The sequence below is a fragment of the Gorilla gorilla genome, chromosome 6 (genome assembly GCF_029281585.2).
Source record: "Gorilla gorilla gorilla isolate KB3781 chromosome 6, NHGRI_mGorGor1-v2.1_pri, whole genome shotgun sequence".
NCBI lineage: Eukaryota > Metazoa > Chordata > Mammalia > Primates > Hominidae > Gorilla > Gorilla gorilla.
This window is the reverse complement of record NC_073230.2, coordinates 661,302-733,390: the sequence shown is the minus strand read 5'-3', so window position 1 is coordinate 733,390 and position 72,089 is coordinate 661,302.

Below are 72,089 nucleotides of genomic sequence, written 5' to 3'. Positions count from 1 at the left end.
GTTTATACAGGTAGCGGTGTAGATATTTCCATGTTTATACAGATAGCGGTGTAGATATTTCCATGTTTACACAGACAGCGGTGTAGGCCTTTCCATGTTTACACAGATATCGTTGTAGATATTTACATGTTTATAGAGATAGTGGTGTAATTATATCCATGTTTATACAGATAGCGCTGAAGATATTTCCATGTTTACACAGATGGCAGTGTGGATATTTCCATGTTTATACACATAGCGGTGTAGATATTTCCATCTTTATACAGATGGTGGTGTAGATATTTCCATGTTCCTAGAGATGGCGGTGTAGATATTTCCATGTTCATACAGATGGTGGTGTAGACATTTCCATGTTTAGTCATATAGCATTGTAGATATTTACATGTTTATATAGATAGCGGTGTAGTTATTTCCATGTTTATACAGATAGCGGTGAAGGTATTTCCATGTTTACACAGATAGCGGTGTGGATATTTCCATCTTTATACAGATAGCGGTGTAGATATTTCCATGTTTATACTGATAGCGGTGAAGATATTTCCATGTTTATACAGATAGCGGTGAAGATATTTCCATGTTTATACAGGTAGCGATGTAGATATTTCCAAGTTTATAGAGATAGCGGTGTAAATATTTCCATGTTTATACAGATAGCGGTGTAGATATTTCCATCTTAATACAGGTGGCGTTGTAGATATTTCCTTGTTCATACAGATGGCGGTGCAGGTATTCCCATGTTCGTACAGATGGAGGTGTAGATATTTCCATGTTTAAAGCGATGGCGGTGTAGATATTTCCATGTTTATTCAGATAGCGGTGTAGATATTTCCACGTTTATACAGATGTCGGTGTAGATATTTCCATGTTTATAGAGATGGCGGTGTAGATACTTCTACATTTATACAGTTGGCGGTGTAGATGCTTCCTTCTTTATATACATAGCTGTGTAGATATCTCCATGTTCATACAGATGGCGTTTTAGATATTTCCATCTTTATAGAGATGGAGGTATAGGTATTTCCATGTTTATAGAGATGGCGGTGTAGTTATTTTCATGTTCCTACAGATGGCGGTGTAGATATTTCCATGTTTATAGATATGGCGGTGTAGATATTTCCACGTTTATAGAGATAGTGGTGTAGTTATTTCCAAGTTTATAGAGAGAGCGGTGTAGATATTTCCATGTTTATACAGATAGCGGTGTAGTTATTTCCATGTTTATTCACAGAGCAGTGTAGATATTTACATGTTTGTAGAAATGGCGGTCTAGATATTTCGTTGTTCATACAGATAGCGGTGTAGATATTTCCATACTTATAGACATAGCAGTGTAGATATTTCCATTTTTATACTAATAGCAGTGTGAATATTTCCAAGTTCATACAGACAGCGGTGTAGATATTTCCACCTTTATAGATATGGCGGTGTAGATATTTCCATGTTCATACGGTTGGCAGTGTAGATATTTCCATGTTTATACAGATGGCGGTGTAGATATTTCCATGTTTATACAGATGGCGGTGTAAGTATTTCCATGTTTACACAGATAGCGGTGTAGGTATTTCCATGTTTACACAGATAGCGGTGTAGACATTTCCATCTTTACACAGATAGCGTTGTAAATATTTACATGTTCATAGAGATAGCGGTGTAGTTATTTCCATGTTTATACAGAGAGTGGTGAAGATATTTCCAAGTTTATACAGCTAGCGGTGCGGATATTTCCATGTTTATGCAAATAGCAGTGTAGTTATTTCCATGTTTATAGAGATAGCAGTGTAGATATTTCCATTGATATACAGATAGCGGTGTAGATATTTCCATGTTCATACAGATAGCGGTGTAGATATTTCCATGTTCATACAGTTAGCGGTGTAGACATTTCCATGTTCATACAGATGGCGGTGTAGATATTTACAAGTTCATACAGATGGCGGTGTAGATATTTCCATGTTCATACAGATGGCGGTGTAGATATTTCCATGTTCGAACGGATGGCAGTGTAGATATTTCCATGTTCATACAGGTGACGGTGTAGATATTTCCATGTTTATACTGATAGCAGTGTAGTTATTTCCATTTTTATAGAGATAGCAGTGTGGATATTTCCATTGATATACAGATATCTGTGTAGGTATTTGCATGTTCATACAGATAGCGGTGTAGATATTTCCATGTTCGTACAGATAGTTGTGTAGACATTTCCATGTTCATACAGATAGCGGTGTAGATATTTCCATGTTCATACAGATAACGGTGTAGATATTTCCATGTTCATACAGATAGCGGTGTAGATATTTCCATGTTCATACAGTTAGAGGTGTAGATATTTCCATGTTCATACAGATGGCGGTGTAGATATTTACATGTTCATACAGATGGCGGTGTAGATATTTCCATGTTCGTACGGATGGCAGTGTAGATATTTCCATGTTCATACATGTGGCGGTGTAGATATTTCCATGTTAATACAAACGGCGGTGTAGAGATTTCCATGTTCATAGAGATGGCGGTGTAGATATTTCCATGTTTATACGGATAGCAGTGTAGTTATTGCCATGTTTATAGAGATAGCAGTATATATATTTCCATTGATATACAGATAGCTGTGTAGATATTTGCATATTCATACAGATAGTGGTGTAGATAGTGCCATGTTCATACAGATAGCGGTGTAGATATTTCCATGTTCATACAGATGGCGGTGTAGATATTTCCATGTTTATAGAGATGGCGGTCTAGATATTTCCAAGTTTATAGAGATAGTGGTGTAGTTATTTCCAAGTTTATAGAGATAGCGGTGTAGATATTTCCATGTTTATACAGATGGCGGTGTAGATATATCCATGTTTATACAGATAGCGGTGTAGATATTTCCATGTTTATACAGATAGCGGTGTAGATATTTCCATGTTTATAGAGATGGCAGTGTCGATATTTCCATGTTCATACAAAAGGCGGTGTAGATATTTCCATGTTTATGGAGATAGCGGTGTAGTTATTTCCTTGTTTATGAAGAATGCTGTTTAGATATTTCCATGTATATGCAGTTAGGTGTATAGATATTTCCATGTTCATAGAGATGGCGGTGTAGATATTTCCATGGTCATACAGATAGCGGTGTAGGTATTTCCATGTTCCAACAGATAGCGGTGTAGATATTTCCAAGTTCATACAGGTAGCGGTGTAGATATTTCCATGTTCATACAGATGGCGGTGCAGATATTTCCATGTTTATAGAGATGGCGGTGTAGATATTTCCATGTTCGTACAGATGGCGGTGTAGATATTTCCATGTTTATGCAGATAGCGGTATAGATATTTCCATGTTCATACAAATGATAGCGGTCTAGATATTCCCTCGTTTATACAGATAGCGGTGTAGATATTACCATGTTCATAGAGATAGCGGTGTAGATAATTCCAATTTTATACAGATTGCAGTGTAGTTATTTCCATGTTCATACAGATAGCCGTGTAGATATTTCCACGTTTATCGAGATTGCGGTGTAGATATTTCCATGTTCCTACAGATGGCGGTGAAGATATTTCCATGTTCATACAGAAGGCTGTGTACATATTTTGAAGTTTATAGAGATAGCGGTTTAGTTATTTCCATGTTTATAGAGAAAGCTGTGTAGGTATTTCCATGTATATGCAGATGGCTGTGTAGGTATTTCCATGTTCATGCAGATAGCGGAGTAGATATTTCCATGTTCATCCAGATGCCGGTGTAGGTATATCCCTGTTCATACAGATGGCGGTGAAGATATTTCCATGTTAATACAGATGGCGGTGTAGATATTTCCATTTTCATGCAAATGGCGGTGTAGATATTTCCATGTTCTTAGAGATGGCGGTGTAGATATTTCTAGGTTCATACAAATGGCGGTGTAGATATTTCCATGTTCATAGAGATGGCGGTGTAGATATTTCCATGTTTAAATAGATAGCAGTGTAGTTATTTCCATGTTTATAGAGATAGCAGTGTAGATATTTCCATTGATATACAGATAGCTGTGTAGATATTTGCATGTTCATAGAGATAGTGGTGTAGATATTTCCATGTTTATATAGATAGCGGTGTAGATATTTCCCTGTTTATACAGATAGTGGTGCGGATATTTGCATCTTAATACAGATGGCGGTGTAGATATTTCCATGTTCATACAGATGGCGGTGCAGCTATTTCCATGTTCATAGAGATGGCGGTGTATATATTTCCAGTTTTATAGAGATAGCAGTGTAGTTATTTCCATGTTTATAGAGATAGCGGTGTAGAGTTTTCCATGTATATACAGAAAGCTATGTAGATATTTCCATGTTCATACAGATAGCGATGTAGATATTTCCATGTTCATAGAGATGGCGGTGTGGATATTTCCATGTTCATAGAGATGGCGGTGTAGATATTTGCAATTCATATGGTTGGCGGTGTAGATATTTCCACGTTCATGCAGATGGTGGTGTAGATATTTCCATGTTTATAGAGATGGCAGTGTAGATATTTCCATGTTTATACAGAGGGCAGCTTGGATATTTCCATGTTTCCACAGATAGCGGAGTAGATATTTCCATGTTGATACATATAGTGATGTAGATATTTCGAAGTTTATAGAGATAGCGGAGTAGATATTTCCATGTTTATAGAGATATCGTTGTAGATATTTCCATGTTTATACAGATAGCATTATAGATATTTCCATGTTTGTACAGATAGCGGTGTAGATATTTCCATGTTCATAGAGATAGCGGTGTAGATAATTCCAATTTTATACAGATAGCAGTGTGGTTATTTCCATGTTCATACAGATAGCGGTGTAGATATTTCCATGTTTATACAGATGGCGGTGTAGATATTTCCATATTTATAGAGATGGCGGTGTAGATATCTCCATGTTTAAACAGATATTGGCGTAGATATTTTCATGTTTACGCAGATAGCACTGTAGACATTTCCATGTTTACACAGATAGCGTAGTAGTTATTTACATGTTTGTAGAGATAGCGGTGTAGTTATTTCCATGTTTATACAGATAGCGGTGAAGATATTTCCATGTTGACACAGATAGCGGTGTGGATATTTCCATGTTTATACAGATAGCGGTGTTGATATTTCCATGTTTATACAGATAGCGGTGCAGATATTTCCATGTTTATGCAGATATCGGTGCAGATATTTCCATGTTCATACAGATAGCGATGTAGATATTTCCATGTTCATAAGGATAGCGGTGTAGATATTTCCATGTTCATACAGTTAGCGCTGTAGATATTTCCATGTTCATACAGCTAGCATTGTAGATATTTCCATGTTCATACAGATGGCGGTGTAGATATTTCCATGCTCATACAGATGTCAGTGTAGATATTTCCATGTTCATTGAGATGGCGATGAAGATATTTCCATGTTCATATGGATGGCGGGGTAGATATTTCCATGTTCATACAGATGGCGTTGTAGATATTTCCATGTTTATAGAGATGGCGGTGTAGATATTTCCATGTTTATACAGAAAGCAGTGTAGATATTTCCATGTATACACAGATAGCGGTGTAGACCTTTCCATGTTTACACTGATAGCGTTGTAGATATTTACATGTTTATAGAGATAGTGGTGTAGTTATTTCCAAGTTTATACAGATAGCGGTGAAGATATTTCCATGTTTACACAAATAGCGGTGTGGACATTTCCATGATTATACAGATAGCGGTGTAGATATTTCCATGTTTATACAGATAGTGGTGCAGATATTTCCATATTTATTCAGATAGCGGTGTGGATATTTCCATGTTTATACAGATAGTAGTGTAGTTATTTCCATGTTTATAGAGATAGCGGTGTAGATATTTCCTTGTTTATACAGATAGCGGTGTAGATATTTCCATGCTTATACAGATAGCAGTGTAGATATTTCCACCTTAATACAGATGGCGTTGTAGATATTTCAATGTTCCTACAGTTGGCAGTGTAGATATTTCCATGTTCCTACAGATGGCATTGTAGATATTTCCATGTTCATACAAATGCCGGTGTAGATATTTCCATGTTCATACAGATAGCGGTGTAGATATTTCCATGTTCATACAGATAGCGGTGTAGAAATTTCCATGTTCATACAGATAGCGGTGTGCATATTTCCATGTTCATACAGATAGCGGTGTAGATATTTCCATGTTCATACAGATAGCGGTGTAGATATTTCCATGTTCATCCAGATGGCGCTGAAGATATTTCCATGTTCATACAGATTTTGGTGTAGATATTTCCATGTTTATAGAGGTGGTGGTGTAGATATTTTCATGTTTATACAGAGAGCGGCTTAGATATTTCCATGTTTACAGAGATAGCGGTGTAGATGTTTCCTTGTTGATACACATAGCGGTGTAGATATTTCCAAGTTTATAGAGATAGCGGTGTAGATATTTCCAAGTTTATAGAGATAGCGGTGTAGATATTTCCAATTTTGTACAGATAGCAGTGTAGATATTTCCGTGTCCATACAGATAGCGGTGTAGATATTTCCACTTTTATAGAGATGGCAGTGTAGATATTTCCATGTTCATCCAGATGGCATTGTAGACATTTCCATGTTTATATAGATGGAGGTGTAGATATTTCCATGTTTATACAGATGGCGGTGCAGATATTTCCATGTTTATAGAGATGGCGGTGTAGATATTCCCATGTTTATACAGATAGTGGTGTAGACATTTCCATGTTTTCACAGATATCGGTGTGGATATCTCCATGTTTATACAGATACCGGTGTAGATATTTCCATGTTTATGCAGAAAGCGGAATAGATATTTCCATCTTAATACAGATGGCGGTGTAGATATTTCCATGTTCCTACAGATGGCGGTGTAGATATTTCCATGTTCATTCACATGGCGGTGTAGATATTTCCAAGTTCATAGAGAGAGCGGTGTAGTTATTTCCATGTTTATAGATAAACTGTGTAGATATTTCCATGTATATGTAGATACCTGTGTAGATATTTCCATGTTCATACAGATAGCAGTGTAGATAATTCTACGTTTATAGAGATGGCTGTGTATATATTTCTATGTTCATACAGATGGTGGTGTAGATATTAACATGTTGATAGAGATGGCGGTGTGGATATTTCCATGTTTATACAGATGGCGGTGTAGATATTTCTATGTTTATAGAGAAGGCGGTGTAGTTATTTCCATGTATATTCAGAAAGCGGTGTAGATATTTCCATGTTTTCACAGACAGCGGTGTAGTTCTTTCCATGTTTACACAGATATCGTTGTAGATATTTACATGTTTATAGAGATAGCGGTGTAGTTGTTTCCATGTTTACACAGATAGCAGTGTTGATATTTCCATGTTTATACACATAGCGGTGTAGATATTTACATCTTAGTAGACATGGCGGTGTAGATATATCCATGTTCATACAGGTAGCGGTGTAGATATTTCCATGTTCATTCAGATAGCGGTGTAGATATATCCATGTTCATACAGATAGCGTTGTAGATATTTTCATCTTCATATAGATGTCGGTTTAGATATTTCCATGTTTATAGAGATGGCGGTGTAGATATTTCCATGTTTATACAGAAAGCAGTGAAGATATTTCCATGTTTACACAGATAGTGGTGTAGACTTTTCCGTGTTTACACTGATAGCGTTGTAGATATTTACATGTTTATAGAGATTGTAGTGTAGTTATTTCCATGTTTACACAGATAGCGGTGAAGATATTTCCATGTTTACATAGATAGCGGTGTGGACATTTCCATGATTATACAGATAGCGGTGTAGATATTTCCATGTTTATACTGATGGCAGTGTAGATATTTCCATGTTCATCCAGATGGCGGTGAAGATATTTCCATGTTCATACAGATGGCAGTGATGATATTTCCATGTTCCTTCAGATGGCGGTGTAGATATTTCCATGTTCATACACATGGCGGTGTAGATATTTCCATGTTCATAGAGATGGCAGGGTAGATATTTCCATTTTCATACGGTTGGCATTGTAGATATTTCCATGTTCATACAGATGGCGGTGTAGATATTTCCATTTTTATAGAGGTGGCGGTGTAGATATTTTCATGTTTATACAGAGGGCGGTTTAGATATTTCCATGTTTACAGATATAGCGGTTTAGATATTTTCATGTTGATACACATAGCGGTGTAGAGATTTCCAAGTTTATAGAGATAGCGGAGTAGATATTTCCAAGCTTATAGTGATAGCGGTGTAGATATTTCCATGTTTATAGAGATAGCGGTGTAGATATTTCCATGTTTATACAGATAGCGGTATAGATATTTCCATGTTTATACTGATGGCGGTGTAGATATTTCTATGTTTATAGAGATGGCAGTCTAGATATTTCCATGCTTACAGAGATAGTGTTGTAGTTATTTCCAAGTTTATAGAGACAGCGGTGTAGATATTTCCATGTTTATTCAGATAGCGGTGTAGATATTTCCATGTTTACACAGATAGCGGTGTGGATATCTCCATGTTTATACAGATGGCGGTGTAGATATTTCCATGTTCATAGAGATAGCGGTGTAGATAATTCCAATTTTATACAGATAGCAGTGTGGTTATTTCCATGTTCATACAGATAGCGGTGTAGATATTTCCATGTTTATACAGATGGCGGTGTAGATATTTCCATATTTATAGAGATGGCGGTGTAGATATCTCCATGTTTAAACAGATATCGGCGTAGATATTTTCATGTTTACGCAGATAGCACTGTAGACATTTCCATGTTTACACAGATAGCGTAGTAGTTATTTACATGTTTGTAGAGATAGCGGTGTAGTTATTTCCATGTTTATACAGATAGCGGTGAAGATATTTCCATGTTGACACAGATAGCGGTGTGGATATTTCCATGTTTATACAGATAGCGGTGTTGATATTTCCATGTTTATACAGATAGCGGTGCAGATATTTCCATGTTTATACAGATATCGGTGCAGATATTTCCATGTTCATACAGATAGCGATGTAGATATTTCCATGTTCATAAGGATAGCGGTGTAGATATTTCCATGTTCATACAGTTAGCGCTGTAGATATTTCCATGTTCATACAGCTAGCATTGTAGATATTTCCATGTTCATACAGATGGCGGTGTAGATATTTCCATGCTCATACAGATGTCAGTGTAGATATTTCCATGTTCATTGAGATGGCGATGAAGATATTTCCATGTTCATATGGATGGCGGGGTAGATATTTCAATGTTCATACAGATGGCGTTGTAGATATTTCCATGTTTATAGAGATGGCGGTGTAGATATTTCCATGTTTATACAGAAAGCAGTGTAGATATTTCCATGTATACACAGATAGCGGTGTAGACCTTTCCATGTTTACACAGATAGCGTTGTAGATATTTACATGTTTATAGAGATAGTGGTGTAGTTATTTCCAAGTTTATACAGATAGCGGTGAAGATATTTCCATGTTTACACAAATAGCGGTGTGGACATTTCCATGATTATACAGATAGCGGTGTAGATATTTCCATGTTTATACAGATAGTGGTGCAGATATTTCCATATTTATTCAGATAGCGGTGTGGATATTTCCATGTTTATACAGATAGTAGTGTAGTTATTTCCATGTTTATAGAGATAGCGGTGTAGATATTTCCTTGTTTATACAGATAGCGGTGTAGATATTTCCATGTTTATACAGATAGCAGTGTAGATATTTCCACCTTAATACAGATGGCGTTGTAGATATTTCAATGTTCCTACAGTTGGCAGTGTAGATATTTCCATGTTCCTACAGATGGCATTGTAGATATTTCCATGTTCATACAAATGCCGGTGTAGATATTTCCATGTTCATACAGATAGCGGTGTAGATATTTCCATGTTCATACAGATAGCGGTGTAGAAATTTCCATGTTCATACAGATAGCGGTGTGCATATTTCCATGTTCATACAGATAGCGGTGTAGATATTTCCATGTTCATACAGATAGCGGTGTAGATATTTCCATGTTCATCCAGATGGCGCTGAAGATATTTCCATGTTCATACAGATTTTGGTGTAGATATTTCCATGTTTATAGAGGTGGTGGTGTAGATATTTTCATGTTTATACAGAGAGCGGCTTAGATATTTCCATGTTTACAGAGATAGCGGTGTAGATGTTTCCTTGTTGATACACATAGCGGTGTAGATATTTCCAAGTTTATAGAGATAGCGGTGTAGATATTTCCAAGTTCATAGAGATAGCGGTGTAGATATTTCCAATTTTGTACAGATAGCAGTGTAGATATTTCCGTGTCCATACAGATAGCGGTGTAGATATTTCCACTTTTATAGAGATGGCAGTGTAGATATTTCCATGTTCATCCAGATGGCGTTGTAGACATTTCCATGTTTATATAGATGGAGGTGTAGATATTTCCATGTTTATACAGATGGCGGTGCAGATATTTCCATGTTTATAGAGATGGCGGTGTAGATATTCCCATGTTTATACAGATAGTGGTGTAGACATTTCCATGTTTTCACAGATAGCGGTGTGGATATCTCCATGTTTATACAGATACCGGTGTAGATATTTCCATGTTTATGCAGAAAGCGGAATAGATATTTCCATCTTAATACAGATGGCGGTGTAGATATTTCCATGTTCCTACAGATGGCGGTGTAGATATTTCCATGTTCATTCACATGGCGGTGTAGATATTTCCAAGTTCATAGAGAGAGCGGTGTAGTTATTTCCATGTTTATAGATAAACTGTGTAGATATTTCCATGTATATGTAGATAGCTGTGTAGATATTTCCATGTTCATACAGATATCAGTGTAGATAATTCTACGTTTATAGAGATGGCGGTGTATATATTTCTATGTTCATACAGATGGTGGTGTAGATATTAACATGTTGATAGAGATGGCGGTGTGGATATTTCCATGTTTATACAGATGGCGGTGTAGATATTTCTATGTTTATAGAGAAGGCGGTGTAGTTATTTCCATGTATATTCAGAAAGCGGTGTAGATATTTCCATGTTTTCACAGACAGCGGTGTAGTTCTTTCCATGTTTACACAGATATCGTTGTAGATATTTACATGTTTATAGAGAGAGCGGTGTAGTTATTTCCATGTTTATAGATAAACTGTGTAGATATTTCCATGTATATGTAGATAGCTGTGTAGATATTTCCATGTTCATACAGATAGCAGTGTAGATAATTCTACGTTTATAGAGATGGCGGTGTATATATTTCTATGTTCATACAGATGGTGGTGTAGATATTAACATGTTTATAGAGATGGCGGTGTGGATATTTCCATGTTTATACAGATAGCGGTGTAGATATTTCCATGTTTATACAGATGGCGGGGTAGATATTTCCATGTTTATACAGATAGCGGTGTAGATATCTGCAACTTAATACAGATGGCCGTGTAGATATTTATATGTTCATACAGATGGCGGTGCAGATACTTCCATGTTCATACAGATGGCGGTGTAGATATTTCCATGTTTATAGATATAGCGGTGTAGTTATTTCCATGTGTAAAGAGATAGCTGTGTAGATATTTCCATGTATATGCAGATAGCAGTGTAGATATTTCCACTTTCATGCAGATAGCGGTGTAGATATTTACATGTTCAAACAGATAGCGGTGTAGATATTTCCATGTTCATCCAGATGGCTGTGTAGATATATCCATGTTCATAGAGATAGAGGTGTAGATATTTCCATGTTCATACAGGTAGTGGTGTAGATATTTCCATGTTCGTACAGATAGCGGTGTAGCTATTTCCATGTTCATACAGATAGAGGTGTAGATATTTCCATGTTCATAGAGATAGCGGTGTAGGTATTTCCATGTTCATACAGATAGCGGTGTATATATTAACATGCTTATACAGATTGCGGTGAAGATGTATGCATGTTTGCACAGATAGCGGTGTAGATATTTCCATGTTCATGCAGATAGCGGTGTAGATATTTCCATGTTCATTCAGATGGCTCTGTAGATATATCCATGTTCATACAGATGGCGGTGTAGATATTTCCATGTTCATACAGATAGCGGTGGAGATATTTCCATGTTCATACAGATAGCGTTGTAGCTATTTCCATGTTCATACAGATAGCGGCGTAGATATTTCCATGTTCATTGAGATAGCGGTGTAGATATTTCCATGTTCATACAGATAGCGGTGCTGATATTTCCATGTTTATACAGGTAGCGGTGTAGATATTTCCATGTTCATACAGATAGCGGTGCTGATATTTCCATGTTTATACAGGTAGTGGTGTAGATATTTCCGTGTTTATACAGATAGCGGTGTAGATATTTCCATGTTTATACAGATAGCGGTGTAGATATTTCCATGTTTATACAGATAGCAGTATAGATATCTCCATCTTAATACAGATGGTGGTGTAGATATTTATATGTTCATACAGATGGCGGTGCAGATATTTCCATGTTCATACAGATGGCGGTGTAGATATTTCCATGTTCATACAGATAGCGGTGTAGTTATTTCCATGTGTAAAGAGATAGCTGTGTAGAAGTTTAAATGTATATGCAGATAGCAGTGTAGATATTTCCATTTTCATGCAGATAGCGGTGTAGATATTTCCATGTTCAAACAGATAGCGGTGTAGATATTTCCATGTTCATACAGATAGCGGTGTAGTTATTTCCATGTTTATACAGATAGCTGTGTAGATATTTCCATGTTCATACAGATAGCGGTGTAGATATTTCCATGTTCATACAGATAGCGGTGCTGATATTTCTATGTTTATACAGGCAGCGGTGTAGATATTTCCATGTTTATACAGATAGCGGTTTAGATATTTCCTTCTTAATACAGATGGCGGTGTAGATATTTATATGTTCATAGAGATGGCGGTGCAGATATTTCCATGTTCATACAGATAGCGGTGTAGTTATTTCCATGTGTAAAGAGATAGCTGTGTAGATATTTAAATGTATATGCAGATAGCAGTGTAGATATTTCCATTTTCATGCAGATACCGGTGTAGATATTTCCATGTTCAAACAGATAGCGGTGTAGATATTTCCATGTTCATACAGATAGCTGTGTAGATATTTCCATGTTTACACAGATAGCGGTGTAGATATTTCCATGTTCATACAGATAGTGGTGTAGATATTACCATGTTCATACAGATAGCGGTGCTGATATTTCCATGTTTATACAGGCAGCGGTGTAGATATTTCCATGTTTATACAGATAGCGGTTTAGATATTTCCTTCTTAATACAGATGGCGGTGTAGATATTTATATGTTCATACAGATGGCGGTGCAGATACTTCCATGTTCATACAGATGGCGGTGAAGGTATTTCCATGTTCATACAGATTGCGGTGTAGATATTTCCATGTTCAAACCGATAGCGGTGTAGGTATTTCCATGTTCATACAGATAGCGGTGTAGATATTTCCATGTTCATACAGATAGCGGTGTAGATATTTCCATGTTCATACAGATAGCGGTGTAGTTATTTTCATGTTCATACAGATAGCGGTGCTGATATTTCCATGTTTATACAGGTAGCGGTGAAGATATTTCCAGGTTTATACAGATAGCGGTTTAGATATTTCCCTCTTAATACACATGGCGGTGCAGATACTTCCATGTTCAAACAGATGGCGGTGTAGATATTTCCATGTTTATGGATGTAGCGGTGTAGCTATTTCCATGTGTAAAGAGATAGCTGTGTAGATATTTCCATGTATATGCAGATAGCTGTGTAGATATTTCCATTTTCATGCAGATAGCGGCGTAGATATTTCCATGTTCAAACAGATAGCGGTGTAGATATTTCCATGTTCATGCAGATAGCAGTGCAGATATTTCCATGTTTATACAGATAGCGGTGAAGATGTATGCATGTTTACACAGATAGCGGTGTAGATCTTTCCATGTTCATACAGATAGCGGTGTAGATATTCCCATGTTCATCCAGATGGCTGTGTAGATATATCCATGTTTATACAGATGGCGGTGAAGATATTTCCATGTTCATACAGATAGCGGTGTTGTTATTTCCATTTGTAAAGAGATAGCTGTGTAGATATTTCCATATATATGCAGATAGCTGTGTAGATATTTCCATTTTCATGCAGATAGCGGTTTAGATATTTCCATGTTCAAACAGATAGCGGTGTAGATATTTCCATGTTCATAGAGATACCGGTGTAGATATTTCCATGTTCATACAGATAGAGGGGTTATTTCCATGTACTTACAGATAGCGGTGCTGATATTTCCATGTTTATACAGGTAGCGGTGTAGATATTTCCATGTTTATACAGATAGCAGTGTAGATATTTCCATGTTTATACAGATAGCGGTGTAGATATTTCCATCTTTTTACAGATAGCGGTGTAGATATCTCCATCTTAATACAGATGGCGGAGTAGATATTTATATGTTCATACAGATGGCGGTGCAGATATTTCCATGTTCATACAGATGGCGGTGTAGATATTCCCATGTTCATACAGATAGTGGTGTAGTTATTTCCATGTGTAAAGAGATAGCTGTGTAGATATTTCCAAGTATTTGCAGATGGCTGTGTAGAGATTTCCATTTTCATGCTGATAGTGGTTTAGATATTTAAATGTTCAAACAGATAGCGGTGTAGATATTTCCACGTTCATACAGATAGCAGTGTAGATATTTCCAAGCTTATACAGATTGCGAAGATGTATGCATATTTACACAGATAGCGGTGTAGATATTTCCATGTTGATGCAGATAGCGGTGTAGATATTTCCATGTTCATCCAGATGGCTGTGTAGATATATCCATGTTCATACAGATGGCGGTGTAGATATTTCCACGTTCATACAGATAGTGGTGTAGATATTTCCATGTTCATACAGATATCGGCGTAGATATTTCCATGTTCATAGAGATAGCGGTGTAGATATTTCCATGTTCATACAGATAGCGGTGCTGATATTTCCAGGTTTATACAGGTAGCGGTGTAGATATTTCCATGTTCATGCAGATAGCGGTGTAGATATTTCCATGTTCATCCAGATGGCTGTGTAGATATATCCATGATCAAACAGATGGCGGTGAAGATATTTCCATGTTCATAGAGATAGAGGGGCTGATATTTCCATGTTCATAGAGATATCGGTGCTGATATTTCCATGTTTATGCAGGTAGCGGTGTAGATATTTCCATGTTTATACAGGTAGCGGTGTAGATATTTCCATGTTTATACAGATAGCGGTGTAGATATTTCCATGTTTATACAGACAGCGGTGTAGATATTTCTATCTTAATACAGATGGCCGTGTGGTTATTTATATGTTCATACAGATGGCGGTGCAGATATTTCCATGTTCATACAGATGGCGGCGTAGATATTTCCATGTTCATACAGATAGCGGTGTAGTTATTTCCATGTGTAAAGAGATAGATGTGTAGGTATTTCCATGTATATGCAGATAGCTCTGTAGATATTTCCATTTTCATGCAGATAGCGGTTTAGATATTTCCATGGTCAAACAGATAGCGGTGTAGATATTTCCATGTTCATACAGATAGCGGTTTAGATATTTCCATGTTTATACAGATAGCGGTGATGATGTATGCATGTTTACACAGATAGCGGTGTAGATATTTCCATGTTCATACAGATCGCAGTGTAGATATTTCCATGTTCAAACCGATAGCGGTGTAGATATTTCCATGTTCATACAGATAGAGGTGTAGATATTTCCATGTTCATACAGATAGCGGTGTAGATATTTCCATGTTCATACAGATAGCGGTGTAGATATTTTCATGTTCATACAGATAGCGGTGCTGATATTTCCATGTTTATACAGGCAGCGGTGAAGATATTTCCATGTTTATACAGATAGCGGTTTAGATATTTCCTTCTTAATACATATGGCGGTGTAGATATTTATATGTTCATACAGATGGCGGTGAAGATACTTCCATGTTCACACAGATGGCGGTGTAGATATTTCCATGTTTATAGATATAGCGGTGTAGTTATTTCCATGTGTAAAGAGATAGCTGTGAAGATATTTCCATGTATATGCAGATAGCTGTGTAGATATTTCCACTTTCATGCAGATAGCGGTGTAGATATTTACATGTTGAAACAGATAGCGGTGTAGATATTTCCATGTTCATCCAGATGGCTGTGTAGATATATCCATGTTCACAGAGATAGAGGTGTAGATATTTCCATGTTCATACAGGTAGTGGTGCAGATATTTCCATGTTCATACAGATAGCGGTGTAGATATTTCCATGTTCATACAGATAGCGGTGTAGTGATTTCCATGTTCATAGAGATAGCGGTGTAGGTATTTCCATGTTCATACAGATAGCGGTGCTGATATTTAAATGTTTATACAGGTAGCGGTGTAGATATTTCCATGTTTATACAGATAGCGGTGTAGATATTTCCATGTTTATACAGATAGCGGTGTAGATATTTCCATGTTTTTACAGATAGCGGTGTAGATATCTCCATCTTAATACAGATTGCGGAGTAGATATTTATATGTTCATACAGATGGCGGTGCAGATATTTCCATGTTCATACAGATGGCGGTGTAGATATTCCCATGTTCATACAGATAGCGGTGTAGTTATTTCCATGTGTAAAGAGATAGCTGTGTAGATATTTCCAAGTATTTGCAGGTGGCTGTGTAGAGATTTCCATTTTCATGCTGATAGTGGTTTAGATATTTAAATGTTCAAACAGATAGCGGTGTAGATATTTCCACGTTCATACAGATAGCGGTGTAGATATTTCCAAGCTTATACAGATTGCGAAGATGTATGCATATTTACACAGATAGCGGTGTAGATATTTCCATGTTCATGCAGATAGCGGTGTAGATATTTCCATGTTCATCCAGATGGCTGTGTAGATATATCCATGTTCATACAGATGGCGGTGTAGATATTTCCACGTTCATACAGATAGTGGTGTAGATATTTCCATGTTCATACAGATAGCGGTGCAGATATTTCCATGTTCATAGAGATAGCGGTGTAGATATTTCCATGTTCATACAGATAGCGGTGCTGATATTTCCAGGTTTATACAGGTAGCGGTGTAGATATTTCCATGTTCACGCAGATAGCGGTTTAGATATTTCCATGTTCATCCAGATGGCTGTGTAGATATATCCATGATCAAACAGATGGCGGTGAAGATATTTCCATGTTCATAGAGATAGAGGGGCTGATATTTCCATGTTCATAGAGATAGCGGTGCTGATATTTCCATGTTTATGCAGGTAGCGGTGTAGATATTTCCATGTTTATACAGGTAGCGGTGAAGATATTTCCATGTTTATACAGATAGCGGTTTAGATATTTCCTTCTTAATACAGATGGCGGTGTAGATATTTATATGTTCATACAGATGGCGGTGCAGATACTTCAATGTTCATACAGATGGCGGTGTTGATATTTCCATGTTTATAGATATAGCGGTGTAGTTATTTCCATGTGTAAAGAGATAGCTGTGTAGATATTTCCATGTATATGCAGATAGCAGTGTAGATATTTCCACTTTCATGCAGATAGCGGTGTAGATATTTACATGTTCAAACAGATAGCGGTGTAGATATTTCCATGTTCATCCAGATGGCTGTGTAGATATATCCATGTTCATAGAGATAGAGGTGTAGATATTTCCATGTTCATACAGGTAGTGGTGTAGATATTTCCATGTTCGTACAGATAGCGGTGTAGCTATTTCCATGTTCATACAGATAGAGGTGTAGATATTTCCATGTTCATAGAGATAGCGGTGTAGGTATTTCCATGTTCATACAGATAGCGGTGTATATATAAACATGCTTATACAGATTGCGGTGAAGATGTATGAATGTTTGCACAGATAGCGGTGTAGATATTTCCATGTTCATGCAGATAGCGGTGTAGATATTTCCATGTTCATTCAGATGGCTCTGTAGATATATCCATGTTCATACAGATGGCGGTGTAGATATTTCCATGTTCATACAGATAGCGGTGTAGATATTTCCATGTTCATACAGATAGTGTTGTAGCTATTTCCATGTTCATACAGATAGCGGCGTAGATATTTCCATGTTCATTGAGATAGCGGTGTAGATATTTCCATGTTCATACAGATAGCGGTGCTGATATTTCCATGTTTATACAGGTAGCGGTGTAGATATTTCCATGTTCATACAGATAGCGGTGCTGATATTTCCATGTTTATACAGGTAGTTGTGTAGATATTTCCGTGTTTATACAGATAGCGGTGTAGATATTTCCATGTTTATACAGATAGCGGTGTAGATATTTCCATGTTTATACAGATAGCAGTATAGATATCTCCATCTTAATACAGATGGTGGTGTAGATATTTATATGTTCATACAGATGGCGGTGCAGATATTTCCATGTTCATACAGATGGCGGTGTAGATATTTCCATGTTCATACAGATAGCGGTGTAGTTATTTCCATGTGTAAAGAGATAGCTGTGTAGAAGTTTAAATGTATATGCAGATAGCAGTGTAGATATTTCCATTTTCATGCAGATAGCGGTGTAGATATTTCCATGTTCAAACAGATAGCGGTGTAGATATTTCCATGTTCATACAGATAGCGGTGTAGTTATTTCCATGTTTATACAGATAGCTGTGTAGATATTTCCATGTTCATACAGATAGCGGTGTAGATATTTCCATGTTCATACAGATAGCGGTGCTGATATTTCCATGTTTATACAGGCAGCGGTGTAGATATTTCCATATTTATACAGATAGCGGTTTAGATATTTCCGTCTTAATACAGATGGCGGTGTAGATATTTATATGTTCATAGAGATGGCGGTGCAGATATTTCCATGTTCATACAGATAGCGGTGTAGTTATTTCCATGTGTAAAGAGATAGCTGTGTAGATATTTAAATGTATATGCAGATAGCAGTGTAGATATTTCCATTTTCATGCAGATAGCGGTGTAGATATTTCCATGTTCAAACAGATAGCGGTGTAGATATTTCCATGTTCATACAGATAGCTGTGTAGATATTTCCATGTTTACACAGATAGCGGTGTAGATATTTCCATGTTCATACAGATAGTGGTGTAGATATTACCATGTTCATACAGATAGCGGTGCTGATATTTCCATGTTTATACAGGCAGCGGTGTAGATATTTCCATGTTTATACAGATAGCGGTTTAGATATTTCCTTCTTAATACAGATGGCGGTGTAGATATTTATATGTTCATACAGATGGCGGTGCAGATACTTCCATGTTCATACAGATGGCGGTGTAGATATTTCCATGTTTATAGATATAGCGGTGTAGTTATTTCCATGTGTAAAGAGATAGCTGTGTAGATATTTCCATGTATATGCAGATAGCTGTGTAGATATTTCCACTTTCATGCAGATAGTGGTGTAGATATTTACATGTTCAAACAGATAGCGGTGTAGATATTTCCATGTTCATCCAGATGGCTGTTTAGATATATCCAAGTTCATAGATATAGAGGTGTAGATATTTCCATGTTCATACAGGTAGTGGTGTAGATATTTCCATGTTCATACAGATAGCGGTGAAGCTATTTCCATGTTCATACAGATAGCGGTGTAGATATTTCCATGTTCATAGAGATAGCGGTGTAGATATTTCCATGTTCATACAGATAGCGGTGCTGATATTTAAATGTTTATACAGGTAGCGGTGTAGAGATTTCCATGTTCATACAGATAGCTGTGTAGATATTTCCATGTTTATACATATAGCGGTGTAGATATTTCCAAGTTTATACAGATAGCGGTGTAGATACCTCCATCTTAATATAGATGGCGGTGTAGATATTTATGTTCATACAGATGGCGGTGCAGATATTTCCATGTTCATACAGATGGTGGAGTAGATATTTCCATGTTTATAGAGATAGCGCTGTAGTTATTTCCATGTGTAAAGATATAGCTTTGTAGATATTTCCATGTATATGCAGATCGCTGTGTAGATATTTCCATTTTCATGCAGATAGCGGTGTAGATATTTCCATGTTGAAACAGATAGCGGTGTAGATATTTCCATGTTCATGCAGATAGCAGTGTAGATATTTCCATGTTTATACAGATAGCGGTGAAGATGTATGCATGTTTACACAGATAGCGGTGTAGATATTTCCATGTTCATACAGATAGCGGTGTAGATATTCCCATGTTCATCCAGATGGCTGTGTAGATATATCCATGTTCATACAGATGGCGGTGAAGATATTTCCATGTTCATACAGATAGCGGTGTAGTTATTTCCATTTGTAAAGAGATAGCTGTGTAGATATTTCCATGTATATGCAGATAGCTGTGTAGATATTTCCATTTTCCTGCAGATAGCGGTTTAGATATTTCCATGTGCAAACAGATAGCGGTGTAGATATTTCCATGTTCATAGAGATACCGGTGTAGATATATCCATGTTCATACAGATAGAGGGGTTATTTCCATGTTCTTACATATAGCGGTGCTTATATTTCCATGTTTATACAGGTAGCGGTGTAGATACTTCCATGTTTATACAGATAGCAGTGTAGATATTTCCATGTTTATACAGATAGCGGTGTAGATATTTCCATGTTTTTACAGATAGCAGTGTAGATATCTCCATCTTAATACAGATGGCGGAGTAGATATTTATATGTTCATACAGATGGCGGTGCAGATATTTCCATGTTCATACAGATGGTGGTGTAGATATTTCCATGTTCATACAGATAGCGGTGTAGTTATTTCCATGTGTAAAGAGATAGCTGTGTAGATATTTCCATGTATTTGCAGATAGCTGTGTAGAGATTTCCATTTTCATGCTGATAGCGGTTTAGATATTTAAATGTTCAAACAGATAGCGGTGTAGATATTTCCATGTTCATACAGATAGTGGTGTAGATATTTCCATGCTTATACAGATTGCGAAGATGTATGCGTATATACACAGATAGCGGTGTAGATATTTCCATGTTCATGCAGATAGCGGTGTAGATATTTCCATGTTCATACAGATAGCGGTGTAGATATTTCCATGTTCATAGAGATAGCGGTGTAGATATTTCCATGTTCATACAGATAGCGGTGCTGATATTTCCATGTTTATACAGGTAGCGGTGTAGTTTTTTCCATGTTTATTCAGATAGCGGTGTAGATATTTCCATGTTTATACAGATAGCGGTGTAGGTATTTCCAAGTTTATACAGATAGCGGTGAAGATATCTCCATCTTAAAACAGATGGCGTTGTAGCTATTTATATGTTCATACAGATGGCGGTGCAGATATTTCCATGTTCATACAGATGGCGGTGTAGATATTTCCATGTTTATAGAGATAGCGGTGTACTTATTTCCATGTGTAAAGAGATAGCTTTGTATATATTTCCATGTATATGCAGATAGCTGTGTAGATATTTCCACTTTCATGCAGATAGCGGTGTAGATATTTACATGTTCAAACAGATAGCGGTGTAGATATTTCCATGTTCATCCAGATCCTGTGTAGATATATCCATGTTCATACAGATAGAGGGGTTATTTCCATGTTCTTACAGATAGCGGTGCTGATATTTCCATGTTTATACAGGTAGCGGTGTAGATACTTCCATGTTTATACAGATAGCAGTGTAGATATTTCCATGTTTATACAGATAGCGGTGTAGATATTTCCATGTTTTTACAGATAGCGGTGTAGATATCTCCATCTTAATACAGATGGCGGAGTAGATATTTATATGTTCATACAGATGGCGGTGCAGATATTTCCGTGTTCATACAGATGGCGGTGTAGATGTTTCCATGTTCATACAGATAGCGGTGTAGTTATTTCCATGTGTAAAGAGATAGGTGTGTAGATATTTCCATGTATTTGCAGATAGCTGTGTAGAGATTTCCATTTTCATGCTGATATCGGTTTAGATATTTAAATGTTCAAACAGATAGCGGTGTAGATATTTCCATGTTCATACAGATAGCGGTGTAGATATTTCCATGCTTATACAGATTGCGAATATGTATGCATATATACACAGATAGCGGTGTAGATATTTCCATGTTCATGCAGATAGTGGTGTAGATATTTCCATGTTCATACAGATAGCGGTGTAGATATTTCCATGTTCATAGAGATAGCGGTGTAGATATTTCCATGTTCATACAGATAGCGGTGCTGATATTTCCATGTTTATACAGGTAGCGTTGTAGTTATTTCCATGTTTATTCAGATAGCGGTGTAGATATTTCCATGTTTATACAGATAGCGGTGTAGGTATTTCCAAGTTTATACAGATAGCGGTGATGATATCTCCATCTTAATACAGATGGCGGTGTAGCTATTTATATGTTCATACAGATGGCGGTGCAGATATTTCCATGTTCATACAGATGGCGGTGTAGATATTTCCATGTTTATAGAGATAGCGCTGTAGTTATTTCCATGTGTAAAGAGATAGCTTTGTAGATATTTCCATGTATATGCAGATAGCTGTGTAGATATTTCTATTTTCATGCAGAGAGCGGTTTAGATATTTCCATGTTCAAACAGATTGCGGTGTAGATATTTCCATGTTCATACAGATAGCGGTGTAGATATTTCCATGTTTATATAGTTGGCGGTGAAAATGTATGCATGTTTACACAGATAGCGGTGTAGATATTTCCATGTTCATACAGATCGCGGTGTAGATATTTCCATGTTCATCCAGATGGCTGTGTAGACATATCCATGTTCATACAGATGGCAGTGAAGATATTTCCATGTTTATACAGATAGCGTTGTAGATATTTCCATGTTCATACAGATAGCGGTGTAGATATTTCCATGTGCATACAGATGGCTGTGTATATATATCCATGTACATACAGATGGCGGTGAAGATATTTCCATGTTCATACCGATAGCGGTGCTGATATTTCCATGTTTATACAGGTAGCGGTGTAGATATTTCCATGTTTATACAGATAACTGTGTAGATATCTCCATCTTAATACAGATGGCGGTGTAGATATTTATATGTTCATACAGATGGCGGTGCAGATATTTCCATGTTCATTCAGATGGCAGTGTAGATATTTCCATATTCATACAGATAGCGGTGTAGTTATTACTATGTGTAAAGGGATAGCTGTGTAGATAATTCCATTTATATGCAGATAGCTGTGCAGATATTTCCATTTTCATGCAGATAGCGGTTTAGATATTTCCATGTACAAACAGATAGCGATGTAGATATTTCCATGTTCATACAGATAGCGGTGTAGATATTTCCAGGTTTATACAGATAGCGGTGAAGATGTATGTATGTTTACACAGATAGCAGTGTAGATATTTCCATGTTCATACAGATAGCGGTGTAGATATTTCCATGTTCATCCAGATGGCTGTGTAGATATATCCATGTTCATACAGATAGCGGTGTAGATATTTCCATGTACATACAGATAGTGGTGTAGATATTTCCATGTTCATACAGATAGCGGTGTAGCTGTTTCCATGTTCATACAGATAGCGGTGTAGATATTTCCATGTTCATACAGATAGCTGTGTAGATATTTCCATGTTCATACAGATAGCGGTGGTGCTATTTCCATGTTTATACAGGTAGCGGTGTAGATATTTCCATATTCATACAGATAGCGGTGTAGCTATTTCCATGTTCATACAGATAGCGGTGTAGATATTTCCATGTTCATCCAGATGGCTGTGTAGATATATCCATGTTCATACAGATGGCGGTGAAGATATTTCCGTGTTCGTACAGATAGAGGGGCTGATATTTCCATGTTCATACAGATAGGGGTGCTGATATTTCCATGTTTATACAGGTAGCGGTGTAGATATTTCCATGTTTATACAGGTAGCGGTGTAGATATTTCCATGTTTATACAGATAGCGGTGTAGATATTTCCATGTTTATACAGACAGCGGTGTAGATATTTCTATGTTAATACAGATGGCCGTGTAGTTATTTATATGTTCATACAGATGGTGGTGCAGATATTTCCATGTTCATATAGATAGCGGTGTAGTTATTTCCATGTGTAAAGAGATAGATGTGTAGGTATTTCCATGTATATGCAGATAGCTCTGTAGATATTTCCATAATTTTGCAGATAGCGGTTTAGATATTTCCATGTTCAAACAGATAGCGGTGTAGATATTTCCATGTTCATAGAGATAGCGGTGTAGATATTTCCATGTTTATACAGATAGCGGTGATGATGTATGCATGTTTACACAGATAGCGGTGTAGATATTTCCATGTTCATACAGATCGCGGTGTAGATATTTCCATGTTCATCTAGATGGCTGAGTAGACATATCCATGTTCATACAGATGGCGGTGAAGGTATTTCCATGTTCATACAGATTGCGGTGTAGATATTTCCATGTTCAAACCGATAGCGGTGTAGGTATTTCCATGTTCATACAGATAGCGGTGTAGATATTTCCATGTTCATACAGATAGCGGTGTAGATATTTCCATGTTCATACAGATAGCGGTGTAGTTATTTTCATGTTCATACTGATAGCGGTGCTGATATTTCCATGTTTATACAGGTAGCGGTGAAGATATTTCCATGTTTATACAGATAGCGGTTTAGATATTTCCCTCTTAATACACATGGCGGTGCAGATACTTCCATGTTCAAACAGATGGCGGTGTAGATATTTCCATGTTTATAGATATAGCGGTGTAGTTATTTCCATGTGTAAAGAGATATCTGTGAAGATATTTCCATGTACATGCAGATAGCTGTGTAGATATTTCCACTTTCATGCAGATAGCGGTGTAGATATTTACATGTTGAAACAGATAGCGGTGTAGATATTTCCATGTTCATCCAGATGGCTGTGTAGATATATCCATGTTCACAGAGATAGAGGTGTAGATATTTCCATGTTCATACAGGTAGTGGTGTAGATATTTCCATGTTCATACAGACGGCGGTGTAGATATTTCCATGTTCATACAGATAGCGGTGTAGTGATTTCCATGTTCATAGAGATAGCGGTGAAGATATTTCCATGTTCATACAGATAGCGGTGCTGATATTTAAATGTTTATACAGGTAGCGGTGTAGATATTTCCATGTTTATACAGATAGCGGTGTAGATATTTCCATGTTTATACAGATAGCGGTGTAGATATTTCCAAGTTTATACAGATTGCGGTGTAGATATCTCCATCTTATTATAGATGGCGGTGTAGATATTTATATGTTCATACAGATGGCGGTGCAGATATTTCCATGTTCATACAGATGGTGGAGTAGATATTTCCATGTTCATACAGATAGCGGTGTAGATATTTCCATGTTCATACAGATAGTGGTGTAGATATTTCCATGTTCATACAGATAGCGGTGTAGATATTTCCATGTTCAAACAGATAGCGGTGTAGATATTTCCATCTTCATAGAGATAGCGGTGTAGATATTTCCTTGTTCATACAGATAACAGTGCTGATTTTCCATGTTTATACAGGTAGTGGTGTAGATATTTCCATGTTTATACAGATAGCCGTGTAGATATTTCCATGTTTATACATATAGCGGTGTAGATATTTCCAAGTTTATACAGATAGCGGTGTAGATATCTCCATCTTAATATAGATGGGGGTGTAGATATTTATATCTTCATACAGATGGCGGTGCAGATATATCCATGTTCATACAGATGGCGGTGTAGATATTTGCATGTTTATAGAGATAGCGCTGTAGTTATTTCATGTGTAAAGAGATAGCTTTGTAGATATTTCCATGTATATGCAGATCGCTGTGTAGATATTTCCATTTTCATGCAGATAGCGGTGTAGATATTTCCATGTTCAAACAGATAGCGGTTTAGATATTTCCATGTTCATGCAGATAGCAGTGTAGATATTTCCATGTTTATACAGATAGCGGTGAAGATGTATGCATGTTTACACAGATAGCGGTGTATATATTTCCATGTTCATACAGATAGCGGTGTAGATATTTCCATGCTCTTCCAGATGGCTGTGTAGATATATCCATGTTCATACAGATGGCGGTGAAGATATTTCCATGTTCATACAGATAGCGGTGTAGTTATTTCCATGTGTAAAGAGATAGCTGTGTAGATATTTCCATGTATATGCAGATAGCTGTGTAGATATTTCCATTTTCATGCAGATAGCGGTTTAGATATTTCCATGTTCAAACAGATAGCGGTGTAGATATTTCCATGTTCATAGAGATTGCGGTGCAGATATTTCCATGTCCATACAGATAGCGGTGTAGATATTTCCATGTTCATCCAGATGGCTGTGTAGATATATCCATGTTCATGCAGAGAGCAGTGTAGATATTTTCATGTTTATACAGATAGCGGTGAAGATGTATGCATGTTTACAAAGATAGCGTTGTAGATATTTCCATGTTCATTCAGATTGCGGTGTAGATATTTCCATGCTCATCCAGATGGCTGTGTAGATGTATCCATGTTCATACAGATGGCGGTGAAGATATTTCCATGTTCATACAGATAGCGGTGTAGTTATTTCCATGTGTAAAGAGATAGCTGTGTAGATATTTCCATGTATATGCAGATAGCTGTGTAGATATTTCCATTTTCATGCAGATAGCGGTTTAGATATTTCCATGTTCAAACAGATAGCGGTGTAGATATTTCCATGTTCATAGAGATAGCGGTGTAGATATTTCCATGTTCATACAGATAGCTGTGTAGATATTTCCATGTTCATACAGACGGCTGTGTAGATATATCCATGTTCATACTGATGGCGGTGAAGATATTTCCATGTTCATATAGATAGCGGTGTAGATATTTCCATGTTCATACAGATAGCGGTGCAGATATTTCCATGTTCATACTGATAGCGGTGCTGATATTTCCATGTTTATACAGATAGCGGTGTAGCTATTTCCATGTTCATACCAATAGCGGCGTAGATATTTCCATGTTCATCCAGATGGCTGCGTAGACTTATCCATGTTCATACAGATGGCGGTGAAGATAATTCCATGTTCATACAGATAGCGGTGTAGACATTTCCATGTTCATACAGAGTGTGGTGTAGATATTTCCATATTCATACAGATAGAGGGGCTGATATTTCCATGTTCATACAGATAGCGGTGCTGATATTTCCATGTTTTTACAGGTAGCGGTGTAGATATTTCCATGTTTATACAGAAAGCGGTGTAGATATTTCCATGTTTATACAGATAGCGGTGTAGATGTTTCCATGTTTATACAGATAGCGGTGTAGATATCTCCATCTTAATACAGATGGCGGTGTAGATATTTATATCTTCATACAGATGGCGGTGCAGATATTTCCATGTTCATACAGATGGCGGTGTAGATATTTGCATGTTTATAGAGATAGCGCTGTAGTTATTTCCATGTGTAAAGAGATAGCTTTGTAGATATTTCCATGTATATGCAGATCGCTGTGTAGATATTTCCATTTTCATGCAGATAGCGGTGTAGATATTTCCATGTTCAGATAGCGGTGTAGATATTTCCATGTTCATGCAGATAGCAGTGTAGGTATTTCCATGTTTATACAGATAGCTGTAAAGATGTATGCATGTTTACACAGATAGCGGTGTAGATATTTCCATGTTCATACAGAAAGCGGTGTAGATATTTCCATGCTCATCCAGATGGCTGTGTAGGTATATCCATGTTCATACAGATGGCGGTGAAGGTATTTCCACGTTCATAGAGATTGCGTTGTAGTTATTTCCATGTGTAAAGAGATAGCTGTGTAGATATTTCCATGTATATGCAGATAGCTGTGTAGATATTTCCATTTTCATGCAGATAGCGGTTTAGATATTTCCATGTTCAAACAGATAGCGGTGTAGATATTTCCATGTTCATAGAGATAGCGGTGTAGATATTTCCATGTTCATACAGATAGTGGTGTAGATATTTCCATGTTCATACAGATGGCTGTGTAGATATATCCATGTTCATACTGATGGCGGTGAAGATATTTCCATGTTCATACAGATAGAGGTGTAGATATTTCCATGTTCATACAGATAGCGGTGCAGATATTTCCATGTACATACTGATAGTGGTGCTGATATTTCCATGTTTGTACAGATAGCGGTGTAGATATTTCCATGTTTATACAGATAGCGGTGTAGATATTTCCATGTTTATACATATAGCGGTGTAGATATCTACTTCTTAATACAGATGGCGGAGTAGATATTTATATGTACATACAGATGGCGGTGCAGATATTTCCATGTTCATACAGATAGCGGTGTAGCTATTTCCATGTTCATACCGATAGCGGTGTAGATATTTCCATGTTCATCCAGATGGCTGTGTAGACATATCCATGTTCATACAGATGGCGGTGAAGATAATTCCATGTTCATTCACATAGCGGTGTAGATATTTCCTTGTTCAAACAGAGTGTGGTGTAGATATTTCCATATTCATTCAGATAGAGGGGCTGATATTTCCATGTTGATACAGATAGCGGTGCAGATATTTCCATGTTTTTACAGGTAGCGGAGTAGATATTTCCATGTTTATACAGATTGCGGTGAAGATGTATGCATATTTACACAGATAGCGCTGTAGATATTTCCATGTTCATACAGATAGCGGTGTAGATATTTCCATGTTCATCCTGATGGCTGTGTAGATATATCCATGTTCATACAGATAGCTGTGTAGATATTTCCATGTTCATACAGGTAGTGGTGTAGATATTTCCATGTTCATACAGATAGCGGTGTAGCTATTTCCATGTTCATACAGATAGCGGTGTAGATATTTCCATCTTCATAGAGATAGCGGTGTAGGTACTTCCATGTTCATACAGATAACGGTGCTGATATTTCCATGTTTATACAGGTAGCGGTGTAGATATTTCCATGTTTATACAGATAGCGGTGTAGATATTTCCATGTTTATACATATAGCAGTGTAGATATTTCCAAGTTTATGCAGATAGCGGTGTAGATATGTCCATCTTAATATAGATGGGGGTGTAGGTATTTATATCTTCATACAGATGGCGGTGCAGATATTTCCATGTTCATACAGATGGCGGTGTAGATATTTGCATGTTTATAGAGATAGCGCTGTAGTTATTTCCATGTGTAAAGAGATAGCTTTGTAGATATTTCCATGTATATGCAGATCGCTGTGTAGATATTTAAATTTTCAAGCAGATAGCGGTGTAGATATATCCATGTTCAAACAGATAGCGGTGTAGATATTTCCATGTTCATGCAGATAGCAGTGTAGATATTTCCATGTTTATACAGATAGCGGTGAAGATGTATGCATGTTTACACAGATAGCGGTGTAGATATTTCCATGTTCATACAGATAGCGGTGTAGATATTTCCATGCTCATCCAGATGTCTGTGTAGATGTATCCATGTTCATACAGATGGCGGTGTAGATATTTGCATGTTTATAGAGATAGCGCTGTAGTTATTTCCATGTGTAAAGAGATAGCTTTGTAGATATTTCCATGTATATGCAGATCGCTGTGTAGATATTTAAATTTTCATGCAGATAGCGGTGTAGATATTTCCATGTTAAAACAGATAGCGGTGTAGATATTTCCATGTTCATGCAGATAGCAGTGTAGATATTTCCATGTTTATACAGATAGCGGTGAAGATGTATGCATGTTTACACAGATAGCGGTGTAGATATTTCCATGTTCATACAGATAGCGGTGTAGATATTTCCTTGTTTATACAGATAGCGGTGAATACGTATGCATGTTTACACAGATAGTGGTGTAGATATTTCCATGTTCATACAGATAGCGGTGTAGATATTTCCATGTTCATACAGATAGCGGTGTAGATATTTCCTTGTTTATACAGATAGCGGTGAAGATGTATGCATGTTTACACAGATAGAGGTGTAGATATTTCCATGTTCATACAGATAGCGGTGTAGATATTTCCATGTTCATACAGATAGCGGTGTAGATATTTCCATGTTTATACAGATAGCGGTGAAGATGTATGCATGTTCATACAGATAGCGGTGTAGATATTTCCATGTTCATAGAGATAGCGGTGTAGATATTTCCATGTTCATACAGATAGCGGTGTAGGTATTTCCATGTTCATACAGATAGCGGTGTAGGTATTTCCATGTTCATACAGATAGCGGTGTAGATATTTCCATGTTCATACAGATAGCGGTGAATATATTTCCATGTTCATACTGATAGCGGTGCTATTTCCATGTTTACAGATAGCGGTGTAGATATTTCCATGTTTAAACTGATAGCGGTGTAGATATTTCCATGTTTATACAGATAGCGGTGTAGCTATTTCCATGTTCATACAGATAGCGGTGTATGTATTTCCATGTTCACACAGATAGCGGTGTAGATATTTCCATGTTGATACAGATAGCGGTGTATGTATTTCCATGTTCATACAGATAGTGGTGTAGATATTTCCATGTTTATACAGATAGCGGTGTAGATATTTCCATGTTCATACACATGGCAGTGTAAATATTTCCATGTTCATACAGATAGCGGTGTAGTTATTTCCATGTGTAAAGAGATTGCTGTGTAGATATTTCCATGTTTATGCAGATAGCTGTGTAGATATTTCCATTTTCATGCAGATAGCGGTGTACATTTTTCCATGTTCAAACAGATAGCGGTGTAGATATATCCATGTTCATACAGATAGCGGTGTAGATATTTCCATGTTCATTCAGATAGTGGTGTAGATATTTCCATCTTCATAGAGATAGCGGTGTAGATATTTCCATGCTCATACAGATAGCGGTGCTGATATTTCCATGTTTATACAGGGAGCGGTGTAGATATTTCCATGTTTATATAGATAGCGGTGAAGATATTTCCATGTTTATAGAGATAGCGGTGTAGATATTTCCATGTTTATAGAGATATCAGTGTAGATATTTCCAGGTTTATACAGAGAGTAGTGTAGATATTTCCATGTTTATATAGATGGCTGTGTGGATATTTCCATGTTTATAGAGATAGCGGTGTAGACATCTCCATGTTTACACAGATAGCGGTGTAGATATTTCCATGTTTACACAGATAGCGGTGAAGACATTTCCATGTTCATACAGATAGCGGTGTAGATAATTCCATGTGTATACAGATAACGGTGTAGATATTCACATATTCCTACAGATGGCTGTGTATATATTTCCATGTTTGTACAGATAGCGGTGTAGATATTTCCATGTTTACACAGATAGTGGTGTAGATATTTCCATGTTTACACAGATAGCAGTGTAGATATTTCCATGTTTATACAGATAGCGGTGTGGATATTTCCATGTACATCCAGATGGCTGTGTAGATATATCCATGTTCATACAGATGACGGTGAAGATATTTCCATTTTCATACAGATAGCGGTGTAGATATTTCCATGTTCATACAGATAGCGGTGTAGATATTTCCATGTTCATACAGATAGAGGGGCTGATATTTCCATGTTCATACAGATAGCGGTGCTGATATTTCCATGTTTCTACAGGTAGCGGGGTAGATATTTCCATGTTTATAAAGATAGCGGTGTAGATATTTCCATGTTTATACAGATAGCGGTGTAGATATTTCCATGTTTATACAGATAACGGTGTAGATATCTCCATCTTAATACAGATGGCCGTGTAGATATTTATATGTTCATACAGATGTCGTTGCAGATATTTCCATGTTCATACAGATGGCGGTGTAGATATTTCCATGTTCATACAGATAGCGGTGCTGATATTTCCATGTTTATACAGGTAGCGGTGTAGATATTTCCATGTTTATACAGATAGCGGTGTAGCTATTTCCATGTTCATACAGATAGCGGTGTAGATATTTCCATGTTCATCCAGATGGCTGTGTAGGTATATCCATGTTTATACAGATGGCGGTGAAGATATTTCCATGTTCATACAGATAGCGTTGTAGATATTTCCATGTTCATACAGATAGCGGTGTAGATATTTCCATGTTTATACAGATAGCGGTGTAGCTATTTCCATGTTCATACAGATGGCGGTGAAGATATTTCCATGTTCATACAGATAGCGGTGTGGATATTTCCATGTTCATACAGATAGCGGTGTAGATATTTCCATGTTCATACAGATAGCGGTGTAGATATTTCCATGTTCATACAGATAGAGGGGCTGATATTTCCATGTTCATACAGATAGCGGTGCTGATATTTCCATGTTTCTACAGGTAGCGGGGTAGATATTTCCATGTTTATACAGATAGCGGTGTAGATATTTCCATGTTTATACAGATAGCGGTGTAGATATTTCCATGTTTATACAGATAACGGTGTAGATATCTCCATCTTAATACAGATGGCCGTGTAGATATTTATATGTTCATACAGATGTCGTTGCAGATATTTCCATGTTCATACAGATGGCGGTGTAGATATTTCCATGTTCATACAGATAGCGGTGTAGATATTTCCATGTGTAAAGAGATAGCTGTGTAGATATTTCCATGTATATGGAGATAGCTCTGTAGATATTTCCATTTTCATACAGATAGCAGTGTAGATATTTCCATGTTCAAACAGATAGCGGTGTAGATATTTCCATGTTCATACAGATAGCGGTGTAGATATTTCCATGTTTATACAGAGTGTGGTGAAGATGTATGCATATTTACACAGATAGCGGTGTAGATATTTCCATGTTCATACTGATAGCGTTGTAGATATTTCCATGTTCATCCAGATGGCTGTGTAGATATATCCATGTTCATACAGATAGCGGTGTAGATATTTCCATGTTCATACAGGTAGTGGTGTAGATATTTCCATGTTCATACAGATAGCGGTGTAGCCATTTCCATGTTCATACAGATAGCGGTGTAGATATTTCCATGTTCATACAGATAGCGGTGTAGATATTTCCATGTTCATACAGATAACGGTGCTGATATTTCCATGTTTATACAGGTAGCGGTGTAGATATTTCCATGTTTATACAGATAGCGGTGTAGATATTTCCATGTTTATACATATAGCGGTGTAGATATTTCCAAGTTTATGCAGATAGCGGTGTAGATATCTCCATCTTAATATAGATGGGGGTGTAGATATTTATATCTTCATACAGATGGCGGTGCAGATATTTCCATGTTCATACAGATGGCGGTGTAGATATTTGCATGTTTATAGAGATAGCGCTGTTGTTATTTCCATGTGTAAAGAGATAGCTTTGTAGACATTTCCATGAATATGCAGATCGCTGTGTAGATATTTCCATTTTCATGCAGAAAGCGGTGTAGATATTTCCATGTTCATGCAGATAGCAGTGTAGGTATTTCCATGTTTATACAAATAGCTGTGAAGATGTATGCATGTTTACACAGATAGCGGTGTAGATATTTCCATGTTCATACAGAAAGCGGTGTAGATATTTCCATGCTCATCCAGATGGCTGTGTAGATATATCCATGTTAATACAGATGGCGGTGAAGGTATTTCCACGTTCATACAGATTGCGGTGTAGTTATTTCCATGTGTAAAGAGATAGCTGTGTAGATATTTCCATGTATATGCAGATAGCTGTGTAGATATTTCCATTTTCATGCAGATAGCGGTTTAGATATTTCCATCTTCCTACAGATGGCGGTGTAGATATTTCCATATTCATACAGATGGCGGTGTAGATATTTCCATGTTTATACAGATAGCAGTGTAGATATTTCCATCTTTATACACATATCGGTGTAGATATTTCCATGTTTTAAGAAATAGCGGTGTAGATATTTCCATGTTTACACAGAGAGCGGTGTAGATATTTCCATGTTTACACAGATAGCGGTGTAGATATTTCCATGTTTATACAGATAGCATTGTAGATATTTCCATATTTATAGAGATATCGGTGTAGATATTTCCATGTTTATACAGATCGCGATGTAGATATTTCCATGTTTCTACAGATGGCTGGGTAGATATTTGCATGTTTATAGAGAGAACGGTGTAGATATTTCCATGATCCCCCAGTTGGTGGTGTAGATATTTCCATGATTACACAGACAGCGTTGTAGATATTTCCAAGTTTATGCGGGTAGCGGTGTAGATATTTCCACTTTTATGCAGATAGCAGTGTAGATATTTCGATGTTTATAAAGGTAGCGGTTTAGATATCTCCATGTTTTAAGAGATAGCGGTGTAGATATTTCCATGTTTACACAGATAGCGTTGTAGATATTTCCATGTTTATTCAGATATCGGTGTAGATATTTCCATTTTCATACTGATGGCGGTGTAGATATTTCCATGTTTATAGATATAGCAGTGTAGTTATTTCCATGTTTATCCAGATAGCGGTGTACGTATTTCCATATTTATACAGATGGCGGTGAAGATATTTCCATGCTTATAGAGAAAGCGGTGTAGATATTTCCATATTCCTACAGATGGCGGTGTAGATATTTCCATGTTTATAGAGTTGGCGGTTTAGATATGTACATGTTCCTACAGATGGCGGTGTAGATATTTCCATGTTTATACAGATAGCGGTGTAGGTATTTCCATGTTTGTACACATTACGTTGTAGATATTTCCATGTTTTAAGAGATAGCGGTGTAGATATTTCCATGTTTACACAGACCGCGGTGTAGATATTTCCATGTTTATACAGATAGCATTGTAGATATTTACATGTTTATACTGATAGTGGTGTAGATATTTCCATGTTTACACAGATAGCGGAGTAGATATTTCCATGTTTATACAGATAGCTTTGTATGTATTTCCTTGTTTATACAGATATCGGTGTAGACATTTCCACGTTTATAGAGATAGTGGTGTAGATATTTCCATGTTTATACAGATAGCGGTGTAGGTATTTCCAAGTTTATAGAGATAGCGGTTTAGACATTTCCATGTTCCTACAGATGGTGCTGTAGATATTTCCATGTGCATACAAATGGAGGTGTAGATATTTCCGTGTTTATAGATATAGCGATGTAGATATTTCCATGTTTATCCAGATAGCGGTGTACGTATTTCAATGTATATACAGATGGCGTTGTAGACATTTCCTTGTTTATAGAGATAGCGTTGTAGATATTTCCATGTTCCTACAGATGGCGGTGTAGATATTTCCATGTTTACAGAGTTGGCGGTGTAGATATTTCCACGTTCATACAGATGGTGGTGTAGATATTTCCATGTTAATACAGATAGCGGGGTAGGTATTTCCATGTTTATACACATTACGCTGTAGATATTTCCATGTTTTTACAGATAGCTGTGTAGATATTTCCATGTTTATACACATGGCGGTGTGGATATTTCCATGTTCATAGGGATTGCGTTGTAGATATTTCCATCTTTATAGAGATGGCAGTGTAGATGTTTCCATCTTAATACAGATAGTGGTGTAGATATTTCCATGTTTAAACAGATGACGTTGTAGATATTTCCATCTTTATAGAGGTTGCGCCGTAGATATTTCCTTATTCATACAGATGGCAGTGTAGATATTTCCATGTTTATATAGATGGCGGTGTAGATATTTCCATCTTAATACAGATAACGGTGTAGATATTTCCATGTTTATGCAGATGGCGGTGTAGATATTTTCATGTCGATACAGATGGCGGTGTAGGTATTTCCATGTTTATAGAGAGAGCGGTGTAGATATTTCCATGTTGATAGAGATAGCGGTGTAGATATTTCCATGTATATACCGATAGCGGTGTAGATATTTCCATATTTATACAGGTAGCGGTGCAGAAATGTGAATTCATTAAACCTCTTTTTCTTTATAAATTACCCAGTCTTGGGTATGTCTTTATCAGCAGCATGAAAATTGACTAATACACTCACTGTCCATGAATGATACTCTGTTAGCCCATTTGCATTGTTGTAAAGAAATACCTGAGGCTGGGTAATTTATAAAGAAATGACGTTTATTTGTCTCCTTGTTCTGAAGGCTGTACGTGAAGCATAGTACTGGCACCTGCTTCCAGGGAGGGCCTCAGGAACCTTCCAATCATGGTGGAAGGTGAAGGGAAACCAGCATATCACATGGTGAGAGCGGAAGCCAGAGAGACAGGGAGGAGGTGTCAGTCTCTTTTAAACAACCAGATATCGCATGAACTCACAGGGTAAGAACTCATTCATTACCAAGAGGACAGCACCAAGCCATTCAGGAGGCATCTATCTCCAACATTGGGGATCACATTTTAACGTGAGATTTGAAGGGGACAAACATCCAAACTATGTCAGATACCAAAGCTGACAATGCTTAGGATCTTTAGCTGTTCCAGGTTCTGGGAAAAGGGAGAGAGTTAGCTTCCCTCGTCTATGCTGTGCTACTCCATATTATATTAGTAATTATTGTTCTCTAAAGGTTCTTGAAAGCAAATAAACAAATGCAAGGCAAAACATATGAAATGCAAGGCAAAACATACGAAATGCAAGGCAAATGCATTAAAAACTTTTGAGTGTTAATATATAGGTTTTATTTTACCTTTTTAATTTCTTTTGCTTAACCAAATAGATTATGTAGTTTTGATTAACTGGCCATGAAATAGCTCTGCCTACATAGAATTTCCCATGAATAATTGGTTGTGGAGACTTTTGTGTGTGACCCAAATCCTCCCTCAAAACTGAAGTTTGCCCAGCTATTGGGAGTGTTGGCAAATCATGCCTCTCAGCTGATTCTCTCTAGAATTTATTCTCAGGAGATCTAATTAATAACTTGTCAAGCTGATGTCCATCCTTGGGGACAACTCGTATCTGAAGAATGGCCAGTGAAAGGTATTAAAACTCCATACTCCTGCCTCAATTTAGGGCAACTCTGAAGGGTCACCCCTGCTTCTCAGCTCCCCCTTGAGATTAGCTGAGGTATTTGTTGTGACTGCCTCACATCTCAACTCCCTTTGTCCAATTCAGCTTTTTCGCCACAGTTGTTGGCTCCTAGGATTTTACCCAGTTAAATGTTCTCTACACAAATCTCTATCTCAAATCTGCTTTACAGGGAATGTGGCCTCAGACAGGTTTTCATTAGGTTCTGGACGTAACTCTCATTAGTCATTGATATGATTCGGCTGTGTCTCCACCCGAATCTCACCTTGATTGTAATTATCCCCGCATGTCAAGGATGGAGTCAGGTGGAGATCATTGAATCATAGGGGCGGGTTCCCCCTACTGTTCTCCTGGTAGCGAATAAGTCTCACGAGATCTGATGCTTTTAAAATGGGAGTTTCCCTACACAAGCTTTCTTCTCTGCTACCATTTAAGATGTGCCTTTGCTTCTTTTTTGCCTTCTGCCGTGACTCTGAGGCCTCCCCAGCCATGTGGAATTGTGAGTTCATTAAACCTCTTTCCTTTCTAAATTACCCGGTCTTGGGTATGACTTTATTAGCAGCATGAGAACAAACTAGTGCAGTCTGTTCTATAAGCCCAAGTCGGATCACAGATTCCCGCTTTCCGTTTTTTTTTCTAGCCCATATTTCTACTAAAACTTGACTCATATAGACTTAAAACAAAATAATTAAGCATGGCTAGTATTTATTTAATATTTTATACGTGTCAGGTACTGTATTTTGTAACTTATCTTTTAATAATCTTTCCAAATCTCTAAAAGGAGAATTCTGCTCTTTTATAGAGAAAATAAGGATGGCTCAATCTTTTGATTTTTATTACAAGCTTTATTTTGTATAACATATAATAAACTAAAAATATTGAAAGTTTAGAAACCATCAGCACGCAATCGAGGTGATGGAAATATACTTCACCTCCAGTTTCCTGATGCCTCTTTATAATACATTTCTCTGGCCCCTCATTCCTGGCCCTTAAAAACCACCAAACTGCTTTCTGTCACTGGACAGTAATTTATACAGTCAAAAAATGTATATAAATAAAATTTTACACTATGCACTTTTTTGTCTGACATTTTATGTTTTTTTCTCTGCATGTTTTACCTCTAGAGTCTGCCTTGTTTCACTTAGTATAGTTATTTTGAGATTCATTCATGTTATAGTATGTATCCATAATTAATTCGGATAAAGCAAGTTAATTCATTAATGTATTGATTGATATTTAGACTGTTTCTAGTTTGGGCTATTATGAATACATGTGCTATGAACATTTGTGTTGATATCATTATATGAACACCTACTTTTATCTCTCTTGGGTAAATACCCAGGAGTGCAATGGCTGAGTCTTACGGCAGAAGTATGTTTAACTTTTTAAGGGACTCTTAAACTGTTTTTCAAAGGTTACACTTTTTTGTATTCCCATCAGCAGTGTATGAGAGTTTCAGCTTCTCCACATCCAAGCCAGTGCTTGGCTGTTATCAGTCATGCTAATCTTAGCTATTTAAAAATAGATAGTGGCGTCTCATTTTGGTTTTAATTTGCATTGCCCTAAGCATTAATTATGTTGAGCATATGTGCTTATTTACCAAACAAATGTCTACTTTGTAATGTCTGTTCCAGTCTTTCACCCAAGTTTTAAATGGGGTTGTTTGTTTTTCATTATTAAATTTTGAGCTTTTAAAATATATTTTTGATGCAAGCCTTTCATCAGATATATGAATTGCAAATATTTTCTCCCAGCCTGCAGCTTGTCTTTTCAGTCTCTTAATAGATTCTTTTGAAGAGCAGATTCTTTTTTTTAAATTTGATGGGTTCTTCTTATCAATATATTATTATATAAATCATGCTGTGGGGTCATATCAAAGAAAGCTTTGCCTGACTCAAAGTCCCAAATGTTTTCACATCTTCCCTCTCCTCTCCTTTGGGAACTGAGATTACACGTAAATTCAGTTACTTGAAATTTACTGTCTACTATTGCTCTGTTCATGTTTTTTAAAAATTTATTTTCTCTCTCTATTTTATTTTGAGAGGTGTCTATCTTTTCTTCTTTAATGACTAATGTGCTATCAGCCTACCATGTAGCTGGGACTACAGCCGCATGCTACTATGCCCCGCTAATTTTTGTATTTTTAGTAGAGATGGGATTTCACCATATTGGTCAGGCTGGTCCTGAACTCCTGACTTCGTGATCCACCTGCCTCGGCCTCGCAAAATGCTGAGATTACAGGCGTGAGCCACTGCACCCAGCCTCCTTTAGTGTATCTTGCATGTCTCTATTTTAGAACATATAGAATACTGTTTCAATAAGCATTTGAATGTTCTTAACTGATAACTCTGGCACCTTGATTTACTCTGGATCAGTTCTGACTCAGTGATTTTTCTCCTTATTATGAGCCACGTTCTTCTGTCTTTTGTTGTTACTGTTGTGTCTCTGCTAAACTGTGTCTGGATGTCAGATATGGTGACTTTTATCTTATTGAGTGCTGGAAGTATATATAAATATTCTTGATCTTTGTATTGGTATGTATTTAAGTTTAGTTGGAAAGAGTTTGACTCTTTTTGGTCTTGCTTTAAAAATTCATTAGGTGGGATCAGACCAGTTCTCATTTTAGAGCTAATCACTCCCAACTAGTGAGGCAAGATCCTTCTGGGTATCCCTGGGAATCTTGAGGTGTTTCTGGTTTGGCTGATAAAATAAGCACTATTACTGGACCTTGGTGAGCATGTGTACTGTTACTTTTCATCTTATCTGGGTGTTGTTTCCCCAACCGTAGGTACTTTTCTCTAGGCCTGTCCTAACAATTACTTAGCTACGTACTTTAGGGGGACCCTTTGCAGAGCTCTGGAGTTCTCTTTCTGTGCAGCCCCTTCTTCTCGGAAACCTTGTCCTGAGAGCTCATGTCAACATGGTTCCTGTGGACTCTCAGCTCTGTCCCCTCAGCTCAGGGAGAACGATGGGCTCCTCTTGGGCTTTTCTCCTGCAGTAGTGGGCTGGAAAACTTTCTCCAGGCATAAATTAGGGCAGTTGATAGGCTCACCTTGTTTGAGACTGACTTTACAGGGTCTTGCAAACTTTTGTGGCATACATTTTGGCCATTTTTTTGGTTGTTTCAGGAGGGAGAGAAAGTCTATTTCTTGTTACTCCATCATGGTCATTGCAGAAGTCAAACTAACTGATATTTATCAATACAGTCTGTTGCTACACATTGAACTTGCTTAAGATAATTTTTAGATGGCACAGAACTTTCTGTCCATTGAATGAGACTCTCTGCTTATTTTGCAAGTGCTCATTTGTATGGAGACATTTGTATGGAGAAACTTCAAAAAGTTTGTGGAAAAATGAAGTTAAAAGATAAACATTGAAAATGTGATCTTCGGTTTTCATCCCTAAAGAACTGATGGTCCTGGGAGCTTAACAATGTCAATGCAGTCTCTTATACATTATTAACTTAAGAAAAATGGGTGCCCTTTCCACATTTGTTGAGATTGGGAAACAAAAAGAAGTCAGAAGGAGCCAAATCAGAGCTGTAAGGTGGATGCCTGACAATTTCCCATTGAGACTCTCACAAAATTGCCTTTGCTTGATGACAGGAATGAGCAGAAACATTGTGGTGTTAGAGGACTGTCTGCTAAAGCTTTCCCAGGTATTTTGCCCTAAAACTTTGACTAACTTATTCAAAACACTCTCATGATATGCAGATATTATTGTTCTTTGACCTTCCACAAAGTCAACAAGCAAAATGCCTGGAATGTCCCCAAAAAACTGTTGCCGTGACCTTTGCTCTTGAGTGATCCCCTTTAGCTTTGACTGGACCACTTCCACCTTTGGTAGCCATTGCTTTGATTGTGTTTTGCCCTCAGGATCATACTGGGAAAGCCATGTTTTATCTTCTGTTACAATTCTTCAAAGAAATCCTTCAGGATCTTGACCCTAGTTCTTTAAAATTTCCATTGAGAGCTCTCCTCTTGTCTGCAGCTGATCTGAGCACAACACTTTTGGCACCCATGCAGTGGAAAGTTGGTTCAACTTTAATTTTTTAGTCAGAACTGTGTAAGCTGAACCAATTAAGATGTCTATGATGTTGGCTATTGTTTGTGCTGTTGATTATCAGTCCTCTTCAATTAGGGCACAAACAAGATTAATTTTTTTCCTTGCAAATTGATATGGATGATCTGTCCCTGTGGACTTCATCTTCCACATCATCTCGTTTCTTCTTTAAAAAAGCTGTCCGCTTGTGAACTACTGATTTCTTTGGTGCATTGTCCCCTCAAGCTTCTTGTAAAGCATCAGTGATTTCACCATTCTTTCACTCAAGCTTCATCATAATCTAATGTTTGTTCTTGCTTCAATTTTAGCAGAATTTACATTGCTCTGCTAGGGGCTCTTTTCAAACTAATGTCTACTCCTTCTTACTGTCTCAAACTAGATCCTGTTCAAACATGCTATAATCAATTAGTATGAGTTTATTTTGCTGCCAAAATTGAAACCTTTGCATAGTTTTTTTCATAATATACATTTTCCATGAACTTTTTAAGGCCTCTCATGTATCCACAGGTAGAGTGCCTTACCTATTCTGACTTCAGTCAATTATTCAAGACCTTTCCTTGTCAGTGATACATTAGAAAGGTAGAGTATTGAAAAATAAGAGTAGTTTCTGCTGATTAAGAAATACTATATCTTTTTCTACTTCTTTCTTTTTTTTTTTCTTTTTTTTTTTTTGAGACAGCATCTTTCTCTGTCACCCAGGCTGGAGTGCAGTGGTGTGATCTCAGCTCACTGCAACCTCTGCCTCCCAGGGTCAAGTGATTCTCCTGCCTCAGCCTCCCGAGTAGCTGGGACTATAGGTGCCTGCCACCACACCCAGCTAATTTTTGTATTTTTAGTGGAGACAAGGTTTCACCATATTGGCCAGGCTGGTCTTGAACTCCTGACCTTGTGATCTGCCTGACTTGGCCTCCCAAAGCGCTGGGATTACAGTCATGAGCCACCGTACCTAGCTTTCTACTTCTTTCTTATTATTTTCCTCCTCTCTCATTCCTATATTCTCTCCTTTCTCCTACTTTCCTCCCCACTCCCTGTTTCCTTCCTTTCATCTTTCCTATTTTCAAGACTTAATATTTCTTGAACCTCCGATGTTATCATAGTATGTTATTTGTTTAATTTTCACATAACAATAATAGTTTAAATACAAATAATATTTATTTTCATCCCCATGTTATCAGTATAACAGTAAAGATGTGGAGAGGCCAGCTGGGCATGGTGGCTCAAGCCTGTAATCCCAGCACATTGGGAGGCCGAGGTGGGTGGATCACGAGGTCAGGAGATCGAGACCATCCTGGCTAACACGGTGAAACCCCATCTCTACTAAAAAATAGAAAAAAATTAGCTGGGCGTGGTGGCGCGTGCCTGTAGTCCCAGCTACTCGGGAGGCTGAGGCAGGAGAATAGTGTGAACCCGGGAGGCAGAACTTGCAGTGAGCCAAGATCACGCCACTGCACTCCAGCCTGGGTGACAGAGCGAGACTCTGTCTCAAAAAATAAATAAATAAATAAATGAAAATAAAATTAAAAAAATGATGTGGAGAGGCCAAACCAATGGCTCTTATATCCACGTTCTTTCTTCTAAATGATTTCACCTTAGTTTTGGTCTGCATCTCTAACCATAGCTAGTTGCAGCAGGACTTCTATCTGGCCTTGCTGCTCTCATTTTTGGACCTCCTCACTGAAATCAAATTGATCTTTCTAAAATGCAAACCTGGTCTTAGTATTTTATTACTTAAAACCCATTGGTGGCTTTCCATGATTTATGGAATAAAGTCAAAATTCCTGTTTTTGCCCATGTTTCTGTGTGCCTCTCATCCCTACATTTACTGATTCCTGTGTGCCATAAATTGCCAGTTGTCCAGAGTTCATTCTCTTTTTGTACTTGGGAGGACTTCTGCATCCTGCAACTTTTCCCCTGAAACGTGCTTGGAAAATACCTACTCATTTTTTTCAGATTCAGGTTAGCTTTTTACTTCAGTTTCTTTTCCTGAAGCTTATACTGACTGCTCCATATGGCTTTGGGGATTAGCTACTCATTCCTTTGTGCCCTTTGTAGATACACATTTATCATGGAGTCTTTTTTTTTTTTTTGAGACAGAGTCTCACTCTGTCACCAGGCTGGAGTGCAGTGGTGTGATCTCAGCTCACTGCAACCTTTACCTTCCAGGTTCAACTGATTCTCTTGCCTCAGCCTCCCAAGAAACTACAGGCGTGCACCACCGTGCCCAGCTAATTTTTGTATTTTTAGTAGAGAGGGGGTTTCACTATGTTGGCCAGGATGGTCTCGATCTCTTGACCTCGTGATCTGCCCACGATGGCCTCCCAAAGTGCTGGGATTACAGGCATGAACCACCGCTCCCAATCAGTCATGCAGTCTTTATACTTACTTGTTTACTTGCCTGTGAGCTCACTGAATGCAGGGACTATTTCCTTGTTGCTCTAGCACCTACACCAGTACCTGGTATCCAGAAGCTGTATGCTAAATGTTTGTTGAGTGGCTGTTTGACTGAATGATTGTACTCCTAATTAGTAGATAGAAAGCCATGAACTTCCCAGTTCATCATTCTTTGTGCTCAATTCTGGTTTCTTTATTGTGTTCAAAAGAGTTCCTTAGTGACATAAAACTATGGAGCTAGTATGTCAGCTCATTTAAGCAATGATTGGTTTATGTATATAAGAGGCTTCAATAATTATATATTTTTATTTCAGTTTCAATAAATGATCAATTTATTAATTTTCTCTGTTTTGGCTTATTGTTCACATTTAATATCAAATAAAAGTGTTTTACTTAAAATTATTCATGCCAATTATGACAGTTAGGTGAATATTACTTTGACTTACATTCCAGTAGTAGTTTTGGTTGAACCCTGAATATGCTAAGACGTCCCTTTTCTTTTTTCTTATGAACAGGCTACTGTGTTTACATATATTATTAAAATCTTCTTTGAAAATACGAAGAGTGTTACATTTCTTATATTTAGTTCTCTGTGCTTCAGAATTCCTGTGATACTTGCACTTAAGTCCTTCTGAGCAGTTGATGTTGATATTTATGTGGTTAATTTCATGAAACGTGGTGGTTTTCATTTCTATCATTAATTTATACAGGAGATAGACTGTTTTCCAGGTGTAAGCTCAGTCATATAATTAGAAAATTTATAAGCAGAAAGGAGTTATTTGGTCTAACCCATTTATTCTACAGATAGAGAAATTAGAGTCCAGAAACTCTGTCTTCTTTAAAGTCTTACAGGTATTTAAGAAAAAAGAATAGACTTGAGGTTTCTGTGCTCTGAACCCAGTGATCTTGACACTGTAATGATCTTCATCCATATTATTCACAGAAGTAAATATAATCACATATTAAATAAGAAACAAAAATACTAAGGAGATATTATACTGAAAAATGAAATAATATTATCTTAATTATTTTGATCAGATTCAATCTATAGCAGCTTGAAGGCTAATAATTCCAATGATTCTCTGAATAAACCATTTTTCTAATAAGATTACAGGTTTTAGTAATCTAATTATTTTGACTGATGCAAATGTTACCCCGCCAGTCTGAAAAATGTGTTTATTTATATGTCATAAAGAATAATTTATTCCAAAAAGGCTAATTTTCAAAATATATGTATCTTCTGAAACTGTATCTATTTTTTCCCCACGTTTTCTAAATATATTTTAGAGGGCATTTGTAGATTTTCATGGTGCTGGAAAATTAAGGTATAATGGTCTCATGAAGGAGAATAATGTCATTTAGACATTGTAATTTTGGAGGATCACAATACTTTTTGGAATGTGGTTGTTGCAGAACTGGTCACTTATACTAATTATATAATAACATACTACACTAATGCAATAATATACCATATGAAATTATTCAGTGGTAAATTTGTCTTAAATCCTCTAGAATACTGCAAAGAAATAGTTTATATAAGAAAGAGTACCATAGCAGATGTGAACACAATATTTCCTATTTTTTTCTTCTTTTTTATTTTTTTGAAGACAAGTTCTCACTCTGTTGCCCAGACTGGAGTTCAGTGCCATGTTCATAGTTCACTGCAACCTCAAACTCCCAAGCTCAAGTGATCCTCTTGATTCAGCCTCTGAAGTAGCTGTGCCTATAGGTGTGCACCACCACACCGGCTAAGTTTTAAAATTTTTTATAGATATGTTGCCCAAGCTGGTCTCAAATTCTTGAGCTCAAGAGATCTTCTCACCTTGGCCTCCCAGAGTGTTGGGATTACAGGCATGAGCCACCATACTCAGCCAATATTTCTTTTGTAAAAGACATTTTCTAACATACTTCTCATTTTAACTAACATAATATTCAAAGTGTAGATCTGAGAAAGAGATAGTGCCTGCAGATCTGGGATCCTACATGCTAATATTATGGGATGCATTCAGATTTGATCAGCAGATATTCCATTTATTCTAGAACACCACCAGCAGAAGAATGTAATTACGTCTATCACTAAAACTTTGTGTCAATACAGACTACTGTATTTGTTATCATAGATGGTCCTTGGATGGCAGCCTTAAGCAATTTTAAACCTAGACAGGTGATGTACTTTTTCTTCTTGGATAATTTTCATGGTTTTATCTAATTTGGTTGTAACTAATGTGTTTAATATGGCTTGCTTGTTTTTTAAAAAGTTGTTCAGTATCCTTAGAACTCAGTGCTGATTTCTTTTTCTAGCAGGCCTTTTATATAGGACATCTCACTTTCTCCTGGCTCTCTACTACTAGCATGAGGTCTCTGAAAAATCAAGACAGCAAAATAATTTGTTATAGAACAGCCTATGTAGAGGGACAGGGGAGGAGTCGTATTCCAAGAGGGAAAGACCTTTGAGCCAGGCTCAATTTGTAGAGGCTGTTGAATGAAAATGAGAGAGAGAGAATGCACACTTTATTGCACTATTAAAGCAAAATTCTGACAATAACTTCTAAAAATGATTCAACTCTTATACACTGAGAATATGACAGACCTTCCAAAAGTATAATTTCTTACATGAACGTCCAGGTATATAAGGAAAAATAACTATTTCATACCAATATCTCCAGCCGCCTTTATTGTTGGTTCACCACATAGGTTTTTATCAGAATCGCAGAACATTAATTTTTTAAATTAGCTACCATTACAACTAGCTTGAGAAGAACTTTCTTTTTAATAATTCGACCCAGATGCATTCTAGATACTCCAGTGTTACGAATCGATGGCTTCATGAGGAGCCGCTGTTGACTCATGCTATCTCTGGACACACTGACAGGAAATGTTTTCTTACACCTGTTTTCCTCCTGCTTTTCCTTGGTAGGACTTAGTTCCTTGGCATAGTTCAGTATCAATGGCAGTCATAGAGAAGTGTTACAGAAACCCAGCTTATTCCAACTTGTGAATTATTTGGCACCCAGGAACCAGGTCTTACAATCTTCAACCCACTTTTTCTTAACATGGCCCCTTTTCTGAAATGTTTATTTATATATGATGTAGGCCTGGGGAAAGGACATGGACTTTCAAAGAAAATATTCTCCAATAGATCTGTCAACTCCAGAGAACCTTCTGACTAAATCTGAAAGAATTCCACTGTGCTCTGATAACATCCTTTAATAATGAAGGAAAAGATATTTTTCCCCCAGGAGGATTTTGTAGTGAAAAGATGGCATAATTTTTTTAAAAATGTTGTTTATAATCTCATTTGTTTTTTCATTTGTGGGGTGTGTCTTAAATCCTAAATGGTACATCCTTTTTAAAATACTTCTAGTAATAAAATGTTTCTGAAGTTATGTTGTAAATATCATTGGACTATGTTTAATAATGTTAAGTTGATCCCACTTCCCCTGAAATTATATACATAAATGCTGAAAGTATAAATTTCCATATACAACTTCATGGAACATTTTTCTTCCAAGTGTGCATTTGCTAGAATTTGCATTGAAAGGTTTTGGAAGGAGCCTGTTGGTATGAATCCTGTGTGAGCAACACTCAGATTTGTTGCATACTGAACAGCATGCTAAATCTCACTTCACAATCTTAGATTTCTCATCTACCATCTTGAGCTGAATTTAAAATGTAACTGCAGTTTATTATGTCACCTGTTCGTCAAACACTGATGCAAAGCTTAGTTTTCAGTGTGAAGAACCCATGACTAGAGAAGGGAAGAAGAAAGGGTCAAGCAGACCTCATTAAAGAGTGTATGGGCAAGAAAACACATCAGATGTCTTGATAGGTTTTTTAAAGTCCTGTTAGACTTGTCATGATTTCCAAAACACTAAATGCCATCTAGTAATTTGGACCCTCCAAAATTACAGTAGAATATTATTATGGGTCATCTTAATTGGAAATATACAGGAAAATCCTGATGATTAATGTAGACTAGTGATAGCTCTCACACATTTATATAACCTATGTTGAAAAGAAAGAAGAAAGGCAGGAAGGAAAGAAGGAAAAAGAGCGGAGAGAGAGGAACAAGAAAACACGTGGATTTGTGGAAATGAAAATTTTTAAATTACTAATTTGCAAGAATGGGTAAGAAAAATACCGAGTATGAACATAAATGCTTTCAATTCCGTTTGTCTCTTAATCCTTCTCAGTCCGTGGCCAGTTTTGAAACTTGGTGTAACTTCCTTCCTTTATTCCTCCCTCCCTTGCTCCCTCCATCCCTTCTTGCCAGCCTCCTTCCCTTCCTCTCTCCTTGAGTTTCCTTCTTCTTTCTTGTTCCCTCCCTCCCTCCCTCTCTCTTTTTTCCCCTTAGTTTCCCCGGAAGCACATATACCAGCCATTTGAATGCTTTCTGCTCATAGATACTGCCAAGCCCCCTCACCCAGACTGCTGAATAGATTTGGTAGAATGGAATGAGAAACATAGACTTTGTGTCTGTGGTGGCCACCTCTGATGTTGCAGACTTTTGCCGTGATTATGCACTCCAGCCGAGGGACGCTAGAGAGGTTGAAATTTCAACTGTGGGATTTGCCATTTTGGAATTTGCAGAAATGTACTGGATATGCTAACAGCAGCCTGGCTAGCCTCCACTTCACAAGGAAGTATTTAAATATACACGTGTAATATGAAGAAAATTGCATTAGATCATAAGGGATGAATTATTTTGTAAATGACTATACCATCAAATACCATACCTGATATCAATCATCTTCATCAGACAGTATCTGTGTATGTAAGTAGATAAACAAAAAAGCAGGAGTTTATTTCTCTCTAATGTATCCTTGACTCTCTAGCAGTGACCTCTGAAATGTCTCTTCTGATCCAGACTTGTTTGAATCATGTGCAACATTTTAGATTTGTCTTTTCTCTGCAAGTTTTTTTTGTTAAGTACCATAACATATTGAACCAAATAGTTTTGCTTGCTTTCTATTGATGACACATGATTTTGGCTTTTATCTTCAGTGGAAAATCAATGTGTCACATGGAGTTCACTAAGAAAAAGGTATGGGGCCTCTTTGTAATTCTTTGTCAGATGATTGCTTTATCTTGATTTATGCCTTCAAACTTTTTCCCATTCAGCAGAAAATATTGTGTCGCTATCTGTGAGAGCAAAGCGATCTATACCAATTTATGCTCTAAGTGTAGCCTCCTTCCAGAACTGCTTATGGAACATATCAACTCACTATAGATTAGGGACATAATGGATTCTTCTTTCTTAAAAGTGGCAGATTGACAATTTTAGTTCATATACAAGCTTTTATATTAACATTAAAACAATATTTCTATGTAAAGTAAAATATTGTAGTTGATTATTATTCGAGGGCCTCCCAGAATTTCAAGGTCTGAAAATAAATTCAGTGTTCCTGGTGGTAACAAAATTGCCCCTACTTCCTTGTATCAGGACTGCCATTTGGAACTGCTGGGGAAGCTCTTTTCAGAAATTATTTTCAAAACAGCATTGTTGCCTTTTGCCAAACTGAAATCTGGTTGTAAACTTTTGAAAACTAGTTCCTTGGAATGGAATTCAAGTTGTCTTCTAAGCAATTTTTTTTTAACTCAAACATACATTCTATCTTGCTTTATTATGTCACTATTTGTGTAGGAAACATATTTCTATTTTTACCATTTTCAATTTATTTACATTTACATTTACATTTGTGTGTATATATATATATACACACATACATACACTTTAAGTTCTGGGATACATTTGCAGAACTTGCAGTTTTGTGAAATAGGTATACATGTGCTGTCGTGGTTTGCTGCACCCATCAACTCGTCATCTACATTAAGTATTTCTCCTAATGCTATCCCTCCTCTTTCCTTCCTACCCACTGACAGGCCCCAGTGTGTGATGTTCCCCTCCCTGTGTCTATGTGTTCTCATTGTTCAACTCCCACTTATGAGTGAGAACATGTGGTGTTTGGTTTTCTGTTCTTGTGATAGTTTGCTGAGAATGATGGTTTCCAGCTTCATCCATGTCTCTGCAAAAGACATTAATCCATCCTTTTTTATAGCTGCATGGTATTCCATGGTGTATATGTGCCACATATTCTTTATCCAGTCTATCATTGATGGGCATTTGGGTTGGTTCCTAGTCTTTGCTCTTGTGAATAGTGCTGCAATAAACATATGTGTGAATGTGTCTTTATAGTAGAATGATTTATAATCCTTTGGATGTGTACCTAGTAATGAGACTGTTAGGTCAAATGATATTTCTAGTTCTGGATCCTTGAGGAATTGCTACACTGTCTTCCACAATGGTTGAACTAATTTACACTCCCACCAACAGTGTAAAAGCATTCCTATTTCTCCACATCCTCTCTAGCACCTGTTGTTTCCTGACTTTTTAATGATTGCCATTCTAACTGGCGCGAGATGGTATCTCATTGGACCAGGGGTGATGAGCTTTTTTTTTTTTTTTCTTCGAGACAGCCTCACTCTGTCACCCAGGGTGGAGTGCAGTGGCACAATTTCGGCTCACTGCAACCTCCACCTAATGGGTTCAAGCAATTCTCCTGCCTTAGCCTCTTGAGTAGCTGGGATTACAGATATATACCACCACGCCTGGCTAAAGTTTTTTTGTGTGTTTTTGGTAGAGACAGAGTTTCACCATAGTGGCCAGGCAAGTCTCAAACTCCTGACCTTGTGATCCACTCGCCTTGGCCTCCCAAAGTGATGGGATTACAGGCGTGAGCCACCACGCCCAGCCTATGATGAGCTTTTTCTCATGTGTTTATTGGCCGCATAAATGTCTTCTTTTGAGAAGTGTCTGTTCATATCCTTTTCCCACTTTTTGATGGGGTTGTTTTTTTCTTGTAAATTTGTTTAAGTTCCTTGTAGATTCTGGATATTAGCCCTTTGTTAGATGGATAGATTGCAAAAATTTTCTCCCACTCTGTAGGTTGTGTGTTCACTCCGATGATAGTGTCTTTTGCTGTGCAGAAGCTATCTTTAGTTTAATTAGATCCCATTTCTCAATTTTGGCTTTTGTTGCCACTGCTTTTGGTGTTTTAGTCGTGAAGTCTTTGCCTATGCCTATGTTCTGAATGGTATTGGCTAGGTTGTCTTCTAGAGTTTTTATGGTTTTAGATCTTATGTTTAAGTCTTTAATCCATCTTGAGTTAATTATTTTATAAGGTGTAAGGAAGGGGTCCACTTTCAGCTTTCTTCATTTGGCTAGCCAGTTTCCCCATCACCATTTATTAAATAGTCAATCTTTCCCCATTGTTTGTTTTCGTCAGGTGTGTCAGAGATATGTTGTATATTTCATGGTACAATGCCTTCTGTCAATGGGGAAAAATAACAAGCATATATGGGATGAATGAAGTCTGCTATGGTTAAGGTTGAGAATATTTACTGATCCTTGAGTTCAGTCTCCAGGAATGTTGGAAATAGAGAATGGAGATAATGGAGATAAAGAAAAGTTCTGAAAATGACACTTCCCATAGTGTCAAAATTGTGATCTATTGCAGAATTCTGTGATACATCAAAATCTCTGTTTATACTGAGGTTTGTTATTGTGTATGAGCATATCTTTATCAGGTGTAGGCTATTTCTATACTTTCATGTCTTTAAATCAATGTTTCTATTCACATATGTATATGTGCAAATAGAAGCATGTTAATATTATATATATATTTTCTGTCATTACCATGATTGCTATGATTATCATTAGCATGTATTATTAGTGTGACCGAAGTATCATCAGTATCAGTTTCTTTCTCACTGCAGTGCTCCTGTAATGCTTCATTTCTACAGAGCCAACCTACACCCACCGTTTCCCTGACTATAACTTTACCTAAAGTATAAGCCCTTATAAAGCCATGAAAGCCTACCAAGAATTGTCAAAGAAGCTAGGCAGCAGCCAGGCTCTGCCTTAGGAAAAGATTTTACTTTTTATTATCATGTGCAGTACTTAACTACTTGTTTTGACCTCTAAGATTTTGCTCTCCTATATTTCTATCCCCTGGCTTTCTGATATTTCATGTGATTATATTTGAAATTTTAACCTAGCTTTTCTTTTTGGAATCTCTGATATCTCTGCTGCCACAGGTAATGACAGGTTCCTCTCTAACTGTTGGTGTTATCCCTGGTCAGATTATTACTGATGACAGAAGTAGATGTTTTACGTGGATTCTCTCGATATCAGAAACAAATACAGATATCACAACTCAAAAATGACAGACTGATAACCATTATGAACTTAGATGCAACATTCTTAATACAATATTAGCAAATTGAGTCTAGGAATATTTAAAAATGATAATGTGTTTTAACCAAGTGGGGTTTATCTCAAGTTGGTTTCAACAACTGAAAATCTACCATGCTGACAGAAAAAAGAAAAATCACGTGACACTCTCAATAGATGCAAAAAAGGAATTTACAAAATGTAACACATTTTTTAAATTAAAAACTCCCAGCAAACTGAGGATAGAAAAGTACATTTTCAAACTGATTATGTGTTTACAAAAAATCTATAGCAAACATCTTACTTAAAATGGTGAAAGCCTTAATACTTTCTACATAAGATTATGAAAAATGCAATGATGTCCTCTCTCCCTAGTTCTTTAAAGTATTGCATTCAATATTAAATAAGTGGAAATATATACCAAGTTCATTGATAAATATTTAATACTTATGAGATGATAATTCTCCTGAAATTGATCTCTAGATTCAGTGGAATTCCCATGAAACCTTATAGGTCCTTTTGGATAAATTACAAAACTGATTCTAAAACAGGGAGAAAGAAAGAAGGGAAGGAAGGAGGAATGGACAGAAAGAAGAAAGAAATAAAGAGAAAAGAAAAGAAAATAAGAAATAAGTGACACCCAAGTTGGGAAGAAAGAAAAATACTATTCTCACGTGATGTAAACATATACATAGAAAATCCTTAGGCATCTGCAGAAGTGTGCTAGAGGTATGAAGTGAATTTAACAAAGTTGTAGGATGAAAGATCAATAAATAAAATCAATTGTGTTTCTATACACAATCAACACCAATTAGAAAATAAAATTATGTAAGCAATTTAACTTATAATAGCCTCAAAAATAATAAAATAATTCAGAATAAATTTAATAAAAGGTATGCTGATCCAAAATTTCTAAATCACTAATACGAGAGATTGAATAGGTAGAAATATGTATCAAGTTCATTGGTAAATATACATGTCATACTTATTAGATGATAATTCTTCTGAAACTGATCTCCAGATTTGGCACAATCCCAGTCAAACCTATAGGCCTTTTTGGAGAAATTACAAAGCTGATTCTAATTTTTTTTTTTAAATGCAGAAGTCCTAGAATAGCCAGAGCATGTTTTAGAAAGAAGAATAAAGTTGGAAAACTTTCCAAATTTCAAGACATATTATAAAGCTACACTAAACAGTACAGTAAACTTACTGGCATGAAGAAGACATATATATCAGTGAAACAGAATAAATAATTTAGAAATATATCCTGCCTTACATGGCCAAAGTTGCCAAAATATTTCAATAAGGAAATCAATGTCTTTATAAAGATGGTACTATTAAAATTGGATATTAAATGGAGAATATGAACTTCAGAATTACCTCACACCATATCCTCAAATTAACTCAACATGTATTTTATACATAATGTAAATATAAAATGTATAAAGCTTACTGAATAGGAAACATTTTTAATAATCTTACTACAGCTAAAAATTTTTTAGATAAGAAAAGGATGGATGAAAATGGAAAAAAATAGTAAGTTGGACTTCATGAAATTAAGACTTTTGCAACTTAAAACATAGCATCAAAAAATGAAAAGGCAAACCACAGATTGGGACAGAATAATTTTAAATATGTCTGATAAAGAACTTTCATCTAGAATGTACACATAACTAAAAAACTAAATAACAAAACACAAATAACTCATTTAACGTAATATTTTGACCTAAATGGGCCAAATATTTGTACAGATATTTTAATTTAAAAAGAGATGATGTCCAATACACAAATGAAAAGATACTTAACGTTACCCGTCATCAGGGAAATGCAAGTTAAAACCACATTGAGGTACCACTGTACACCCACTGGAGTGGCTGACACGAGCAGAACTGACCATACCACATGATGTGAAGAATTGCTATTCACACCTGGCTAGTGGGACTTCAAAATGGTACAGACATTTTGGAAAGCAGTTTGGCAGTTTCTTTTAATGTTAAACTTAGTACTGATCATATAGCCAAATAATTCCACTGCGACTCAAAATAAATAAAAACATATCCGTACCAAGCCTCATCCTTGAAGTTCATAGCAGATGTGTCCATCAACTTGTAAATGGATAAACCAGTTGTAGATGGAGTACCACTCAACAATAAAAAGGAGCAAACTGATACAACAGCAATATAAATGAATATCAAAAGCATTATGCTCAGTGAAAGAAGCTAGACATGAAAGACACCAATGTATCATTCCACTAATAGGATACTCTAGAAAATGCAAACTGTAGAAACAGAAGCAGATTAGTGGTTGCCTGTGTTCAGGAATGGAGAAAAGATCAAATGCAAAACAGCAAAAGAAAACGTTTTGTGATGATGCAGATTTTCTGTATCTTGATCATGATTGTGGTCAAATGATGATATTCATCTGCCATAACCCATTAAATTGCACATTGAAAAGGGTGAATTTTACTGTGTGTACATTATACTTAAATGGAGCTGTAAATATGTTTGGAGCTTATCTGTGAACATTAGTTGCAGAGCAGGAGTTACTTTTATAGAGTGGAAATCTGCTGAGTGCCAACTTGAGAAGGGTTGAAAAAAATTAGAACCTTCTTCCAACACATTTCAGTTAGAACACTCTTAGGATGTCGTTACAGCTGCGCTCTATATTGGAGTCTCTGATGAAGTCACATGTCTGACGATCTCAGCATGCCTTTAATCAACAGAATATACACGTGTTTTCTTTTATTACTATAAAGGATATACCAAACAACTTTTTCAAGACTTTACTTCAAAAAGGCACGTAGTTTTGCAACATTTTTGGTAAGTCTTTAATTATTTCAAAATGAAAAATTGAAAATAAAATGCAATTATTTACTCAGGCCCCCCAAAAAAAGGTCTGTACGGGGAATGCATGTGGTGTGTGTGTGTGTGTGTGTGTAAGTGTGTGATTTGAAGAATTGAAAAAATTTTAGTGGGGTTTTGTAGCATCACTTTGATAGCATCCTGTAATTTTGTATTGTGTTTGAAATAAAAATAAAGTGAATACACTGATAAAAGAATTTGAAAAGAATTTGCATTATTGCCTAAATTATGTGTGGTTTCCACAGTGGCATGAATCGAGCATCTTTAACCTACATAACAATATATGAGAAGTATTAGGTAAAAAATAAGTAAACTAGTATAACAAAGTTAAATATTTCTAAAGTAAAATTATAGCTTTATTTTTTTTTCCTGAAATGTTTTGAGGAGATATTTACACCAAAAGATATTATCACTGATCAATGAAACTTTTTCAGAATTTGCTTGTGTCCCACCAATATTTGATTACATAGTGCTTCTGTGAGTTCCATTTCATTAATTTAGCTTTGACAGGAGAGAAGGCAATGGCTCTGCAGCCTCTCTCGGTGTGGCATGATCCTGGTTCCGCTGGCTGATCTCTATTAGAACCATGGCCTTAATCATGCCTTTCATGCTTCTAACTTGATTTGCATTTGTTGTGTGATCCAAATTTATTCTCTCGTTTAGTCGCTTCCACCCATAGAAAAGCAGGTCTTTTTCATTTCTCCTTCACCATTGCCCCCATTTTTTCTTTTTGTCCTCCCATGATGAAAAACAAGACAGAAAACAAACTATAACAACAACAGACACCTTTTGTCTGTGGTCACCAATGCATTGTAGCACTAAACTTTGTTCAAAATCTCTAGATCTGACCTCTATATCTGCTGTTCCCAGAGTTTTTCAATGTGTTCTCTAGACTGCTGTGACCCACTGACAGAAAGTCTAGCTATATTTAATTGAAAGTTATTACTGTCTGATATGGTTTGGCTGTGTCCCCACTGAAATCTCATCTTGCACTGTAGCTCCCATAATTCACATGTTGTGGGAGGGACCCAGTGAGAGGTAAGTGGATCATGGGGGCAGTTTTCCCCACACTGTTCTGGTGGTAGTGAATAAGTCTCATGAGATCTGATGGTTTTATAAGGGGAAACCCCTTTCGCCTTTCACTTGGTTCTCATTTGCTGTTTGCCTGCTGCCATGTAAGATGCGCCTTTCGCCTTCTGCCATAACTGTGAGGCCTCCTCAGCCATGTGGAACTGTGAATTCATTAAACCTCTTTTTCTTTATAAATGACCCAGTCTTGGGTATGTCTTTATCAGCAGCATGAAAATTGACTAATACACTCACTGTCCATGAATGATACTCTGTTAGCCCATTTGCATTGTTATAAAGAAATACCTGAGGCTGGGTAATTTATAAAGAAATGCGGTTTATTTGGCTCCTTGTTGTGAAGGCTGTACATGAAGCATAGTACTGGCACCTGCTTCCAGGGAGGGCCTCAGGAACCTTCCAATCATGGTGGAAGGTGAAGGGAAACCAGCATATCACATGGTGAGAGAGGAAGCAAGAGAGACAGGGAGGAGGTGTCAGTCTCTTTTAAACAACCAGATATCGCATGAACTCACAGGGTAAGAACTCATTCATTACCAAGAGGACAGCACCAAGCCATTCAGGAGGCATCTATCTCCAACATTGGGGATCACATTTTAACGTGAGATTTGAAGGGGACAAACATCCAAACTATGTCAGATACCAAAGCTGACAATGCTTAGGATCTTTAGCTGTTCCAGGTTCTGGGAAAAGGGAGAGAGTTAGCTTCCCTCGTCTATGCTGTGCTACTCCATATTATATTAGTAATTATTGTTCTCTAAAGGTTCTTAAAAGCAAGTAAACAAATGCAAGGCAAAACATATAAAAGGCAAGGCAAAACATACGAAATGCAAGGCAAATGCATTAAAAAACTTTTGAGTGTTAATACATAGATTTTATTTTATCTTTTTAATTTCTTTTGCTTAACCAAATAGATTATGTAGTTTTGATTAACTGGCCATGAAATAGCTCTGCCTACATAGAATTTCCCATGAATAATTGGTTGTGGAGACTTTTGTGTGTGACCCAAATCCTCCCTCAAAACTGAAGTTTGCCCAGCTATTGGGAGTGTTGGCAAATCATGCCTCTCAGCTGATTCTCTCTAGAATTTATTCTCAGGAGATCTAATTAATAACTTGTCAAGCTGATGTCCATCCTTGGGGACAACTCGTATCTGAAGAATGGCCAGTGAAAGGTATTAAAACTCCATACTCCTGCCTCAATTTAGGGCAACTCTGAAGGGTCGCCCCAGCTTCTCAGCTCCCCCTTGAGATTAGCTGAGGTATTTGTTGTGACTGCCTCACATCTCAACTCCCTTTATCCAATTCAGCTTTTTCGCCACAGTTGTTGGTTCCTAGGATTTTACCCAGTTAAATATTCTCTACACAAATCTCTATCTCAAATCTGCTTTACAGGGAATGTGGCCTCAGACAGGTTTTCATTAGGTTCTGGACGTAACTCTCATTAGTCATTGATATGATTCGGCTGTGTCTCCACCCGAATCTCACCTTGATTGTAATTATCCCCGCATGTCAAGGATGGAGTCAGGTGGAGATCATTGAATCATAGGGGCGGGTTCCCCCTACTGTTCTCCTGGTAGCGAATAAGTCTCACGAGATCTGATGCTTTTAAAATGGGAGCTTCTCTACACAAGCTTTCTTCTCTGCTACCATTTAAGATGTGCCTTTGCTTCTTTTTTGCCTTCTGCCGTGACTCTGAGGCCTCCCCAGCCATGTGGAATTGTGAGTTCCTTAAACCTCTTTCCTTTCTAAATTACCCGGTCTTGGGTATGACTTTATTAGCAGCATGAGAACAAACTAATGCAGTCTGTTCTATAAGCCCAAGTCGGATCACAGAGTCCCGCTTTCTGTTTTTTTTTTTCTAGCCCATATTTCTACTAAAACTTGACTCATATAGACTTAAAACAAAATAATTAAGCATGGCTAGTATTTATTTAATATTTTATACGTGTCAGGTACTGTATTTTGTAACTTATCTTTTAATAATCTTTCCAAATCTCTAAAAGGAGAACTCTGCTCTTTTATAGAGCAAATAAGGATGGCTCTGAAAATGTTAGCATTAGGGGAAGTAGGGTGAGGGACATAGGGGGCACTTTGTGTTATTTGTGCATTTTGCTATCAATCTAAAATCAGGTCAAAATAAAAATTAAAAAATGGGTAGTAGAAGCAGGTTGTTAAGATTTTCAGTGTGACTCTAGAATTTTTTTGTTTGTTGTTTGTTTTGGAGTGTAGTGGTAAGATCTCTGCTCACTGCAACCTCCACTTCCCAGGCTCAAGCAATTCTCCTGCCTCAGTCTCCCAAGTAGCTGGGATTATAGGTGCCCGCCACCACACCCAGCTAAGTTTTCTATTTTTTTTTTTTTTAGTAGAGATGGGGTTTCAGCATGTTGGCCAGTCCAGTCTCCTACTCCTGACTTCAAGTCATCCGCCCGCCTCAGCCTCCCGAAGTGCTGGGATTATAGGCATGAGCTCCCACTCCTGGCCCAAAGTTCATATTTTAACTACTAACCTAAATTATTTTAAAAACAAAAGCCTCCTTGGACTCAAACCAGGTCAGAGTGACATGATCATGTGCCTGTTTTGTGCAGGGTGAAGTGAGATTATTATCTAGGAAATAGCTGAAATGTCTTGTTGTGGGCATACATATTTCATATAAATTCTAAGCTTCATATTAGCACTTAGATTATAATTATCTAAAGAATAGAGAACAATTTCATATAATTTTCAGTGTATCAGGCGAATCAAAAGTATACATACAAGCATGCAGATGAATTTCAGTGAATATAGTGGTGACAATGCTCAACAGAATATGTGTCCCCCACCCAACCCTGCTTCTTGCTCTTTCACTGTCCTAAAGATAGAACAAAATGGTTCAGGCATCCAGCTTGTCCCCTCCACACTTCACACTTTTACTTAATAGCAGCTTATCTTTAACACTTTGTCATCTTTAAGATGTTGCTAATTCTTTCTGGTAGATCCCAGGACTGAGGATGAGGAAGAATGATTTTATTTAAATAAAGTTGCTTAATTAAAAAACCCTTTTTTTAGTTTTAAAATATTTTCATTATTTTATAAAATTTTTGTGGGTACATAGGAGGTTTATATATTTGTGGGGTACATGAGATGTTTTGATACAGGCATGCAGTGTGAAATAATCACGTCATGAGGAATGGGCTTTCCATCCCCTCAAGCATTTATCCTCTGAGTTAAAAACTATTCAATTGGCTGGGCACGGTGGCTCACGCCTGTAGTCCCAGCTCTTTGGGAGGCCGAGGTTGGCGGATCGCCTGAGGTCAGGAGTTTGAGACCAGCCTGGCCAACATGATGAAACCCCATCTCTACTAAAAATACAAAAATTAGCCGGGTGTGGTGGCGAGTGCCTGTCATCCCAGCTACTCGGGAGGCTGAGACAGGAGAATCATTTGAACCTGGGAGGTGGAGGTTACAGTGAGCCGAGATCATGCCATTGTACTCCAGCCTGAGTGACAAGAGTGAAACTCCATGTCAAAAACAAACAAAAATCAATTACATTCTTTAAGTTATTAAAATTAAACATTGTAAATGATTTTTTTTCCCAAAGCTTTTTCAAAGAAAAAAAAGTAGAAACAAAGACACTTTCTACTGATTTCCAATATGGTGACTCTGTATTTCTAGCATGTGTTAAGGTGAAAAATTGATTTTATGTTTAATACAAAACATAGCATAATGTAATGAAAAGCAAGATTGTAATGATAAAGGAAAATAACACTAGTGCTAATTTTTTTCAATTTGAAGCATTGGATTAAAATGAATTAGGTTATATTCCAACATGTTTATATTGAATTTCTTTTTTCTCCAATTGGTTTCTTTTTATTAATGGGTGAGTGTTGCATTTGTATAAGGTTTCCCTATTATATTCAATTGTTTTGAGATGCTTTTAATTTGAAGTTTTTATGTTTTCTTTTTGATGTATACATGTTATGCTTTTATGCTGAATTTGATAATTGGTGCTGTATATGCAAAGCAAATGTAATTTCCCAGCTTTTATTTTTTAAAGCCCTGGGAAGCAACATAATAAAGTAGAAATAGTATCAAGACAGGAGTTAGAATACCTGGATTCTAAAATTTAAATTAAATTAGGATCTAGTGACATTATAGGTGTTCCTTGATCTTCTGATGACCTGATTCCTCAAAAGAAAAATAAAATAATCTATAAATTGTTTCTAATTCTAAAACTCTATAAATCCTATTTTTAAAATTATAATTAGTTGAACTCTATAAGGTCACAAAAATCCCTATTAAGAAACTAAAATAAAATTTTATCATATCTTAAAAATACTCTGATCTTTTTTTATATGCTGACATGAATTCTAATTATTTTTGAGCCCCTAAAAAACATTTAAGATCACAGTTTATGTTTTATTATTGACTTTCAGATAATTAACATTTTACTGATAGATATGAACAAATCTACTCTAACAGAGATAGTCATTAGTTTATTTCTCTCTTTTCAGTATCAATAAAAAGTATCGATTTACCAATAACAATGAATTAATTGCCTGAAATAAATGAAACGTAAGCAGCAAAAGTGAACTTTTTAGTATAACTCTTCTTGTAAACATTGACTTAGTTCAAAGGGAGCTTATCTTTAAAAAAAAAAAAAAGCGCTAATTCATGTCTATTGGTATAGATATAATCTTTTTTTCCTTGAAAATAGATCCTACTATACTCCAGACACTATGCCACTAGGTGCAGATATTAACACAAATAGCAGGTGATCATTGTCCTCATGGAGTTTATTTTAAAGAGAACAAAGTGAGACAAAGGCACACAAGCAAAGAACTACAATACAAAGGGGATGGCATCTGACTCAGCATGGAGGTGTCACGGAAGGTGTTGTTTTGCTTAGGTTTTGAAGTGTGGGTAGGAGATGGCCCATGTTGAGAGTGGGAACTGGGAATTAAAAAGATGAGGAGGTCTCTGCAAATCTACATGGATGGGAAGTAGCATGCTGATGTGGGAAACAACTAAAAAGTTCCAGAATGCATGGTTTATAAAGCGTGAGTCAGAGAGGGCTAGACCAGTAGCCAGATCAAGGATATCTCAGATGTTATAGTCATGAATTAGTGCATTGACCTGCAGGCCATGGGAGTCACTGAAGGTTTCAGTCAGGTAAGTGAGCTGATCAGAACAGTCCTTTAGATAGGCCGCTCTTTTGGCTGTAATGGGGACACGTTTGAAGTAGGGCTATAGCTAAAAATATACAGACACTTCCTCTTGTCTACAGCCCTGCTGGCATCTGTTGTATTTTGACTTTTTAATAATAGCCATTCCAACCGGTATGAAATGGTATCTCATTGTGTTTTGATTTGCATTTTTCTGATGATTAGTGATTCTAAGCATTTTTTTTTCGTGTATTTGTTGGCCATTTGTATGTGTTCTTTTGAGAAGTGTTTGTTCATGTCCTTTGCCCATTTTTTAATTGGGTTATTTTTTTTTCTAATTGATTTAAGTTCCCTGTAGATTCTGGATACTAAAAAACAAACAAAAACCAGAAGTAAATAAATTCTCAGGACACACACACCCACACCCACACCCACAGAGAGAGAGAGAGAGAGAGAGAGAGAGAGCGCCTAGGTAAGAGGCCACCAACCACCAGGGTCTAAACTGGGAACACTTTCTAGTACAGAATGAATGGAAAGGATTCATGAAATATCTAGAAAGTAACGTTAATGAGATTTACATGTATGGAGTGAATGAGGAGAAACAGGGATCATTCAGGATTCTGGTGGGAATAACAGGGGGAGCCATTAGTTGAAATTTTGAAGTGGGAGAAGGAGAGGGAGTTTTAGGGAGAAAGATGAGTTGTTTTTTTAGGTATTTCAAACCCTTGAAGCTTCTATGGGACATCAAAGTGGAAATAACAGTCTGTGGGTTGGGACAATAAAGAAAGAAATTGGTTGAAGACTAGGGGAAGAGTATAGAGCAAAGAAATATTTAAGATAATAAACATATAGAGATAGCTGAAAATGTGGGACTGGATTACAAAGGAAGAATGATTTAGTTATGAAGCCCAAGGGCTGACAGGAATGGGTGACTAGTCGAGGAGTTCATATGCATCTGTTATTGTATGAATAAAAAAAATTATCTGTTCCTTCCTAAAGATATCTTCAACCTGTTTTTGGATACATATGGGCACTGCTTTTCACTCTCTTAGCCCCATTTCTTGTTTTAGCCTCTGCTGTAGCGATCAGTTCTGCACAGGCTTTGACCCAGGCTTTGACTAGTTGGTGCAGGTGTGATATGACACTTACCTGGAATGGCCCACAGTTTGTGGCTGCTCTTACTTAAGCAGGTGGGATGCTCATGTAGGTGTCCCTTTCCTCCTCCCAGATTGAGGAGTCTTGCATTATGTAATAAAACTCCTTAGAAGGCCTATTAGGTTCCAATACAGCATTAGGCAACTTGATAAGGTATCCCATCATCAGCCTTCCTTTCTTCCCTCATTCCTCTGCCTCTCACTCTTTCTTCCTAAGTTAACTTCTTAGATAAAATGCCAACTTTCTATATTTTGTCTCACATCAGGGAAAATAATTGTATACCCCATTTCAAAAGCACATAAAAAGGTTACTGTACAGAAAATTTGTCTTTAAGAGATTAAGCTGTAATTTTCCAAATACTTTAAAATTTTATTTCAGATACGTTTTTCATTTTTATAAGCTTCATCTAAAAGCAGAGTTCACCTAAGAATATACCTAAGAGCATATTACATAGAATATATTTTATATTTCAGTAGTTTAGCTAGGATTCTTTCAAAATTGAGAGGATCTACAAATATTTCTAACACATTAGTTTTCAGTCTTAAGGCTGAGTCAAGAACAAAGCTCCTAAACTTTGCATTGGTGATTGAGAACATTTTAAAATTGTTATTTAATTCATTAATTTATTTTTAAAAAATTTTCACATTGTAATTATATAGATTTATAGGATACAATTTGATGTTTCAATGAATATGTATGTTGTCTAATGATCCAATAAGGATAGTTAGTGTATTAATTACCTCATGCATTCATCATTTCTTTTTAATAAGAAATTTCAAAATCCTTTCTTCTAGATACTTTGTAATATACAATACTTTACTTTTAACTATAGTCACCCTGCTTTGCAAAGAACACTACAACTTATTCTTCCTATATAATTGTGATTTCATAACTGTTAACCAATCTATCTCCATTTTGCCCTCCCCGCTTCTTCCTCACTGTTTGGTAACCACTATTCTACTCTACTTCTCTATTAACATTTTTTTTTTTAAGATTCCACATATGAGCGAGATCATGCGGTGTTTGCTTTCTGTGTCTGGCTTATTTCACTTAACATTGTATCCTACAGGGTCATCCATGTTGTTGCAACTGGCAGAATTTCATTCTTTTTTATGGCTGAATAGTATTTCATTGTGTGTCCATATATATATATATATACATATATAATTTTATGTATAATTATAATTACACATAAAATTATATATAATTATAATTAATTTTATGCATAATTATAATTACACATAAAATTATATATAATTATAATTATAATTATATATAATTATATATAATAATAATATATATTATATGTGATATATAATATACATAACATACATAATGTATATTATATATAATATACATAACGTATATTATATACATTATACATTATATATATTATAATATACATAATATATATTATGTATATAATATACATAATATGTATTATATATAAAATATACATAATATATAATGTATATTATACATATAATATATGTTATATATTAATAATATATTAATATTAGTATTAATTATTATTAATTATTAATTATTAATAATTATTAAATAATACTTATTATTTATTATTAATATTATTAATATTAATATATAATACATTAATATTAATAATATATTATATATAATATATTATATATTATACATAATATATTATATATAATATACATAATATGTATTATATATAATATACATAATATATATTATATATATATAATTCACTTGTTTGTTTTTATACACATAGGTTGATTCCATATCTGATTATTAGAAATAGTGCTACAGTAAACATAAGAGTGCAGATATTTTTCAAACACAATGATTTCATTTCCTATGGATATATACCCAGTAGTGGGATTGCTGGGTTATGTGATCGAATGATTGTTTTTTTTTTTATTTTTTATTTTTTAGCGAACTTCCATAAAGTTTTGCTTAATGGTTGTACTAGTTTACAACCCCATCAACAGTGCGTAAGTGTTCCGTTTTCTCCACTTCCTTGCCAACTCTTGTTATCTTTTACCTTTTTGCTAATAGCCATTCTAATGGGTGAACTGGTATCTCATTGCGGTTTTGATTTGCATTTCCCTGATGGTTAGTGATGTTGAACATGATTTTATTATATATTCGTCTTGACCCTTTCTATATTTTCTCTTGTGGCATTTCTTTTAGTTTATTTTGTCCTTTTTTTTTTTTTTTTTTTTTGCGAAGGAGTCTTGCTCTGTTGCCCAAGCTGGAGTGCAGTGGTGCAATCGGGGCTCACGGCAACCTCCATCTCCCTGGTTCAAGCAATTCCCCTGCCTCAGCCTGCTGAGTAGCCGGGGTTACAGGCACACGCCATCATGTTTGGCTAAATTTTTGTATTTTTAGTAGAGAAATGATTTCACCATATTGGTCAGGCTGGTCTCAAACTCCTGACCTCAGGCAATCCGCCTGCCTCAGCCTCCCAGTTTTGCCCATTTTTAAATAAGTTATTTATGTTTTTGCTGTTGAGTTGTTTAAGTTTGTTATATAATCTGGGCATTAACTCCTTAGCAGATGTATAGTTTGCAAATATTGTATCCCATTCTGTAAGCTGTTTTTTCACTCTGTTAAGTTTCCTTTGCTGTGCAAAAGCATTTTAGTTTGATGAAACCCCATTTATCTATTTTTGCTTTTGTTGCCTGTGCTTTTGACGTCTCATTTAAAAAATCCTTGTAGAACCCAAAGTTATAGAGAATTTCCCACATGTTATCTTCTAGTAGTTTTTCATAGTTTTCAATCTTACCTTTAGGTCTTTAATCGCATTTGAGTTGATTTTTGTATAAGGTAAAAGATAGGGGTCTAATTTCATTATCCCACATGTAGATATCCAATCTTCTCAGTACCATTTAATGAAGAGACTGTCTTTACCCCTGTGTGTGCTCTTGACTCCTTTTTGGAAAATCAGTTGACTTTAGGTATGAGAATTTATTTCTGAGCTGTATATTCTCTTCCATTGGTCTATGTGTTTGCTTTATGGCAGTGCCATGCTGTTTTGCTTACTATGGCTTTGTAGTATATTTTGAAGTCAGGTAGTGTGGTGCCTCCAGCTTTGTTATTTTTGCACAGGATTGCTTTGGTTATTTGGGGTCTTTTCTGGTTTCATACAAATTTTAGGGTATTTTTTTCTATTTCTGTGAAGAATTTCATTGGTATTTTGATAGGGATTGCATTGAATCTGTAGGACATTTTGTTAGTATGGTCATTTCAATAGTATCAATTCTTCCATTCCATGAGTATATAGTGTCCATTTTTTGTGGATCGTAAATTTTTCCATCAGTGTGTTATAGTTTTCATTGAAGAGATCTTTCACGACCTTGATTAAATTTATCTGCAGATTTCTTGGTAGCTATTGTAAATGGAATTCCTTTCTTGATGACTTTTTCAGATAGTTCACTATTAGTGTATAGAAGCACCACTGAATTTTCTGTGTTGATTTTGTATACTACAACTTTACTGAATTTATTTATGATTTCTAGTAGTTTTTGGTCAAGTCTTTAGGGTTCTCACTCTATATAAGTATATATAGAAAGAACCCTAAAGAGAGAGAGATCATATATATCTATATGATCATATATATAGATGTATACATATGTATGTGAGATCACATTTTCTACAAACAGAAACAATCTGACTTCCTTCTTTCCAGTTTGGATCCCTCTTATTTATTTCTTTTGTCTAATTGCTCTGGCTCTGACCTCCAGTACTATGCTAAATAGAAGTGGTAGAAGTTGACATCCTTGTCTTCCTCCATATCAAAGAGGAAAAGCATTTAACTATTCACCATAAATAAGATGTTAGCTGTGGGTTTGTCACCTATGGCCTTTACTGCGTTGAGGTACACTCCTATACCTACTTTCTTGACAGTTTTTATCATAAAGGAATGTTGACTTTTGTCAAGTGTTCTTTTTGCATCTGTTGAAATGATCACATGGTTTTTGTTCTTCTTTCTATTGTGGTGGTGTATCATATTTACTGATTTGTGCATGTTAAGCCATCCTTTCATCCCTGGGATGAACCCCACTTGATTATAGTGAATACTCTTTTTAGTGTGCTGTCGAAGTCAGTTCACTTGTATCTTGTTGAGAACTTTTGTATCTATGTTCTTCAGGAATATTGGCCTGTTATTTTCATTTTGTGCGTGTCTTTGTCTGGTTTTAGAATCAGGATGTTGCGAGCCTCATAAGATGAGTATGGAAGTATTCCTTCCTCATTACTTTTGTGGAAAAGTTTGTGGAGAATTGGTAGTTATTCTTTAACTGTTTGGTAGAATTCAGCAGTGAAGACATCAGGTCCTGGGTGTTGGTTGTTGTTGTTGTTGTTTTGATGGAAGATGTTTTATTATTGATTCAATTTCCAAACTCATTCTTGATGTGTTCAGATGTTATATTTCCTCACAATTTAATCTGGGTAGTTGTATGTGTGCAGAAATTTATTCATTTTATTCTACACTATCAAATTTGTTGGCATATAGTTATGAGTAATGTCTTACAATCCCTTCTATTTCTGTGGTGTATCAGTTGTAATGTCTCCTTTTTCATCTTTTATTTATTTGAATTTTCTCTCCTTTTGTCTTAGTTTAGCTAAAGGTTTGTCAGTTTTACCTTTACACTTTGTCTTATTTATCTTTTGAAATATTTTTTAGTGTCTGTTTCATTTATATCTGCTGTGAGCTTTATTATTTCCTTCCTTCTACCAATTTTGGGTTTAGTTTGTTTTTGATGTTCTAGTTACTTGAAGTGTATAATTTTGCTTTGTGATTTGAAAATCTTTCTTCTTTTTTGGTGTAGGCTTTTATTGCTATAAATTTCCCTCTTAGAACTGCTTTTGCTACGTTCCATAGGTTTGGGTATGTTGGATTTTCATTCTTACTTGTCTCAGTGACTTTTGAAATTTTCCTATTAATGTCTTAATGAGACCTATTGATTTCTTGGGTGCGTGCTATTTAATTTCCATGTTTTTATAAAATTTCCAAGGGCTTTCCTGTTGTTGATTTCTGGCTTTATATCCCTGGAATCAGAAAAGATACTTCATATGATATCTGTCTTCTTAAGTTTGTTAAGACTTATTATGTGTCATAATGTATGATTGGTCCTAGAGAATGTTTGGTGTACAGTTGAGAATAATTTGTATTCTGCAGCTGTTGGATGATGTATTAGTCTGTTTTCATACTGCTGATAAAGACATACCCGAGACTGGGTAATTTACAGAGAAAAAGAGGTTTAGTGGACTCATAGTTCCACGTGGCTGGGGAGGTCTCCCAATCATGATGGAAGGCGAAAGACACATCTTACATGGTAGCAAACAAAATAGAATTGAGAACCAAGTGAAAGGGTTCCCCCTTATAAAACCATCAGATCTTGTTAGACGTATTCACTACCACAAGAACAGTATGGGGGAACCGCCCCCATGATTCAATTATCTCCCACTGGTTCCCTCCCACAACATGTATGAATTATGGGAGCTATAATCAAGATGAGATTTCGGTGGGGATATACAGCCAAACCATATCAGGTGAGATCTTCTTTACCTGCTAGGTCCATTTGGTCTATGGTATAGTTTGAGTCTGTCATTTTTTGGTTGATTTTCTCTTCATAGAATCTGTCCATTTTTAAAGTGGAGTGTTGAAATTTCCTACTAATATTGTATTGCAGTCTATCTCTACCTTTAAATCTAATATTTGCTTTATATATCTGGTTGTTCTGGTGTTGGGTACATATATAGTTACACCTAAGTAATATATATGTTATGTCCTCTTATTGAATTGGGCCTTTTATCATTTCATTGTACAGTGACATTCTTTTTTTATATAGTTTTTTTATTTAAAGCCTTTTAAAATATGACATGACTGTGGCTACTCCTGCTTGCTTTTCATTTGTTTGCATAAAATATATTTTTCCATCTCTTCACTTTCAGTCTATTTGTCTTTAATAGTGAGGTAAGTATCATGTAGGCAGCATATAGGTGGGTTTTGCTATCTGAATCCATTCATCCACTTTATATCTTTTAAGTAGAGTTTAATCCACTTCTATTCAAGTTTATTATTGATAAATTAGGACTTCCTTCTATCATTTCATTAGTTGTTTTTTAGATTACTTGTTCACTTCTTCCTTTCTTATTGTTTATCCCTCTAGTTTGGTGGTTTTCTGTGGTGCTAAGCTTTGTTTCTTTTCCCTTTTTTGGTGTGTGTGTGTGTGTATCTGCTGTAATTTCTTTCTTTCTGGTTAGTGAAACTAACATACAGAGTCCTGTATTTGTAACAGACTATTTTACACTGATAACAACTTAACTTCTGTCACATAAAAATACTCTTGACTTCTCCCCCCCACACACACAATTTATATTTTTGTTACCTTACATTGCATCTTTATGAATGGTAGACTCCATGGAACATAGGATCTATGTCACAACTAAATCAATTATTTAATGGCAGCATTAAAGCAGCCCAAAGAATGTGAAAAACTGGTGTGGGTGTATTTAACTTTTTAAAAACTATGTTTCATAATGGTTTCATTAAAAAGTCTTTATCAGTTTGCTAATGCCTAGTTTTTACAACCAGCCACCATAGATTTTACAGGATAAATATATTATTTCAGTGGTAATTGAAGCAGAATTTTTGTTGCTCTTCTTACCCTTAGAGATTGTGTATTATCCTCAGACGTAATTCTTTGATTTTTTTTTCTTTTCATGTTGTTACACATAGTTACCAACAATCAACGTGAGAATAACCTTTGAATATTTTCAAGCATTAAGATTTGTTTATACAGCTGCAGAATTAGACAACCAACACTCTTGGGTCCTTACCTCTCAGCATACACCTGATTATTAACTTAAAGGTATGATGGGAAAAGTATCAATTTTTGTTGGTCACCTAGATTTGGAAATATGTAATAACTATAAGCTTGGGTCTGCTTCTTCAGAAGCCTAGGAATTGGAGTGATGGTTCTCTGAAGAGGCTGGAAACAAAGTATGTGTTTCCAGAAGGCTTAATAGAATATGTTGAGACATAGGCCATTAACACAAAAGTGAAAGAAATGCAAAAAATGTATGAAAGTAAGGATTTGAGAAGGGAAATTTTATTTTTAAGTCTAAGATTCCTATGAATTATATGAAAGTAAATGTCCTATCCTTAAAATTAGCCAAAGGAAGCACTTTACTTATCAATATGATATGACTTTTCATACTCTTATCTAAAGATATCCTAAACTAAGATCCAGTTTTCTAAGTAAAGACCTTTTACTCATGCTTTAAAGCATGTTAGATGATTCCTACCACATCACATCATGTTGTTTACATGTATGATTTAAACTGCATTTATTCTTCAACTCACTGGTTCCTTAGGCTTCTTATCTTTCCTTGCACGCTTAGATAATTTTATGTTAAATTGATTTTTAGAAGTTTAGTTGCTGGGCGTAGTGGCTGTCGCCTGTAAACCCAGTACTTTGGGAATTCAAGGCAGGTGTATTGCTTGAGTCTTGGAGTTTGAGGCCTGCCTGGGAAAGATGACAAACCCCATTTGTACAAAAATAAAAATATTAGCTGGGTATGGTGGCACATGCCTGTGGTCCCAGCTACTCCAAGGCTGAGGTGGGAGGATGGCTTGAGTCCGAGAGGCAGAGGTGTGAGCCAAGATCATGCCCTGCTCTTCAGCCTGGGCAACGAAGTCAGACCCTGTTTCAAAAAAAAATATAGTGAGATTTGATTTCTATTTCAATGTGATTCAAAAGTAGGAGAGCTTCAAGGCTAATGACTATTAAAAAAGGGCCATTGCTACTTGCATTTTCTATGAAGCCAGCATACACAGCAACGTGCAACCTAAAAACCAAGCTATTTAATATGTAGCTTAGATTTCAGATTTGATTGTCTTTGAGGTTTGATTATTGCAGAGATCAATTGCCAGACCAAATATAGTCTATTTCTGTATTTGGTCATTTTATCATATGAAACATCCCAGCCTTGGGTATAAATTAAGAGCAAATACAGACATTTATACCGATAGCGGTGTAGATATTTCCATGTTTATACAGTTACCGGTGTAGATACTTCCATGTCTATACAGATAGCGGTGTGGATATTTCCATGTTCATACAGATAGTGGTGTAGATATTTCCATGTTAATAGAGATAGCGGTGTAGATATATCCATGTTTATAGAGATAGCGGTGTAGATATTTCCATGTTTATACAGATAGCGGTGTAGATATTTCCATGTTTATACAGATAGCATATTAGATATTTCCATGTTTATAGAGACAGAGGTGTATATATTTCAATATTTATAGAGATAGAGGCGCACATATTTCCATGTTTATAGAGACAGCGGTGTAGATATTTCCATGTTTATACAGATAGCGGTGTAGATTTTCCATGTTAATACAGGTAGCGGTGTACATATTGCCATGTTCATACAGATAGCGGTGTAGATATTTCCACATTTATACAGATGGCGGTGTACATATTTCCATGTTCATACAGATGGCGGTGTAGATATTTCTATGTTTATAGAGATGGTGGTGTAGATATTTAAATGTTTATACAGATAGCTGTGAAGATATTTCCATGTTTATAGAGATGGCGGTGTAGATATTTCCATGTTTCTACAGATGGCGGTGTAGATATTTCCATGTTTATACAGATGGAGGTGTAGATATTTCCATGTTTTTACAGATAGCGTTGTAGATATATCCATGTTCACACAGATAGCGGTGTAGGTATTTCCACCTTTATACAGATGGTGGTGTAGATTTTTCCATTTCCATACAGACGGCGGTTTAGATATTTCCATTGTTATAGAGATGGCGGTGCAGATATTTCCATTGTGATACAGATGGCGGTGTAGGTATTTTCATGTTGATACAGATGGTGGTGTACATAGTTCCCTGTTCATACACATGGCGGTGTAGATATTTTCATTTTCCTACCGATGGCGGTGTAGATATTTCCATGTTTATACAGATAGCGGTGTAGATGTATCCATGTTCATACAGATGGCAGTGTAGATAATTCCATGTTCATACAGATGGAGTTGAAGATATTTCCATGTTTATAGATATGGCGGTGTAGATATTTCCATGTTTACACAGAAGGCGGTGTAGGTATTTCCATGTTTACACAGATAGCGGTGTAGATATTTCCATGTTTATACAGATAGCGGTGTAGATATTTCAATGTTTATAGAGTTGGCGGTGTAGATATTTTCATGTTCCTACAGTTGGTGGTGTAGATATTTCCATGTGTACACAGATAGCGGTGTAGGTATTTCCAAGTTTATGCAGATAGCGGTGTAGATATTTCCACTTTTAGGCAGATAGCAGTGTAGATATTTCAATGTTTAAACAGATAGCGTTGTAGATATTTCCATGTTCCTACAGAGGGCGGTGTAGATATTTACATGTTTATAGAGATGGCGGTTTAGACATTTGCACGTTCATACAGATGGCGGAGTAGATATTTCCATGTTTATACAGATAGCGGTGTATATATTTCCGTCTTTATACACATAATGGTGTAGATCTTTCCACGTTTTTAGAGATAGCGGTGTAGATATTTCCATGTTTACACAGATAGCGGTGTAGATATTTCCATGTTTATACAGATGACTCTGTAGATATTTCCATGTTTACAGAGATAGCGGTGTAGATATTTCCATGTTTACAGAGATATCGGTGTAGATATTACCATGTTTACACAGATAGCGGTGTAGATATTTGCATGTATATAGAGATAGCGGTGTAGATATTTCCATGTTTACGCAGATAGCATTGTAGATATTTCCAAGCTTATACAGATAGCGGTGTAGATAATTCCATGTGTACACAGATAACGGTGTAGATATTTCCATGTTTATACAGATGGCGGTGTAGATATTTCCATACCCATACAGATGGCGGTGTAGATATTTCCATGTTTATAGATATAGCGGTGTAGGTATTTCCATGTTTACACAGAAAGCGGTGTAGATATTTCCATGTTTATACAGAGCGTAGTGTAGATATTTCCATGTTTATATGGATGGCTGTGTGGATATTTCCATGTTTATAGAGATAGCGGTGTAGATATCTCCATGTTTACACAGATAGCGGTGTAGATATTTCCATGTTTACACAGATAGCGGTGTAGATATTTCCATGTTCATACAGATAGCGGTGTAGATAATTCCATGTGTATAGAGATAACGGTGTAGATATTTACATATTCCTACAGATGGCTGTGTAGGTATTTCCATGTTTGTA